Consider the following 72,089-nt stretch of genomic DNA (forward strand, 5'->3'; position numbering starts at 1 on the left):
GGGTTGTGTTCGACAAACAGCGCGTTTAGCCTGGTCCTGTCCAGCGGCCCGGCATCAGGGGAACAGAAGAGCGCTTTCTGCAAACCCAGAAAAAGGACTTCCAGTGAATCCACCACCAACACGGCGCACCTATCCTCCACCACACCGCCTGCTGCCATGGTGGACGTGTTCACACCCAGAACTGTAATGGGATCATACGGCAACCTAATGGCGTCTACCGTACTGAACGGGGAACTGCAGAGCGCACGGAGCGCAGCACAGAGCGCAGCACAGAGCGCACGGAGCGCGCCGGGCGCGTTCCATTACGCCCCGGAGCACTGGTCGAGGAGGGTCGGCGCTCAGCTGCAGAGCGCCGCCTCGTCGCTCACGGTCCTCCCGCCGACGTTCACGTCCTTCGGCGTGTCGGTGCAGAACTGGTGCGCCAAGTGCAACCTGTCCTTCCGCATGACCTCCGACCTGGTGTTCCACATGCGCTCCCACCACAAGAAGGAGTTCGCGGCGGAGTCCCAGGTCCGGCGGAGGCGAGAGGAGAAGCTCACCTGTCCCATCTGCCACGAGTACTTCCGCGAGCGGCACCACCTCTCCAGGCACATGACCTCTCATAACTGACACTATTAAAATAAAATGCTGTTTAAAGCTTGAGAGGTGGTGTAAGTGATATTTGTTCAAAACAAAAGGTTTTTTTGTTTTGTTAAAAAGACAAGTGAAAGCTCTATATTCTGTTAATCATTATAGAATATTTGTTCAATAACAGGGCTCTCCTCTCCCCATCTCTCTAGCCATGGTTCACATGACGCTCGTCTGTCACGAGCGTCATGGCGGAACTTCAACCTGGTTTTGGCACTTTCTCCATTTACAACCCGTACATCTACATAAACGTTCACATTTAAAATATAAAGTGCTTACCCCATGGTCATGTATGTTCCAATTTACATGGGGTGGGTCCAAGTACGCGTATCTTCCGTATTGTTCAATAAAAAGCATTTTAATCCGATTGGTGGCCATTTTCTCATAGTTATAATGTATCAGAGTGCATGGCTGTCATGATATGACGGTCATGTTTCAGGGCTACCCATTTCTCCAGCTCTAAAGTGCCTCAGGCTGGTGTGGTGAGTATACACAGCCAGGCAGAATAGTGTTCAAAACTATATGGGTATTTTAATGCAGGTGAACATAAGACATCACAGATAAATGAATATGATGCAACACAAACAATAAGGACTGACTGGGACTGATTACAGATGAGATACATCTGGGGAAGCCAAGAACTATGAAAACTAGAACATGAACATAAACACAGAAATACAAGACCTAAAAAAGACAACTTTGATTTTTATAGTGTTCCAGTTCCAATGTTGTCAGCTCATTTAACTGTTTCATCAGTTTCCATCTTTACCTGTTGTTTATCCTGAATTATTTCTGTGTTAGATCTCTCTCCTTGGATAAAATTGGTATTCCAACCTGAAAATGTGTTTTATATGTATTAAAGAGCTGGAGACCCCTGTTACTGAACCAACCCTTATACTATAGCAATGAATAGGCTATGAAAATATAGAGCTATTTAACTCTTATTTTAACAAAAACCTACAATACCGTTGATGCTTAGAGTTGATATATTGAACTGCTTTAGATATTATGGTGAATCTTTGATGTATATCAGTGAATGTATGTAGTTATAGCTGTACAGATAGCTGCGCATGGGGGCCCAGTTGAAGCATGTCCACCAGTGGTGGAAAGTAACTAAGTACATTTACTTACTTAAGTACGATTTTGAGGTATTTGTACTTTACTTGAGTAATTCCAACTTCCAATACTTTTACTTCCACTCCACTACATCTCAGATCCAAATATTGTACTTTTACTCCGCTACATTTATTTGAAAACTTAATGACTAGTTACTTAGTTTGTAGATTTTGATTATCATTACAAAAATACATTAACTACTACCCTATATACATTTCAGCCATTTGAAAATAACCGATCTACAAGCTCACAATGCGTCGCGATGCAACGCATTGCAAGCTTGTAGATCTGCTATTTTCAAAAGATAGTAGGCCTATACATTTGAAAACTTGAAATGGGACATTCTGAATACTTTTACTTTTGGTAGGCCTACTTTAAGTACACTTTGATGCCAATACCTTTGCACTTTTACTCAAGTACATTTTGAATTCCGGACTTTTACTTTTAACAGAGTATTTCTAGATTGCAGTATTGATACTTTTACTTAAGTAAAAAAATGTAAGTAGGCTACTTTTTCCACCACTGATGTCCACTAGATGACGATAGAGGTTCAATGTAAAACACTTTACTCAACTTTTGCTGTATGTCGTTTAGTCCTGTTTCCTAGGCTGAAATTAAATGAAGTCTGAGTTGTGCCTTAATTATAAAACTCAGGATGGAATTATAGCAGAGAGCGATGCTGGGGCAGTTATTTTAATGACTCAGTGTCAAAATGGTCTGTTTGGTTTGTACAGATAATATATACAGAGTGTCTTTGCACATTCAAAACTGAAATGATCAAAAACACAGTGTTTGTTTGTTCGACTCGTTCTTTCACAATGACAGAGAATATCGGTGGTTCTCAACCTTTTCAGGCTGTGACCCCCCCCCCCTAATAATCATATGGACCCCCCAGGCCCCCACATTGATAAGCACTTGGAATTGTAGGAGTTGAGGCATTCAATTTAGCTTGATGACCTGGTTCCGCAGATAAATATTGTGAAAATAGCAGATCTACAAGCTCACAACACCTCACAACGCGTGGCGTTGTGAACTTGTAGATCAGTTATTTTCACAATGTTTGTCTCTTTCTTATAATATTTGACAATTTGGCCAATGTTTGACCAGTTTTTATAGGCTAGTACATATAGTTTGTTCATTGCTTTTAATGCAGTAATGGTCTTTGTCTTTTCGAGGTATTAAAAAGGTCTTAAAAGTCCTTAAATTGTCACCCCCCCCAAAAAAATTAAAAACATGTGGGGGACCCCCTGGGTGTCCCGACCCACAGGTTGAGTTGACAACCTCTGGAGTATATGATGACTTCATCTCAGCCAGTGGTTTTCAACCTTTTCCATGCCAAGGACCCCTAAATTGATATAAATTTGGCTGTGGACCCCCATCGGAAAATGTTTTGTGTCAGGGACCCCCAGATGCAAAGATTTGAATTAAAAATGTTCGCTTTAAAAAATAATATGTTCAAAGATATTTTTCAAAAATAGCAGATCAACAAGCTCATAGCGCGGCACTCGGTGCCGCGCTATGAGCTTGTAGATCTGCTATTTTTGAATAGCCAAAGCTAAGTGGTTAAATGACTGTGACACTATGTTAACACATTTTGCTGGGGACCCCCTGGTACCCCGTCAAGGACCACTGGTGGTCCCCGGACCACTGGTTGAGAACCACGGGTCTCAGCGACTAAAGGCATGTTGACCTTGCTTCTTACTTGTTCCAACAGGTGGCAGCAGTGACTAGCTTTTCTCCACCAGAAACAATTCATGTAAAAAGTTCAACAAACATCCATTCAAGCCATTTGCAGTGGAGAAATAACTGCTCAGATTTTATTTTTAATTAAGTAAAAGTAGCAACGATGTAGAAATACTCTGTTACAAGTAAAAGTGCTATATTCAATATTTTATTTGAGTAAAAGTACAAAAGAGTTGGCGTCAAAATATAGTTACACAGTACCTAAGTAGCCTACTCATTATGCAGAAAGACCCATTTCACAATCATAATAGTAATGCCTTAATGTATTCATCACTTTAATATTGCAGCTGGTAAAGGTGGGGCTGGTTTTAATTTCTGTATGTGCTACTGCTGTGTAGCTTAACCTATTATAATAATACATCATCATTTATCGCTTAATGCATGTTTTGTTTTATTCATCTAAATTAGCAAATAACTCGAGCTGTCAAATAATTGGAGTGGAGTAAAAAGTACAATATTTGCCTCTGAGTTGTAGCTAGTGGAATAGATAAAGTATATTTAAAAAAATGAATTGAAAATTGAAATACTCAAGTAAAGTAGCCTAAAAGTAACCGATACTTGAGTAAATGTTCTTAGTTAATTATCACCACTGCAAAAATGTACAATATATCCTACAAACAACATACAGTGAAGTATGGACATAAATAACCTCAGTCTGTTGCAACTCAATCAAAGACATACATGACCTGCTAGTAAATGGGCTGTGATTGTTTTATATATAAGTGTTAAATCATTCTATATCAACATAAACAAGTGAAATTGGAAGTGATGAAACAAAAAACTAAAAAGAGCAGACAATATTGGAGCTGGTCTGGAACACTATAAAATGTAAGCTGATAAATAGTTTCTCTCCCCTGATTGGATGAAATGGGTGTCCTGTCTGAAAATGTGTTTTCTGTTTACTAAAGACCTGGGGCCTGGAGAGATGTGGTGACCACACCATGTGTTACCAAACAGTCTATAGCAATGATTACTGTTTGAACATAGAGTTCCACCTTTAATTTGTAGATTTTGATATTTTGACCTTTGAGAAAAGAGAATATCACGTACAACACCTTTAACCGTGTCTGAATGAACAGAATGATCTACAAGGTCGGTCTTGATCCTCTGAGGAAAGAGCCCTTTAATTCACCCAAATAATTTGGTCATCACATTATTGGCGTAGGAATGCAACAAAAACTAAAAAAATCTCCATGAATTCAATGCTTCACGGGGTGTGTTATTGATAGAAAATAAGACTTTTTTTGGGTGAACTCCTCCTTTAAGGCTGGACCCAGAAAACCCTCCCTTGTCCCGCCTCATAATGGCTCCCGTTAGTTGTCTGACTCGGTGGTTCTCAAACATTTAAATTTCAAGAACCCCCATAACCCCGAGAGTGTATACAAATCCATTTGGTTCTGTTTGTATAATCTCAGTCAGACCTGTAAGGGTCAATTTAGAACCCCCTCGTGGGACACTGAAGGCCCCTGAACCCCACATTGAACCCTAGCCTTCCAGAAGGCTATCAGAGAAAGAGAGCGCCACGGCCATGAGATATGAAACATTTAAGTAAAGAAGTGTTGAGCAACTTGACAAGTGTGGGCATGGAGGCTACAGCAGCTACTGTAACTGCACCAAATTACCCTCAACCCAATTTAAAAAGTATATGGTACGGCCTATAGTTAGTGGTCTCCACTGGTTAGCAGGCCCTGGACAATTTAATCATGTAATTGGTTCATGTGGTCGTTAAAACGATGGTGGGGAGTTATCTACTGGGATACTATGTAGGTTTCACACACACAGAGTTTATGCATGTTTTATTTACTTTAACAAATGCAACCTGACTTTCATTTAAAATCACAGTTTTACATGCTGCTGTTCCTCATCAAAGCTATAGGTTTACAAGGCTTTGGGACACAATATTATTCATCTCTCAAGATTGTACAATGTAGGCTATATCTGTCACACTACTGTGATCGTACACTCTTGACTTTGTGAAAAATCCATTGGAAAGGGCAAATTTGATGTTTGTACACATGATGCGCGCGCACACACACACACACACACACACACACACACACACACACACACACACACACACACACACACACACGGGAGAGGGTGACACCCTGCTTATCTTGTAGCTCTCAAGGCATGTGCTTGTACATTTGCTCACACATTGTACAGAATGACATATAGGCTGCAGCATGGTTCTGCTGTAGAAACATGTTGAACACTATAACTGTGGTGTAACAAATGTGGAGTCATTTTTTAGACGTCATAACATATCTTTCTGACCTAGAGATGAAAGTTTGCTCCGTTTGCACTGAAAGAGTTTGAAGGATATGCCATTTCGTTTCAGACAAATGTGGAAACGCTGTTGAGTTTGTATACTCTAGGGAAATGGTCACACATTTCTAAATCTGATATTTAAAAAAAACTGTCCTGTGTCTGTCATGTCTATATCTATATGTCCTTTAAAAATACACAGTACAATGCTGAGTGATAATTTATCCTTTTGTAACTGCTCCAGGGGGACCCCAGCTAAATGATTGATAAGTACTAGTTAAATCAACACTAAGGATATTACAGTGGAGCCTACATATAAGAGGATTCCCCCCCTTCCCTAAATGAGGCTCTCAAATGTCTGAGTTAGGCTGCAGTGGATGAAGTCATCCTTTTCAAAACCACACTGTTCAAAAGAGCCATTGAGGAGAGTATCCTGCGTCTTGGAAATTGCTTGCTCCAGGGGTTAGCAGATGGGGAAGTCCACCATCTTTAGAGGCTTGAAGTGGACGAGGTTCTCGCTGGGGCTTCCTGTACGAACCAGTAATCCACTGCAGCAGCAGCATCAGTCACCGCTGGACAACTGACATGTGAGCTTGTGGTGTGGTCTCTAGTTAATGGTTTCAAGAGCTTTTAGGGGGAATGCCAGCTATTTTGAGTGGAACCTTCTCTGCCTTTGTATTGCAGGATTAACTTTGAAAGGTTACAGCCCTTGGCGTACGTGACTCTGCAGGAGGCGAGCCGTCTAGAAATGGGTCTGTCTGAGTGTGTGTGTGTGTGTGTGTGTGTGTGTGTGTGTGTGTGTGTGTGTGTGTGTGTGTGTGTGTGTGTGTGTGTCCAGAGCTAATCATGCAAACCGCTGGACCGATAAGCGCCAAATTCCTCGTGCACGTTGCCAAGGAAGTAACTCCCCACATTTATTTCCACATATGTTTTAGATTGTTTGAAATATTAACTTTAATTTTAAAATGGAAGTCAATGGCAGTCGGAAGGGGCTGAAATCTTGCCCAAATATGGAGTGATACATCATAAATTAGATACGTCATAGATGACTGAGATCATAGCCTGCATGGCCCCATGACGTCCACATGGAAGAGTCACATGGAGGCCACGCTGTTATTAGAACCCATCTTAACTCATTCACTGCCTAGAACGACTAAAACGACTTTTGTCCTTTAAGCCTCCACTGCCAAGAACGACTAAAACGACTTTTAATTTTTTCAAAAAAAAAAAGATCTTTTTGATTTGATTTGAAAAATCTCTGGCAGTTTGTCAAACGCAAAAATAAAAAAGTTCTGGCAGTGAATGAGTTAAGGATCAAAAGCTATGCATCATTTTTTATCAATAATAAATGTGACAGTAAAAAAAAACAAATATCCCAGTGAATGTATAGGATTAAATTAGTTTTTATTCTAACATTTATAGATGGCTACCTTTTCATAATTTAAACAAGACATGTACAAAAACCTCTTCTAGAACAAAATAATACATTGCCTAGTAACCAAATAATTTCACTCATACAATAGTCTCATACAATATAGAAAAATATTTCTGGTTTCATTTTATCGGCATTGAAGTGTTATGATTTCCAGATGCTCATTTTACAATTCATTGGATAGTTCCTTTTCAGAGCAAACAATGTACAATACCTTTTCTGTCCCACAAACAAATGCACATTGTAGTGTATGTACAATGGAATACCACGCTTAGCTTATCTGAAAGCATATCTGTACAAAATATGTTATAATGTAGAATTTAAATCAATTTCAAATTCTTTACCATCTATTAGATATAAGCTGCCTAAGAGACAGTCTTTTCTTTAGAGCTTGCATGCCCAATGAAAACATGAAAGCCAAATCACGGGGAGCTGTGTAGGAAAAGTGCATTCTGACAGCGCTCCGAGACTTCTGCACATCGGATCCTTAATGTGATCTCAAACACAGAACCATGGCAACGGGCTGATCAGTGACGCCGAGCCTCGATTTTGAAGGGGTCGATTCCGCTCTCTCCCCGACACCGTAAACGTCAGACAATCTGCTTCTCCGACTCAAGCTGCCGCGGGAATCGAAAGGTACGGACGGACATGATGCACCCGCGACCTAGCGTTCCAAGGAGGACTCACTGAAACACCTCCAAAACAAGTATCTCTGTTTCTAAGTGTCAAAGAACCCATCTCTGTATCAAGAAACCATTCGACAAACAGAGGAATGGTTGTGAACAATACATGCAGAGACCTCTGTCTCCGTTAGTGCCTTTTTGTGTTTTTTTTGTGTTCTCCGGACACCCTTGTCTTTCCGTCTCCTCCTGATCCCCTTCCCCTCTTATCTACAAGAGCAGGACTGGATGGACATGTTGGGGTAGACTTTGAGCACCAAGTTCCTGGCTTCGTCCTGGTAGAGAACGGCCAGAGAGCTCATCTTCTCCGGGACGCAGCAGGGTTCGGGGACTCCGGGGATGATGCCCACGGCGCGGACGATGCTCTGGATGGTGGCGTGGTTCGAGGGCCGTAGCACCTGGGAGAGAGAGAGACGTGGCACAGAAGAGGGCGATGAAAATCGGGAAACGATAACAGCAAAGAATAGCAATATCTTATGATTAGTGTTACCTGGGTCAGCATTGATTCAGATTTTTAACCACTTTTACCCCTATTCTGCACTTTGTTGTATCAAAATAGCAGACATGCTGTAGCTGATCTACAAGCTCGCAAGGCACCACAATGTGCCCCCTTGTGAGCTTGTAGATCAGCTATTTTCAAAATAAGTTTGAAAAATATTGTTAAGTGTTATAGTGGTTAAACCAAATGAGATGACGAGTTAAGGAAAAATAAAATGGCCTCTAGGATGTGTCCTCCTACCTTGGGCATGGGGAACCCACAGGTGCCGGTGCAGTAGTACGCCTCAAAGGCCTTGGGCGCCACGACCCACTCGCTCCAGCCGATGTCGGCGAAATCCACCCTGAGGTTCCGCCTGGTGCAGCCCCTGTCCTGGCCCCCCTCGCCCCCCCACTGCCTCCTCCGGGCCTTACGCATGGTCCGTTCATCAAAGCTCAGGACGGGCGACTGAACCTTGCTCCCCTCGGCTCGGCCCGGGTGCCTTTTCCTCTCCTTTCCCTGAGCTCTCCTCTCGTCCTCCGACTTCACGTCGCCGCCGTCCGGAAGCCCGCCGTCCCTGTCCCTGGGCTTTTTATCGGCCGCCTGGTCGGGGGGGTTGGGTACCTGAGGAGGCGGTGCTTGTTTGCCTCCTCCTCCGCCGCGTGCCTGCGGCTCACCCACAACGTCCTCGGCCCCTCTGTCCTGCTCCGCCGGCGCTCCTCCTCCCTCCTGACCCTTCCTCTTCTTCTTGGGCTTGGCCTTGGGTTTGAGCGCCAGGTGCCAGGTCCTCTCCCACAGGTCGTCCTTCATGTAGCCGTCGGGCCTGTAGTGGACCTCTGGCAGCTCGTTGTTGTGGACGGGGTCAGAGAGCAGCAGAGCGGCCTCTCTCCTCACCCGTCCTGTCGGCTCCGGTGAGGAGTTGGAGCCGTGCGGGACGCTCCGGTGGGAGTGTGAGGAATGCGAGGAGGCCTCTGCTCCTCCTCCTCCTCCCACCTCGGGGAAGGGGTCGTATCTCTGAAGACTCGCAGCCACGCTGTTGGGCTCGCCCAGCGCCCGGTCGTCGGCGTACAGTAACACGTACGGCGGAGCGTCCGCGGGAAGCGCCTCCTCCGAGTCCAGCTCCACCCACACCAGGACGTGACCCTTCTCCCGCGCCCGCTTCACGACCGGGGTCACGTCTTTCATCTGCCACGCCCCTCTCCTGTGGGGGTGAAAGGTCACGTTGGCCAGGAGCGACGACCCGGAGGCGACCCCGGATGACCCCCCGGGGCGGGCGGAGCGGAACAGCAGGCTGACGGACGGCGACGGCCGGACGGGCAGGGAGGAGCGACAGGACGGGCTCTTGAAGCGTTTGCAGAACCAGGCCCGCTGGTTGGTTGTCGGGCGTCGGTCAAGCAGGAAGTGGAAGGTGGCGGAGAGGACGACCTCCGTGTCCTGGATGGACGTCAGGTTGAGGCGGTACACCGTCCTCTGGTCAGCCGTGTCTGTCCTCTGGTCAGCCGTGTCTGCACAGAGAGGACAGCAAACATGTTAGCAGTGGTGGAAAAAGTACTCACATTCTTTACTTAAGTAAAAGTACCAATACTGCAATATAAAAATACTCTGTTACAAGTAAAAATCCAAAATTAAACATTTACTTGAGTAAAAGTACAAAAGTATTGGCATCAAAATGTACTTAAAGTACCAAAAGTAAAAGTACTAAATATTTGAAAATAGCCGATCTACAAGCTCACAACGCGTCGCGATGCGACGCGTTGTGAGCTTGTAGATCTGCTATTTTCAAATAGCCTATGTATAAAATAGGGCTAAAGTGGTTAATGTATGTTTCATTATATCATAATTTATATCTGAAAAGTAACTAGTAACTAAAGTTTTCAAATAATTGTAGTGGAGTAAAAGTACAATATTTGCCTCTGAGATGTAGTGGAGTAGAAGTAAAAGTATTGGAAATTGGAAATACTCAAGTAAAGTACAAATACCTCAAAATTGTACTTAAGTACAGTACTTGAGTAAATGTACTTAGTTACTTTCCACCACTGCATGTTAGTCAGTTAGTCAGTCAGTCAGAGAGTCAGTGAATGCTTGTTGTCTGTGTTGAGTGATGCAGATAGAACTGTTTGGACAGAGGATATACTGCCTTTAGAGTTTCATTTTCACATGTCAACGTGTGGTGGTCCTTCCACAGGATATAAACAGTGGTGGAAAAAGTGCTAAAAACATTATTTAAGTAAAAGTATCAATACTGTAACGTAGAAAAGTAAAGTAAAAGTACAACAGTATTGGTATCGAAATGTACTTAAAGTACCAAAAGTAAAAGTATTCATTATGCAGAATGTCCCATTTCAAGTTTTCAAATGTATAAAAATCTTTTGAAAATAGCAGATCTACAAGCTCACAATGCGTCGCAGCTTGTAGATCGGCTGTTTTCAAATGGCCGGAATGTGTATATAGGGCTGAAGTGGTTAATGTATTTTTTGCAATAATAATCAAAATCTACCAAGTAACTGAAGTTTTCAAATAATTGTAGAGGAGTAAAAGTACAATATTTGCCTCTGAGATGTAGTGGAGTCGAAGTAAAAGTATTGTAAAAAAGTTTTAAAAAAAGCTATTCTTCTCGCCTAGGGAGGCCAGGATTAAAATGGTTAACCGGCCAAATGTTTGGTCTGTGTGGGTCCCCCCACACACACACACACACACACACACACACACACACACACACACACACACACACACACACACACACACACACACACACACACACACACACACACACACACACACACACACACACACACACACACACACACACACACACACACACACACAATTGTTCAGTAGATTTGCAGCTCACAAGTGATTCCAATAGACCAACACATGTTTGTTGTTTCCATCATTTCTTTTATATGTAAGCCTAACCCTGGTCCTGGTTCTGTGATCCATTTGATAATAAGACCTTTTTTTCTGACAGGATCTGCTCATTCAGATGAGAAATGAAAAGCAAATGTCTTTGAAACCATGAGTTTTGATCCTGCTTAAAAACCCAGACACAGTCTTGACCATATTGTTCAATTAATGCTTAACTAATGCCTTAAAGATATGTAATTAGTCAATGGTGGGAAAAGTGCTCCAGTAAAAGTATCAATACTGCACTGTAGAAATACTCCATTACAAGTAAAAGTCAGAAATTCTAAATTTAATTTAGTAAAAGTACAAGAGTATTGGTATCAAAATGTACTTAAAGTACCAAAAGTTAAAGTACTAAAATGTTTGAAAATAGCAGATCTACAAGCTCTACAACCTGGGCTATTTTCAAATGTATGTAATAATTTATATCTGCAAAGTAACTAATAACTAAAGTTTTCAAATAATTGTAGTGGAGTAAAAGTACAATATTTGCCTCTTTGAGATGTAGCCAAGTGGAGTAGAAGTAAATACTCCAGTAAAGTAAAAGTACCTCAAAATTGTACTTAAGTACAGTACTTGAGTAAATGTACTTAGTTACTTTACACCAGTGTATTTAGTGAATGTGAGGAGTTTGCAGTGGCACCTATAAAGGTTCTAAATCATGGGTTAATGAATGAACTGGACCACAGGGGTCCTTGGGGAGGGGGTGGGGGGTTCCAGGGGGTCCCCACCCCTGCTAAATGATTGATAGGAACCAAATAGACCCTTTAATGGGTCTGTAACTCTGTAAAGAGTATATACAAACAGAGCCAAATGGACCTGCAACGGTCCCTTTGTACACTGTCCAAGAGTTAAATGAACACTAAGGCTGTTACTGGGCAGATTGGTGTCCCAGAGATGAAACAAAGGTATAACATTGGGGGTCCATCCATAGCCTAATGCAGGGGTCTTCAACGTTTTCAGGCCAAGGACCCCCTAGCTGAGAGAGAGAGATGAAGCAGGGACCCCCTCTATATTGTATAAAATTGTGTTTCAGATTACTTTTTTTGTTTACTTGGTCTGCTCTTTTTTCCCCTCTACACCTATACCTCTTTGCCCAAAATAGCCGATCTACAAGTTCACAACGCCTCGCAGCGCGAGGCGTTGTGAACTTGTAGATCGGCTATTTTTGGCTAAAGTTCTCCTCAGAAAAGGGATGCAAGGGTTAAGGTAAAATGTTTTAATCCTATCACACAAAGATTTGGCAGACCCTCTGTAGTAACTGAGGACCCCCTAGGGGTCCCGGACCCCCTGTTGAAGACCCCTGGCCTAATGCATATCAAACCGGTACTTGACATGGAAACGGGTCAGAATCACTAAATGATTAAAGACTAAAGTCTCACAGTTGTTAAAGAAAACCTAACCGGCACTATTAAGCATCATTCCTTCATGGTATGTTTCTCAACATGGGGTCTGATGACCACTAGGGGTCCATATGGACTGGGACGGGTCTATAACTAACTAAAAGGTACAAAACAAAATAAAACCAAAAACAAGCTAAATGATTGATAGTGTGAACCAGATAAGACCATTTTGGGACTTTAACTCTGACAGTGTACAGATGGAACCAAATGGACCCTTAAGGGTCCACTTGGTTCCATCTGTACACTGTCAGAGTTATAAGCAAACACTGAGGATTTTACAGTGTAGACTGGGGGGGGGGTCTCAGAGATAAAGCATTTCATTGAAAAAAAATCAAGTCGTCTTTCGGGTGGAAACCAAAACTATTACTTTTTTCAGGATTCAAATTCAAAAATAGCAAAAGTAGCAGATCTACAAGCTCGAAACGCGGTGCTTAGTTTGCGCCACGTTTCGAGCTTGTAGATCTGCTACTTTTAGATGCTTTCGTGTGACGCTGTAGTATATCAAGTAGGGCGTTGATTTACGAAAAAACACACAAAAGGTTAGAATATGGAAGATAAGAGGTTTCTATCAAACTGGGGGGGGGGGGGGGGGGCGTCATTGAAATGAAAAAGTTTGACAACCACAGGTCTCTAGGTAGACTACACCAGCGGTTCTCTAACGTTTTCATGTCAAGGACCCCCAAATTGATAAATATTTGGCCGCGGACCCCCATCTGAAAATATGTTGTGCCAGGGACCCCCAGAAGCAAAGATTTGTGTTAATAATAATTAATACTAATGTTCAAGATTTTTGAAAAATAGCAGATCTACAAGCTCATAGCACTGCACTCAGTGTCGCGCTATACGACCAATGTACTACACCAGGGGTCTTCAACAGGGGGTCCTCAGAGTTACTACAGGGGGTCCGCCAAATCTTTGTGTGATATGATTTTTTTTTTACCTTAACCACTTGAACCCTAGCATCCCTTTTCTGAGGAGAACTTTAGCCATAAATAGCCGATCTACAAGCTCACAACGCCTCGCAGCGCGAGGCATTGTGAGCTTGTAGATCGGCTATTTTTGGCAAAAGGGCATAGGTGTAGAGGGAAAACAGAGCAGACCAAGTAAACAAAAAAAAGTTGAATCTGAAACACAATTTTATACAATATAGAGGAGGGGGTCCCTGCTTCATCTCTCTCTCAGCTAGGGGGTCCTTGGCCTGAAAACGTTGAAGACCCCTGAACTACACTACACTAACACTACCGGCACATGCAGCTTCCAGGCGATACAGGATCTCAGAAGGTAGACCTTTACGAGGACCAGACTCCAAGGGTTCAGGCTGGTATATAGAGGCGAAGCGGAGCTCATAATGAACATGACTTCAACAGGCAGCGTTATTGTTCATTGTATGAGAGTTCAGCGGAAGTATGGACTGACTCAAGAGATATACATTACCTCGGATTCAGCCCTGCATATGGAAACGCTTACTTCAGTTTCCCTTAAGGCTTTTCCCTTAAGCCTAATACAGCCGGTACTGTCTGCCCCCCAACGCAGGAGACTTTATAATCAAAAAGTGTTTGAACAGATCTCACATTGTTGTGAAAAGTGCCTCACATCTCGCCTTGGATTACGCCACTAGACATCTGCAGGCCAAACACACGCGTGTTATGATAAAAATGCCAACCGAGAACTATGTGGGATATGTGTGTCTCTCTCTGTCTGTGTTGTGTTTGTAAGAGCAGCAGCAGTGGAACCCTACGGTGCTTTTTAACCCTACGGTGCTGCATAACAGTTGGTTCTCAAACATTTCCATGTGAAGGACAAGGGACCCCCAAACTCAGTGTTGCAATGCTGAATTGGAACGTGGTTTGCACTGTGTTTTAATGACGTGACGCGCACGTCGCTTAACACCTACTACAGGTCACACAATGGACCATTGACATGCATCTAGAGGCTCATTGCTATGTTCATTTACCTGGTGTGAGTCGGGAGCCTTTGTAAACTGCAATGTAGAAATACACTGTTACAAGTAAATGTCCGAAAAAATGTACTACTACTAAAAGTACTCATTATGCAGAATGTCCCATTTCAAGTTTTCAAATGTATGATAGCAGATGTGAAAATAGCAGATATAAGCTTGTGAGCTTGTAGATTGGCTATTTTCAAATAGCCAAAGTTTAAATAGGGTTAATGTATGTTTTGTAATTATAATCCAAATCTACAAAGTAACTGCATGTGCCTGCGCGTGCTCCTGGTCAAATAGGTTCCTGCACGCCGTGCAAAGGCCCGTCCCATGAGCAATGCAACCCTCGAACCCTCGCCCAAATTGATATGTATTTGGGGGTCTGAAAATGTGTTATAAGAGATGATTTGTGTTGAAATCTTTCAAAACTATTGTTCTTAAAAAGTATAAAATAGGAAAGTTAAGTGGCTAAACTGATGTTGATGCATGATGCTACATCAACTCATTTGTCCGGGGACCCGCTGGAAACCCCCCCCCCACCCCCCCCCCCCCCCCCAAGGACCCCTGGGCTTCCACTTCACCGGACTTTTAATCCCCCCTGACTCCACAACCTGGAGTCACAGCGTCCCAGGGTCGCGACAGGAAAACAGAGCTGATGACAATGACGCAGCGCCGTGCCCCCCTCCTCACCTCACCCCCCCCGTTGTCCCAGGGCAGCTGGGCATTGCTGGCGGGGAATCGTCATGCATTCTTGGGCATATTTGCACCGTCTGTATGCGGTACTACTACTAGACAGTGGTGTAAAGTAACTAAGTACATTTACTCAAGTACTATACTTAAGTATAATGTTGAGGTATTTTTTTACTTTATTGGAGTATTTCCAATTTTCAGTACTTTTCCTTCTACTCCACTACATATATTGCACTTTTTACTCCACTACAATTATTTGAAACCTTTAGTTACTTGTTACTTTGTAGATTGGATCATTATTACAAGACATACATTAACCCTATTTAAATTTTGGCTATTTGAAAATAGCCAACATCTACAAGCTCACAATGCGTTGCAATGCGACCCATTGTGAGCTTGTAGATCTGCTTTTTATATATATATATAGAATATTTGTATACATTTGAAAACTTGAAATGGGACATTCTGCATAATGAGGAGTACTTTCTACTTACAAGTACATTTTGATACCAATACTTCTGGACTGTTACTCAAGTAAATTTACTTATAACAGAGTATTTCTACATTGCAGTATTGATACTTTTACTTAAGTGAAAAAAATACTTTTTCCACCACTGTCTGTATAGTGGTACTAGAGATGTAGAACTTGCGGTAGACAGCGCGCTGCGGGGTGGGTCACTCACACACACGCGCACACACTCTCACACACACACACACACACACACACACACACACACGTCCCGAAATCACTCAACAGCATTCTCAGACTGTTCCAAAACAATCCCACCTATTCAGGGCGTCTGGCCCACAACTAGCCATGCAGACTGACCCATGAATGCAGCATGTTAATAACCTTATGAATGCAGCATGTTAATAACCTTATGGAGGGGATGAATGCAGCATGCTGCACTGTCTGTTAATAACCCAGCATGGACTGGATGAAGGGCACTTGTATTATCTACACACATGAGAATGTGCTTTCTTTTTGTGTGTGTGTCAGAGTGAGCAATGCAAGACAAGCAGTGGTTCTCTTTAAAGACCACGGCGCAGGACCCTCATAATAACTGTCAGAATGTATACAGCTGTAACGTGTCGCGCACCGAGCTGGAATCGAACCCCGGTCTCCAGCTCGGCAGACCGGCAGGTAACAAGATGTTTAAGGAACCAAAAAATGCAAATACATCCAATCATTCATTTAGCTGGGGGGGGGGGTCCCTTACACCAGAGACAGGTATTAGCCTGCTACTTTTATATGTATTAATGTTGTAACATATTTTAAAAGTTTAAAACCGTTCCAAAACAACAGCTGGGGGTGGGGTTGGGGGTAAGCTTTCCTTCACTGATTGATTGATTGATTGATTGAATACTTTATTGGCAGCTTGCTAAAAAAAAAGTTAAGTATAGCCTACAGTTCAATACAAAGGTCTGCAGAGGATTTTAAACCCAAGAAAGCTTATGGCTTGTTTCCATTGGGGTCTTTTGTACTCAATTAATTGAAACTTGTCTTGTGTCATGTCATTGTTTGATCATAACTCACCTCTCTGGGCTCTGAAGCTCCTCACAGTGTTGCCCTCCCTCAGTCGGCTCTCCCGGTTGTATTTGTCATAGAGTCTGAACATGTGCTCTGAGACCATGTCCTCCTGGTCCATGTGGAGGAACAGAGGAACCTGAACCTCCTGGAGGAGAGAGGAAGAGGATCTGTCATCCTGCGAGGATGATGATGCGCTCCGCGAACTGCTCTTCACCGGTGATGATGAAGATGATGAAGAAGAAGAAGCGCCCAGGTAACAATGCAGGACCAACACGAACAGGTGCGACGAAAACGCCGATAGAGCTGCCATTTCAATATATATATATATATATATAGCCTATATATATTTATTTATTTATCTATTTTCCAGGAAAAGCGAAAACGTTTTGATGAATTCAGTTTTGTATGGAAAGAGTGAACGATTGAAAAAAAACAACAACTAATAAACTAAAGTAAACTAAACATATCCTATATATATAAATAAATACAAAAAACTGACGTTGAATCAAAAATAACCTATAGCCTACAAATCCAAAAGGCAAATTGTTGCATGAAAAACCATCCAAGTCACAGCAGAGAATCCAGGCTGAAAATGTGCGTAAAAAAGTTTTCCAACAAGATCTACTATCCACGTCCCTCTGCGCGTCTGTCTGTGACAAGTGTGACGGTCTGTCTGTCTCTGTCGTCTCACGCCTCCGTGTCTCTCACACAGTCTGTGTGTGTGGATGGATGGGATGGATGCTGTCGGGTTGATGTTCAGTGACTCTATGCGGACAGAGGCTGAGCTTCTACTTTTACACTTCTGCGTCTGAACCTCCCTGCCGCCAGGGGGGGGGTGGAGGGTGGGGTGGGGTGGGGGGGATGAAAGGTGATGACGTAAACTCCTGTCAGCCAACGAGATCTCTGCGGACTGGAAACACACGAGCTAATGTGCGGAGGTCATGATCTCTCTCTCTCTCTCTCTCTCTCTCTCTCAGTGTGTGTCTCTCTCTCTCTCTCTCTCTCATTTTCCTAATGATTGACATTGACCACAGTGATGACTTTCCTCCTGTTGGTTTGCATTGGTACCATTATATATATATATTATATTGCAGTGGTTCTCATCTCAAACATGTCCATGATGCATCAAGGACCCCCAAATGTAAATGTATTTGTCATTGAGTACAATCTTTCAAAAATTATTACAAATTCTTCTAAACATTTTCCAGAAAATAGCTGATGCACAAGCTCACAACGGCATCACGGTGAGCTTGTAGATCAGCTATTCTCAAATAGCCGAAGTATAAGATAGGGTTAAATGTGGTTAAAACCGATTTAGCTGCTACATTCATTAGTTTGTCTAACTTTGAGAACCACTAGCCCTATACTGGATCATTACCATCATGGCACAGAGCAGAACTAGGACATTTCTGGCACAGCGTTATTGGACAAAAGCCTCCAGGAACCCAACGGGTGGGCGGCGGCGCAATCGTAGCCGTCAAAGTAATTCGGTCTCACAATTTCCAACTCACCAACGTAACTGCTTCTGACATGATCTCAGTCACACATAATTAGCATAGAAACACCTACAATAATACACTGACCAACCACCCACACCCCCAGGGCTACAGAGCTACAGTCATTCACATCTCATATAAGCCTGATTACAATAATACTTTGTTGTGCGACCTTGTACCGTCGTCGAAAATAGACGATTTACAAGCTCCCCAGCGCCTCGCATTGCGAGGCGCTGGGGAGCTTGTAGATCGGCTATTTTGGACAAAACAATGGAGTATAAACAATGCTTTACCACGTGTGTGTTTGTGTGTGTGTGTGTGTGTGTGTGTGTGTGTGTGTGTGTGTGTGTGTGTGTGTGTGTGTGTGTGTGTGTGTGTGTGTGTGTGTGTGTGTGTGTGTGTGCATCACTCAGGACTTTGCAGTGTGTGACCTCTACTGAGTTCGCCAATTTCGAGCCCACACCACTGCACGTTTTGTCTGTCGAGTGTGTGTGTGTGTGTGTGTGTGTGTGTGTGTGTGTGTGTGTGTGTGTGTGTGTGTGTGTGTGTGTGTGTGTGTGTGTGTGTGTGTGTGTGTGTGCACGCTCGCGAGCACAAGTTGTTTCCAATGAGTGTCTCTGGTGTCTGTAGCTCTGTAGCAACAATGCTTGTTCTGTGAAAGTGGTGGTCTCCAGCAGAGAGGCTGTAACTAGTTGGGCCCCTCTGGTCAACCTCTGCCACTACACACACACACACACACACACACACACACACGCACGCACAGAGAAAGAGAGCCTCTAAATACCTTTCTGGCCCCCAAGGGCCTCACAGGATACTCCCTTTCACTCCGCTCAACACCCGGGACAGGTCTTAAATCTGGGCAACTGTGTGTGTGTGTGTGTGTGTGTGTGTGTGTGTGTGTGTGTGTGTGTGTGTGTGTGTGTGTGTGTGTGTGTGTGTGTGTGTGTGTGTGTGTGTGTGTGTGTGTGTGTGTGTGCGTGCGCGCGTGTATGCATGTGCGTGCGTATACATGCGTGTGTGTGTGTGTGCGCACAAGTACGTGTGTGTGCGACTGTGCGTATGTACAAGCGTGTGTGTTTGTGTGTGTGTGCGCGCTCGCTCGCTTAACAATATAGAAGCATTGTGAGTTGGCTGGAGGCTTGGGGGCGGGGCCCTATGGTTTTATTATTGCACACAAGCACATAAAGAACAAACAGAATGTGAATGGTTGTTGTGGTGTGGGAAGGCATGCTGAAATGCAGTGAGAAAGGCACCATGGCATGTGAGGGCCACCACCCTTCAAATCAATAACAAAGTGATTGAATGATTTAGCGTCAGTTCTTTTGGAAGAAAAATAAATGTCAAAACCAAAGGGATGATTGCTCAACAATTAGCTTCTGTTCTCTGTCAGTAGTGGCATTAAGGCCGTTAAGGAACCCATGTCATTTAAACTGTCACCAAATGCAAGGACTCTCCGTCTACTGTGGATTCCATGGGAATTTGAACGAGGACGAGGAGAAACATTTGACACGTTCAGAGACAAATACATCATCGCTTTGAATTCATAATCATTGCCACTAGTCCCATGCCCGGGGGGGATGCACGTGCCACAACTACATGCAGACTTGAGACTGTGACCAGGGTTGCCAGATCTACTTATTATAATTTTCCCGCAAGATTTTATCTGAAAATAGCCGATTTACAAGCTGACAACGCGTCGCATCGCGACGCATTGTGAGCTTGTAGATCGGCTATTTTCAAATAGCTGATGTATATGTTAATGTGCTCATGTGGCCCATAGTTGCTTCTTTTGGGCTGGTTTTCCTAGACTATGGTTGCTTGTTTCTCTCTCAGAATCTGGCAACACTGACTGTGACCGTTACCACAGATCCCATAGCCCTAATAAACCAACAGCTTAAATTCGGTAAAAGTAAAACATCTGCTTTTTTTTCAGTCCCTGCGTATACCGATGATCAATTCAAATCGATTGGTCATCCACTAAGGAGAAAGATCGATAAGGACAATAGTCTGTCCAGGCTATTGTAATGCGACGGTTACTACAGATCCTATATAGCCTGTGGCTAAAAATTCTAGTAAACAACAGCTTACATTTGGGAAAAGTAAAACATCTGCTTCATCACTCCCTGTATATGTCAATGGCCAATGCCACGTGCCATGTTCAGATTGATTAGTCAACCCACTGAGGAGAAAAATGGATGACAATGGACAGATGGACAACGTTTTCTCTGTTTTATAGTAGGAAATAGTATTAGTAAAGCAGTGTACAGGAATAAGTGCAGTAGAGAAATATGAAAGACATCCACACACAGACACAGATACAGGGAGAGAGGGGGAAATGAAAGAGAGAGCGAGAGAAACAGAGAGAGAGAGAGAGAGAGAGAGAGAGAGAGAGAGAGAGAGAGAGAGAGAGAGAGAGAGAGAGAGAGAGAGAGGGAGAGAGAGGTTAAGTGTTATCTGAAACCAGGCCATTCAGGTCAGGTTAAATAGGCACAGGGAGGAGACAGGCTGATAGAAGTTAGAGGAGCGAGGCCGAGAACATTAAATGACTTTGACCTCTAACCCCGACTAAGTAGGGCGGCACGAGATTAATGTTAGGCATTATCTCCAATAACACCAGAACACTCCCCTTTCTGCCAGCCCGCAGCCAGCCAGGCCTGTGAGGACAACACTATCACTGGGACAGAGCCAGTGAGGACAACACTATCACTGGGACAGAGCCAGGAGTCCCAGCACGTCTAAGAAAAGAACAGTGTGGAGAGAAGACCTGGGCTTTTAGACCTGATGATCACCACCGATGAAGTGACAGGAACTTCCTAATTAAAAAAAACAATTAAATAATTAAAAAGTATTTTTTATAAATTAAAATATTTTTTTTAAATGGCAAAATAATGGGAAAAAAAACTACAATCTCGATATACTCTTGTGAGCTTTTAGATCAAAGGGCACTTCTCAAGACGGCAGCATGGCGTGCCTTTTTACCAAGACTTGCTAGTAGTAGTATTTATTAGCCAACATATGCCAAACTCCTTTTTCAAAACAGATGCAAAATTCAGTCACAAGCGTTCAATCCTTTGCTATGTTTGGTTGATAACATTTATCATTTCAGCTACTGTAAGGCTTGCAGTAAATTTTTTATCAAGTTTGTGGATGTTGGTATTCGGTCACTACAGAATGTAATACTGAATACTAATAATGGTGAATTTGGAATTCACCATTATTTTTGCTAATAATCACACAACAAATGATTAGCCTATAGGGCTTCATGTCTCAAAGGCAAACCTTATAATGTATCATTATCAGTAGGCTATATCATCATCATCTGTATAGCTCAGTGTTTCTCAACCTTTTTTGGGCCAGTGCCCCCTATCCAATATCCAGGTCCCTTACCGCCGCCTACAGCCAATTATAATGTACGCTTTATATTTTTTATTGTCACAGCACTGTCACAGGGATGTCAGGCTCTGTCACAGCCCATGACACTGACCATGATACTTACTGACATGATACTGACCATAGTACTGACATGATACTGACCATAATACTTAGTTTAGTCATGTTTATTTTGAATATGTTAATAAAAACAAAAAAAATCTCTGTCAGTAGTGGCATGCCATTAAGGAACCCATGTCATTTAAACTGTCACGAATGCAAGGACTCTCCGTCTACTGTGGATTCAATGGGAATTTGAACAGGACGAGGAGAAACATTTTACACGTTCAGAGACAAATACATCATCGCTTTGAATTCATAATCATTGCCACTAGTCCATGCCCGGGGGGGATGCACGTGCCACAACTACATGCAGACTTGAGACTGTGACTGTTACCACACATCCCATAGCCCTAATAAACCAACAGCTGAACCCATTAAGACCGGGAACGCAGCTCTGTCATTTTTAGATTTCTTTGGCTATTGCACTTTTGAAATCATAAAGAAAACTGTTAAAATGAATATCAGATTAAAATATAGCAAAAAAAAGTAACAAGAGAAAGAAATAGAGAAAGTATATCAGACATGATACTGACCATGATACTGACCATGATACCGACCATGATACCGACCATGATACTGACATGATACTGACCATGATACTGACCATGATACTGACCATGATACTGTCATGATACTGACCATGATACTGACCATGATACTGACCATGATACTGACCATGATACTGACATGATACTGACATGATACTGACATGATACTGACCATGATACTGACCATGATACTGACCATGATACTGACCATGATACTGACCATGATACTGGTCATGATACTGGTCATGATACTGACCATGATACTGACCATGATACTGACCATGATACTGACATGATACTGACATGATACTGAGCATGATACTGACCATGATACTGAGCATGATACTGAGCATGATACTGACCATGATACTGACCATGATACTGACCATGATACTGTCATGATACTGTCATGATACTGACATGATACTGAGCATGATACTGAGCATGATACTGAGCATGATACTGACATGATAATGACCATGATAATGACCATGATAATGACCATGATACTGACATGATACTGACCATGTTACTGACCATGATACTGACCATGATACTGACCATGATACTGACATGATACTGACCATGATACTGACCATGATACTGACATGATACTGACCATGATACTGACATGATACTGACATGATACTGACATGATACTGACCATGATACTGACCATGATACTGACATGATACTGACATGATACTGACATGATACTGACCATGATACTGACCATGATACTGACCATGATACTGACCATAATACTGACCATGATAATGACCATGATAATGACCATGATACTGACCATGATACTGACCATGATACTGACCATGATACTGACCATGATACTGACATGATACTGACATGATACTGACCATGATTCTGACCATGATACTGACCATGATTCTGACCATGATACTGACCATGATACTGAGCATGATACTGACATGATACTGACCATGATAATGAGCATGATACTGGACATGATACTGACATGATACTGACCATGATACTGACATGATACTGACATGATACTGACATGATACTGACCTGATACTGACCTGATACTGACCATGATACTGACCATGATACTGACCATGATACTGACCATGATACTGACCATGATACTGACCATGATACTGACATGATACTGACCATGATACTGACCATGATACTGACATGATACTGACCATGATACTGACCATGATACTGACATGATACTGACATGATACTGACCATGATACTGGCATGATACTGACCATGATACTGACCATGATACTGACATGATACTGACCATGATACTGACCATGATATTGACATGATACTGACCATGATACTGACCATGATACTGACATGATACTGACCATGATACTGACCATGATAATGACCATGATACTGACCATGAAATCCCGTCCACTACATTTGATTGGGTAAAGCGCGGCCTGCTTCCTGATCTGAAGGCACGCCCACTTGTAGGTTGACACGTTCTGAACGGGACTACCGACAGATTCAGTAGCGCAGCTCTGAATCTGTTCTTGAGAGATTAATGGCAGTGAAGCGTTGGATTTGAAATGACGTCTATAGACGTCAATGGCAGTCAATGTGTTAAGAGAGAACCATGATACTGAGCATGATACTGAGCATGATACTGAGCATGATACTGAGCATGATACTGACATGATACTGACCATGATAATGAGCATGATACTGGACATGATACTGACATGATACTGACCATGATACTGACATGATACTGACCATGATACTGACCTGATACTGACCTGATACTGACCATGATACTGACCATGATACTGACCATGATACTGACCATGATACTGACATGATACTGACCATGATACTGACCATGATACTGACATGATACTGACCATGATACTGACCATGATACTGACCATGATACTGACCATGATACTGACCATGATACTGACCATGATACTGACATGATACTGACATGATACTGACCATGATACTGACCATGATACTGACCATGATACTGACCATGATATTGACATGATACTGACCATGATACTGACCATGATACTGACCATGATACTGACCATGATACTGACCATGATACTGACATGATACTGACATGATACTGACCATGATACTGACCATGATACTGACCATGATACTGACCATGATATTGACATGATACTGACCATGATACTGACCATGATACTGACCATGATACTGACATGATACTGACCATGATACTGACCATGATAATGACCATGATACTGACCATGAAATCCCGTCCACTACATTTGATTGGGTGGAGCGCGGCCTGCTTCCTGATCTGAAGGCACGCCCACTTGTAGGCTGACACGTTCTGAACGGGACTACCGACAGATTCAGTAGCGCAGCTCTGAATCTGTTCTTGAGAGATTAATGGCAGTGAAGCGTTGGATTTGAAATGACGTCTATAGACGTCAATGGCAGTCAATGTGTTAAGAGAGAAATGTGTGCAGATAAAAACACCTGCACAAATCAGTGTTGTTCCACATACATGACATCTGTTTGTGTTGTGAGTGACATCAGACCAGAGCTTTGTCAGCCTATATAAACTGTTGCAGACATCTAGAGAGATCGAGAGGAATATTTACACAGAGACACTGATACAGAGACGTTGACAGAGAGACACACAGAAACAAATAAGAGACAGACGTGGACAGAGTGAGACACAAAGGAAGAAAAGAGAGAAATACAGAGATACAGATACAGAGATGCTGTGCTGGTCGGTGCCTCTGAAAAGAGGACCACAGACAGGCCACTTCCATGGTTGTGCTGCTGGGCCAGTGGAGGACAAGGTGTATTCCTTTGGAGGGTTCAAAAACAGGCTGGCCTACAACAAGGATCAGATTGATGTTCACGTCTTCAACACAGTGACTTTGTGCTGGATGACGTTGCCCCCAGTGACAACTGGAAGAGGACAATGTTCCCTTGATGTTCCCTCCATGCGCTACAGACACACAGCTGTACTGATAGAAGATATCATCTATATCTGGGGAGGGATGGTGAATTGTGAGATAAAAGATGACAAAAACTGGTTTACCATCACGGGAGACAGTGACAACGTTCTTTATGCATTTGATGTCGACGCCCACAGATGGTTCAAGCCGAAGGTTTCCGGAACTGTTCCAGAGGCGAGGTACTGCCACTCAGCCTGTGTCTTGGAGAAGGTCATGTTTATCCATGGAGGATACAACCAGCTGACTGGATACTATAATGACATCTACAAGTTGGACACCACCACAATGGTCTGGTCTTTAATTAACACCAGAGGCACTCCATCACCTGTTTCATCAACTCACTCTGCTACCATCATCGGGACAAAGATGTTTGTATTTGGGGGTGTAGGGCACCAGGACAACAACATCAGAGTGTTTGACACAGAGACCAACTATTGGCTGAACACACCTTCTGCACAGCTTCTTCCAGAACAACGTCAGAGCCATGCAGCCTTTTCCTACAATGGAGAACTGTACATATATGGTGGACACAACGTTGCTCTGAGACGGGAGTTCAATGATCTGTGGAAATTAGATTCCAAGACCTTCTCCTGGAGGAAGGTTGAGCCCAAGGGGAAAGGCCCTGATTGGTTGGGTAGCATGTGCTGTTGCATGGTGGGAGATCGTATCATCCTCTATGGAACACGACTCATCTTACATATCTTACATGTAAGTCCTAGTCTGAAGACGTTATGTAAGTTAGCAGTTATTCAGAACGGTCTGGAGCAGTCAGGACTCCCACACAACATCAGGTGGGAACTGGTAGCCATGACAACAGAAAGAGGAAAACGTAAAAGACAAGAAAATAGAATGGAAAAAAAACAAAATAAAAAAATGATGTTCCAGTGGATGTTGATGTTCGTAGAGAAGATGACACGGAGTGGCCTGGACTTCCTAAACTTATGTCCTAGTTTTAGGAAGTCTGGAGCTTGGGAATCTGACATCAGGAACTGCCAGCCGTGAAAAAAGCAAATGAAGGAGAAAAAAACACACCAAAAAAACAGACTAGAACATTGATTCTCAACCTGTGGACTCTAAGGATATTGCAAGTGGGCTCCCAAATAATTCGCAAATCACTACGATTCTGATAATATAACATCTTATCTTACTACTATAATTGACAAAAGCTCAGAAAGTTCCTCCGGGATTTGCAAGCACAGGATCACTCCACATGCCTCCAAGACCCGCCACAGACTGTTGATCAGAGCTATGGCTATGGCTATGATTTAGGCATCTTACCCCACCTCCATCAGTGATCAGACTCTCGGCTTGATTGATTCTCTGATTGAGAACCAGGTATACTTAATGAACTGGAGGCGTGTCCACATAAAAACATAATCTTAACAATTTCTGTACACTTTTGAAAAAAATCTTCCTCCTAGTTTTAGGGGGGGGGGATCACTGAAAATCACGGCACCCCGTCTTTAATCAACTTCCATCATATTCAAGGGCTTTTGCAGAGAAATGAGACAGACTCCAGTCACTTTCAAATCAGAGCACTGCAGAGGGCAGGTGTGTGTGTCTGTGTCCAGCTGACGCTCGTTGATGCTTGTTAATGTTATAGGCATCATGGCAATTATGCTTCTGCTCTGTCAAATAGGTTAATAGGCCAACATCTAATCTAAGATTAGTGGGACTCACCATTTAGTCACAGGACTCACTTCATTGAAAACAAACAAAATCACTGTATTTTTGGGCGGTGAAACCGCCCCTATAAGTGAGGTTTGGAAAAATTTACAAATATCCTGCGCTGTGAAACCGCCCCTATAAGTGAGGTTTGGAAATTTGTACAATTATACAAAAAAACATAAATTTGTTTTTTTCAAGTTATGGTTTCGTCCATCATAAAGAGTGTTTCAATAAATGTATTTATCTTTTGTACATGATTGGTTGACTCCATTCAGTATTGTGATTAGCTAGCAAGACAATGCCCACTTCACACAGGGTGTGATTTTTTTTAATATATTGATATTATAGCTATTTTATTTGATTAGATATTTGATGTTGTTCCATGACAATTAGTTGACTTTTGGTGAAAAGGCCTGCATATATCGGTATCGGTTGATATCGGAAATTAGGAGTTGGACAATATCGGAAAATCGGATATCGGGAAAAAGGTGATACTGACCATGATACTGACCATGATACTGACCATGATACTGACATGATACTGACATGATACTGACATGATACTGACCATGATACTGACCATGATACTGACCATGATACTGACATGATACTGATACTGACCATGATACTGACCATGATACTGACCATGATACTGACCATGATACTGACATGATACTGACATGATACTGACATGATACTGACATGATACTGACATGATACTGAGCATGATACTGAGCATGATACTGAGCATGATACTGAGCATGATACTGAGCATGATACTGACCATGATACTGACCATGATACTGACATTGATACTGGCATGATACTGGCATGATACTGACCATGATACTGACCATGATACTGACCATGATACTGACCATTAGGCCCGTAACGATACAGTAACTGCATCGATGCATCGTTTTGAATTTTCAACGATCTACTATATCGATATGCAAACAGCTAAATATCGTATCGTTTGACTTTGAATCGTATCGAATCGTTTTGCAATGCAAATAATCGTATCGAATCGTTCTGCAATGCAAATAATCAATTATATCAATACTAAGTACTTTTAAGAAGAAGAAAAGAGAAAGAGGGGTTTATATCCAGTATCCAGGTATTTATTTTTCACACAGAATTTTTGGGTAAATAAATAGTTACTATATCGATTTTAAATCATTGAATCGAATCGTATCGTTCTAAATTAACCTGTCCTGTATTGTTCATGTATCGTATCGACTAAATCGCTGAATCGAAACGTATCGTATCGTTCTAAATTAACCTGTATCGTTCATGTATCGTATCGACAACCAAGTATCGTGATACGTATCGAATCGTTGTTAAAACGTATCGTTACACCCCTACTGACCATGATACTGACCTGATACTGACCATGATACTGACCATGATACTGACCATGATACTGACCATGATACTGACCATGATACTGACCATGATACTGACTATGATACTGACTATGATACTGACCATGATACTGACCATGATACTGACATGATACTGACCATGATACTGACCATGATACTGACCATGATACTGACATGATACTGACCATGATACTGACCATGATACTGACATGATACTGACCATGATACTGACATGATACTGACATGATACTGACCATGATACTGACCATGATACTGACCATGATACTGACCATGATACTGACCATGATCAGTCATGTCAGTATCATGTCAGTATCCGTGTTGAGAAACTCTAGTAGCCTATAGCTGAAATAAAAACTCTAAGGCACCATCAGGTAGATTCAAGATCAATGCATAAATGTACTGTGATAAGATAAGATGTTTATTGTCACAACATTTAGTTTAGTGAATCCACATAAATAGCAGCATCAACAAAGAAAGAAATACTGATAGAGCAACATTATGCCATAAACTGTTAGTCCGTCATAGTCCAGTCATCATATAGTCTGTTGTCAATCAAAACATCCATAATGCATACAATAAATCTTTTAAAAAAAGTTTTGAATATACAAATATTAAAATAAGGGGACCAGTGTCTGTGACATAACCATATATATATATATATATATATATATATATTGTGCTGCACATGCATTGATGCAAGGATTGTTGCGGTTGTTTGAGTGAGTAGCTAATGCTAATGTTACTTAGCATTAGCTAATCAGCTAACGCATTAGCTAATGCTAATGCTACTCACTGCTGCTGTCCATTGAACTCTGATACTGTATTTTTCTGCGGACCTTGTGCCAGGGACCCCCATAAGAGGGACCCCCATAAGAGGGACCCCCATAAGAGAAGATTTGTGTTGATAAAAAAATTATTAATTGGTAGATCGGATATTTTCGACTAGCTAAGTACAAAATCGGATTAGAGTGGTAAAACACATTTTTATGCTTTATTAACACATTTTCTGGGATCCACTGGAACTCAGGGACCCTCAAGGACCCCTGGAGGTCCCCGGGACCCCACTTTGAGAACCCACTGCATTGAACTTCTTGGGCTGCCTTACAAGATGTGGTTAAGGACCAGTTTGTTCAACATGGAGGTCTTCCCAGGCAGCACGGCTGTCCAGGCCCAGACAGGAGCTCCGTTCTGCTCTCTGTGAGGGCAGAGGAGTGTGAGGAATTAACGTGTTCGCCCACGTGCGCGTGTATGTGTGTATGTGTGTGGTACGATGGTTGGTTCTGGAAACGCTCCTAGTTTAACACCTTTGTATGCCATTGGGGTGAGACATTCCGGTTCCAGGGGCAATGCAGCGGGGGTCTGATGAATGTTTGTGTGTGGGCATTGGGGGGTGGGGGGGGGGCGAGCGATAGCGTCACGCTTCAACCCCAAAACAATTCTCAAGGCTGTGCATCTACGTGTGATGACTAATTGGCAAAGTTCTGGGCCCATAAAAACTACGAGAGGGGCCCGAAAACACAGTGGTACAGTAGGTTGGGGCTTGTGTGTGTGTGTGTGTGTGCGCGCACGCACACGCACGTACGTGCCTGTGTCTGTGTCAGCATGTTCAGTTTGGTCCAGTTTTCTCCCTCTTTATGGCTGCTGTAAGTGAGTTTCTGTGCACCTCAGGAATATGTTACAGGAAGCCAAACAACAGGTCAGACTGTAACAGACCAGAGAGGTCTCTCTGCATTGTGGGGATGCTGGGGAATTCATTTTAAAGGCCAGGTGAAATGGCTCTTTGCCTCCATGATCGTGATTCGTGACGCATTTCCTAGTGAAACAGGGGCTGGGCGCGTCTCAGCCAATCACAGTGACGGGAGGGGTGATGGGGGTGGGGTTGAGTTTCAGATGACTGTCTTGTATATCTGGGTTATATCTGGCTGTATGAGGACCTGACCGACGTGAGGAAGGTCACATCGGTCCAAAACAAGAAGGAAAAAAAAGACAGTGCTGAATCAAGTTTATATTACTGCATCATTCCCTCTCTATTTCCTATTTCTCACCTCCAAACCTTTTAGGGATGTTTCATATAAAAAGTGAAACATTTTCACTTTTATAAGTTTCACAGTTTCACAAAAACTCTATTGTTAAGCACCTTATGACCACAGATGTGTGGTCTCTTAAAGTGAGAGAAAAACATATTTTTAATGTCCGCTGGTTTTAAGACATCTCTCACATTAGTCAGACGGACCAGAAGCCTCTGGGAAAAAGTTTCACCCGGCAACGAGCGAAGGACGGCGCTAAATCACGGATACCGCAGGTATTGTTTTACGCTTCTACCGTTAGCATTTCAGGTTCTCTCTCTCTCCCTCTCCCTCTCCTGACTGACACATGCATTCCATTAATGCCTGTGGGTGCCCAGAGTATGTCCTGTTGTTGTTTCAGCAGTAAAAGTGATACCAGTCAGACCAGCGTGGTCCAGTAAAAGTGGTGACTCCACTACAGACTGGCGGTCTGCTGCATGGGAGTCTGGCCGTCTCAGACACCCGCCTGACCCCACCGGGAGACAACCAGTTAGGGTGGGCAATGAAAGGAGTGTGTTATCCTCCCTGGCTGGTTAGGTGTGTGTGAGTGGAAGAGAGCACAGGAGTGTGTTTGTGTGTGCGTGTGCGTGTGTGTGTGTGTGTGTGTGTGTGTGTGTGTGTGTGTGTGTGTGTGTGTGAGGGTGGGTGTGTGTGTGCGGGGGCGGGGGTGGCATGTTTGTGTATGTGTGTGTGACTATGGAGACTATAGTTATGCTAGGGGGTGAGACTCTGTGACCCATTCACATGGTTAATAAAACACTCATAGAGGCAAGAGGAATGCTGCTCAGCCCAATCCTGAGTGTTCATTTAACTCTGAGAGTGTGGAAATAGACCCATGAGGGTCCATTTACACGGGGTGTCAGTGTACGGAGTCTGTGTGTGTGTGTGTGTGTGTGTGTGTGTGTGTGTGTGTGTGTGTGTGTGTGTGTGTGTGTGTGTGTGTGTGTGTGTGTGTGTGTGTGTGTGTGTGCTTATGAGCATGGGAGCATACATGTGTGTCTCTGTCTATGTGTGTGTGCGTGTGTCTCTCTCTGTGTGTGTGTGTGTGTGTGTGTGTGTGTGTGTGTGTGTGTGTGTGTGTGTGTGTGTGTGTGTGTGTGTGTGTGTGTGTGTGTGTGTGTGTGTGTGTGTGTCTCTGTCTATGTGCGTGTGCGTGTGCGTGTGTGTGTGAGTGTGAGTGTGTGTGTTCCTCTGTCTATGATGTGGGCTCTCCTGCAGTGACCCCACGGAGTGCACCATTCTGTCTGCAGACAAAGGGCCGGCTGTTCCCCCCCACTTCAACCGTGGACCGCTCCGACACCGCCGACCGCTCCACGGCGAGCTAACCAAATATTGCTCTTCCTGAAGCCCAATTTGTCTCAATAAATAAGTTTTGTGTTTTGGGGCTTTTTCTCTCTCGTAGCGTTCCATAGGGTCACTCTGCAGCACACAGGTGGGCCGCTCTGTGGACCCCCAGTCCAGGGTCTCTGTGGACCCCCAGTCCAGGGCAGAGAGAGACCCTCTTGTTTCAGAACTAACTGTGGGAGAATGCTGCCAGAGAGAGAGAGAGAGAGAGAGAGATATCGGCTTCTTACAATGTGATGTCCTGTGTGTGTGTGTGTGTGTGTGTGTGTGTGTGTGTGTGTGTGTGTGTGTGTGTGTGTGTGTGTGTGTGTGTGTGTGTTTTAGTGGTGGGAAAAAAAGTTCATTTCAGTGAACGAACGATTTTGTTCACGTTCGCGGCAATGATTCGTTCAGATGATTCGTTCAGATGATTCGTTCAGATGATTCGTTCAGATGATTCGTTCAGATGATTCGTTCAGATGATTCGTTCAGATGATTCGTTCAGATGATTCGTTCAGATGATTCGTTCAGATGATTCGTTCAGATGATTCGTTCAGATGATTCGTTCAGATGATTCGTTCAGATGATTCGTTCAGATGATTCGTTCAGATGATTCGTTCAGATGATTCGTTCACGTTCTCGTTCAGTAGCGCTATTTTCTAGTGTTCAAAATTTATTTATTGGCATGAAAATATACTTAAAGTACCAAAAGTAAAAGTGCTAACCCGGCTAAAGTGGTTAATGTATGTTTTATAATGTGTGTAAAACACCATCGTGGGAGCGGTTTTTTTTTTACGTCGCGTGTGAGCGTAACGGTTTCAGAAAGTCAACGAGCTCGTTCACGGCAAATGAGCTAGTTCTTTTGAACGAATCGATCATGAACGACACATCACTAGTGTGTGTGTGTGTGCGTGCGTGTGTGTGTGCGAGCACGCATGCACACACACACACACACACACACGTGCAATGGTGGAAGAAGTAGTCAGATTTGTTCTACTTAAGAAAAAGTAGCAATACCACAATGTAGAAACACACTAAAGTAGAAGATTTTTTTACTTGCGTAAAAGTGAAAACCGAAGTAAATACTCATAAAGTAAAAGCACCTCAAAGTAAATGTACATACTTTCCACCACTGTGTGCGTGTGCGTGTGCGTGCGCGCGCGCGCGTGCGTGCGTGCGTGCGTGCGTGCGTGCGTGCGTGCGTGCGTGCGTGCATGCATGTGTGGAAAATTCTCCTCTGAGTCTTAACCGCAGCACACACTGTGGGAGTATTATTTCATGTTTAATTGACGTGTGACTGTTTCGCCTTCGTTCATTCGTTCACTCCTGTCTTCGCGGGGCGAGCAGAGTTATAGAGAGAGTTATTGTACTTAAGATGATGCTGACAAACTGGAGGATCTACTCCTAACGTCTCTGAGAGCACGACTCAGACCACTTGGCACAGAGGAGTGATCAGCGATTAGGGGAAATAAATGGTATGCTTGTGCATGCGTGTGCGTGTGCGTGTGTGATATTTTGTGTGCAGAACGTTTTGCAGAATAGATTTTCCCAGGGCTGACACATACAGTAGGCATTGTACATGTTCTTCTTCATTTCTCAATGGACACTTTATTCTCCAGTACAAATGTCAATGTTGCAGTTTTTACCCCGACTACCAGCGAGAAAATGTTTTTCTTATTTGTGTTTTTTGTGTCGTTGTTCATTAGCTCTTGTCTGTGTGTATGCGGCAGCGATCGTCTGTTTGAGTTAAAGTTATGGCCTCCATGAAGGCCTTACTTATGAAGTTGAGAAACCACAGGGCACGCAACACTTCAAAATGAAGAGGCTTTAGGTGCAAGGCCAAAACACACTGCAACCAAAAGCTAAGTGCAGCCAGGCAGGCCAGCACTCAATAATGTCCTGTTTTATTCACCCAAAATACCCGCTCGAGTCGACTCAACTCTCCTTTTTTCTTTTTCAAATACCTGGTACGTCTTTTAGTATCTCCTCCGGTTCCAAGTGAGATATCAAAAAGTGACATGAAAACACTGCAGACTACTGGTCGGTCAGAGAGAGTCACTACGATTACAATCACAATTTAGACATTTAGGTCTTAATCCACTCTTAATCCAGAGCGATTCACAGTAAGCACCAGTGTCATGGCGTCGCAAATCCGCTATACTGCATGGCAGCTCCTGAATACTGTTTACAAACTTCTAAACTGGATGTTGTAAATGTGAGATGAATTAATATCGAGCAACATCGAGGCCTATTGTGCGCCTAAAAATGTTATCAGAAACTGTTTTTGTTGGACTGTGAAAATATAGATTGTTTCCAGACAGCGTTGGTTTTAATTCTCAGACGCAGAGGGTTAGACATCACGATAAAAAACAGCTACATTGAAGGGCTTCTACAATAAAAAACTAAGTAAAGCGAGAACTCCAGTAAAGTAATACTATAATCACAGGTCCTGTGTCCGTGTCCTGACCGACACCCCATATCGGTGAAATCACCCAAGCCAGCTATAGTTTTGGTCCACACGCCCAACCTGGTGGAATACCTGCAGGACGCGGTCCAGAGGAACGTCACCGACCTGTGGGTGGGCTATGTGCAGAGCGGGACAGGGGGGGCCCTTACCGAGACAGGGACAGCAAGTACTACTTGCCTTTCGAAATGTACCCATGGACCACCTACGTGGTTTCCAGAGACGTAGTGGAGAAGATCTACCAAGACACTCTGACCCTCACTGCTTCCATCCATATGGACGGCGTTTTCATGGGTGTCTGTGCCAGCCTCATGGGCGTCACGTCACGCCACAGGATCACGTCTTCTTTGCAGGGGGGAACAAGGCCTTCTACCACCCACGCATTTACAGGCAGACGATGAACTCGCACGGTCATCACGGCCATGACATGTATGACCTCTGGAAGGCGGCGACGGACCCACGGGTCAAGCAGATCTAAGCCATCTAAGACAAACTGCATGTTGGTTAAAATGTCTCTCCTGTGTAAAGCCAACTGGGTCGTCTCCTACCTCTGTAAGGCATCAGGAGCCCGGACCGCTGGCCTAGTGGTCCGGACACTTATAGGCTCTAATGTAGCCTGACAGCGCATCGCGGGTTCGAGTCCCATTCGCGACAATCTTTGCTGCATGTGTCTCCCCATCTCTTTCTCCCCGTTTTCTGTCCATCTCCACTATACACTATCAATAAAGACAGAAAAAAAGAAAAGAGCATCAGTGCGTGCATGTGTGTGCGTGTGTGGGGAAATATCGTGTCTACGACATACGGTGCAACGTTTCTCCTTTGTGGAGGTGCAGAGGAACATTAAAAGGTACGCTCTATACCAGGGGTAGGCATCCTTTTTTCCCCCCCAGAGGTCCATACCGACTTCCATCAAATGAAACGAGTGAAGGGCCGAAACTTGAAACACAAAACCGTGTGAATTTGGCCGACATAGAATTCTGCCTTGTGTCAGTGTATGAGGTATAGGGCATAAATTAATGCCCAACTTCATACTACAGCGTTTAACACAAGTATGAAAAGTAGCAGATCTACAAGCTCAAAAATGTGGCTTGTAGATCTGCTACTGTTGCTATTTTTTAAATTTGGATGCTGAAAAGTAACAGTTTTGGACATAATAAGGTTTCCACCCGACAGAGACAATATTATACAGTATATTGTCGTGATCTTTGTATATTGCAGTGTGGAAGAGTAGAATTCTGTTTGGCATTTTGCCCATATTATTTGTACAATACATATACTGTACTGTCATGATTATTAATATGGAAATGTTGAATTATGTGGTCACGTTTTTGTTTTGCCCTAATTATGCTGTCCTTGCAATTTATACATTTGCACTCATGAGTTATGAGCCTGTTTATGATTGATTGTTCTCTATGTTTTTTAATTCATTTGAGATCAGCCGACACCCTAGTGAGTCAGATTGGTCCACCGCAGGTTAGACCACTGGCTCTCAAAGTGGGGTCCGGGGACCCCCAGGGGTCCTTGAGGGGGTTTCCAGGGGGTCCCCAGCTAAATGATGGATAGTTAGGAATCAAATGGACCCGTCTGTAACTCTGAGAGTGTACAAATGGAACCAAGTCCATTTGGTTCCATTTGTACACTCTCAGAGTTAAATTAACATTGATTTTACAATATAAATTGGGGTCCCAGATATAGAAATGCCATTAAATGGGGGTCCGTAGCCTAATGCATGTCAAACTGGGGGTCCTTGAAATTAAAAATGGTTGAGAATCACTGCTAGAGCCTAAAACATCTTCTCTTATGGGGGTCCCTGGCATATCTTTTCAAATGGGGGTCTACGGGCTAATAAGTGTCAATTTGGGGGTCCTTGACATGAAAAGTTTGAGAACCACTGGGTTAGACAGCCTATAAAGATGGTCTCTCTCTCTTATTTTTGTTCCTTAATTGAGATAACCTGATGAGGGGAGACCTTGAAATGTAAAAGTTTGAGAACCACTGGTCTAATAGACCCAAACGTTGTTATATATTTCAATAAAATATTTTTCTTGCATTTGGAGGACAGTCTGCAGGAGTTTATTTTTTCTTTCATGACTTGGACACTGAAACACGATGCTCAGAGCTGGAAAGCACTGTATGATTTCGTCGACTAAAACTATGACAAAAAATGTTAGTCGACTACCTTTATTCACTGATGAAAAATGAAACAAAAACTACATAAAAAGTCATTTTATGTTTGGTTGCGCTCGGGTGTTGCGCTCTGAAAATAGCAGATCTACAAGCTCGCCACGCGTTGTGAGCTTGTAGATCGGCTATTTTCAGCATGCAACCAAGTGTAAAATCAGCCATTACGACGTTATCAAGGCACCGCCAAAATACAGTTTAGTTGACTAAATCAACTGTAGATTTAGTCGACTAAAACTAGACAAAAAAGAAAACATTTCATACGATTAAAATATAACTAAAACTGAATCAAAATTTGCTGTCAAAATCAACATTGCTGGGAAGTGGAGCGCTTCAGTGCGTCTATACACATATATATACACATATATATACACATATATATACACATATATATATATATATACACAGGAGATGCATGTCAGATAGGCGCTGGCAGCAAAAACAAATAGATTTATGTGGACACGCCCCTTATATGACTTTGTCCTCAGGCATAAAAGAGGCAAATATTGTACTTTTACTCCACTACAATTATTTGAAGACTTTAGTTACTTATTACTTTGCAGATAGAAATGATTCCATTATAAAACATACATTAACCACTTTAGCCCTATTTTATACCTAGGCTATTTGAAAATAGCCGATCTACAAGCTCACAACGTGTCGCATCGCGACGCGTTGTGAGCTTGTAGATCTGCTATTTTCAAACATTTAGTACTTTTACTTTTGGTACTTTCAGTACATTTTGATACCAATACTTTTGTACTTTTACTCCAGATTTTTTTATTCCAGACTTTTACTTGTAACAGAGTACTTCTACATTGCGGTATTGATACTTTTACTTAAGTAAAATATCTGAGTACTTTGTGCTGTGCCGGTGGTGTTTAGTGTTGAGCTGTCCCCCTCTTACAGACTGCGCTGTATGCTGCAACTTCCTGAACACGTGCCGCAGGCCTGTGACCTTGACCTCCGCAGACCCTTAATAAACCCCATTGGGCTGGAGCCAAGATGGAGGAAATTGCGGCGGGCAGATTGATTGGCCAAATCCTTTAATTATTCGGCTTTTACAACGGGGGTGCCTGGTTGGCTGTGCCACTTCTCGGTGGCCCCCCGAACCCGTTCTATTAAAACAAAGGTGGGAATGTTCGGCGATCCAAAACATCTTGACTCGACCTCCACCGTGATGTTTTCCGAGATTCAAAAAGTTGAAATCTGAGGTTTTATTTTGAGGGACAGGAATTCCAGCCGGTTTCATAATATTGACCGAAAACAGAGATGTAAAGCGCTCTGGATCGACTTTTAGTTATTTCACTGTAAAAAGAATCAAAGGGCTCTTATTTGTCACTTCCTCGGCACTTCACGTATCTGGTGTTTATCTAACTTAAGTTTCGAAATGGTGAAAATGAAGGACATGTTTTTTTTCTTTTCCCACTGGAATGCAATTACGCACTGTCTCTGGGTGTGTGTGTGTGTGCGTGTGCGTGTGCGTGTGCGTGTGCGTGTGTGCGCTCGTGCATGCACAGACGCATGGGTGTTTTGCCAGAGTGTGATATGCCCACACACACACACACACACTCATTCAGCACAATATCCTGTTGAGATTTACATGGGGGGTTTGTTTCTGTTGGGTGGACGTCTAACCCAGCGGTCTCCAGATCCCTCAAAGCCCCCGTTATCCTAGAGCTCTGGCTCTCTAAAGAAAGCAGATATGTAATACGTGTTGGGAATATGACGTCTGGGGGGCCTTTTCATAGCCTGATGGACCTGTCTGAATGACCTTTGTTCTAATTTAGCTCTGTCTCAATCAGTTAGCCAGACGGTTGTTTGACGTGTTGCCTCTAAAAGCGGCCTCCTAGCGGAGTAATAACTTACTAGATGTATTTCCCATTCCTGGGAGTTCAGGCGTCCGTCCCCCGTCCCGTCCCCCCCCACCGCCGTCGTCTCTCTCAGGGCTTGTAATTGGACGTGGCTGTTGCCGTGGTGATGTCATGTCGGTGGGATTTCAGGAAGTGGGAAGCTCGGCGGTGGTGGTTTTGACTCTATGATCCACTGTTGACTGACAGACGACTGAGAGCCCAGTTCTCACAGTCTGTGTTTGTTGTTGTCTTTCACAGCCACTAAAACTCAACTTGATGTTTTTACACAACCCAGTTATATGGCAGAGATTCTCAACCCTCTTTCATTTCAAGGACACACAGTTTAATATGCATATTAGGCCAGTGGTTCTCAACCTTTTCAGGCCACGACCCCCCAAAATAATCATATTTCAAATGGGGACCCCCCCCCCCCCGATAAGCACTTGGAATTGTAGGCTTTACATTTAGTTTGACTCGCTCGCTTCCACACAGATAAATATTGTGAAAATAGCAGATCTACAATCTCACAACGCCTCGCATTGCGAGGCGTTGTGAGCTTGTAGATCGGCTATTTTCACAATTGTTGCCTCTTTATTATATAAGTTGACTATTTGGCCAATATTTCACCAGTGTTTATTGTAGCCTATAGTTTGTTGATTACTTTTGATGCAGTGATGGTCTTTTTCTTTCTTTTTTTTTAGGTATTAAAAAACATCATATAGGGATATATATATATATATGATGTCTCGACCCACATGTTGAGAACCACTGTATTAGGCCACTTTTGATTTAAAACAATGGATCTCTGGGAATCTACACTGTGAAACCCTCAGTGTTAATTTAACTCTGAGAGTGTACGAATGGAACCAAAAATGGTTGGTTCCATTCGTACGCTGTCAGAGTTACAGACCCATAAGGGTCTATTTGGATCACTTCCAAGTTCCAACTATCAATCATTTATAGCTGGGGGCCTCCCGGGGAACCGTCTCTCAAGGACCACTGGGGGTCCCCCAGAACCCAAAGTGGAGAGAGCCACAGCGTTGCGACATCGTACCAAATGAGAGCGTTATGGAGTGGTTGTTGTAAGGTCATGGTCAGAGCAAAAAAAAAGTGGAAAAAGTACTCAAATTCTTTACTTAAGTAAAAGTACCAATACTGCAATATAGAAATACTCTGTTACAAGTAAAAGTCCAGAATTCAAAATGTACTTGGGTAAAAGTAGAAAAGTATTGGCATAAAAATGTACTTAAAGTACCAAAAGTAAAAGTAATTTTTTTTTTGAAAATAGCAGATCTACAAGCTCACAACGCGTCACGATGCGACGCGTTGTGAGCTTGTAGATCTGCTATTTTCACGTATTACTTATTTTCTTGTATATCTGCTATTTTCACTTATCTACTTATTTTCAAATAGCCTAGGTATAAGATAGGGATGAAGTGCTTAATGTATGTTTTATAATATCATAATTTATATCTGCAAAGTAACTAGTAACTAAAGTTTTCAAATAATTGTAGTGGAGTAAACGTACAATATTTGCCTCTGAGATGTAGTGGAGTAGAAGTAAAAGTATTGGTAATTGGAAATACTCAAGTAAAGTACAAATACCTCAAACTTGCACTTAAGTGCAGTACTTAAGTAAATGTACTTAGTTACTTTCCACCACTGGGTCAGAGCAGCAGTGTCCAATCTCACAGGAACGCAGATTCAATTAATCCATTAAGACCGGGAACGCATCTGTGTCATTTTACATTTCTTTGGCTATTCAAAAATAGCAGATCTAAAAGCTCAATTAGCTTGTAGATCTGCTTCTTTTTTTTTTTACGAAATCGTGAAAAAATGTGTTTTTGAATAGGCTATATGTATACATTTTAACTCAAATCTTTGCTTCTGGTGGGGGTCCCTGGAACAACATATTTTGAGATGGGGGTCCGTGGCCAAATACATATCATTTTGGGGGTCCTTGACATGAAAAAGTTTGAAAACCACTGATATCATATTATAGCAACATAAGTTTTTTCAAAATAAAAAAACTTAGGACTTAGGATTTAGAAGACATTTGTAGAATCACCAGAGGCAAAGATTTGAGTTAAAAATGTTTGCTTTAAAAAGATTTGCAAAGATGTTCACGATTTTTCACAAATAATTGCAGATCTACAAGCTCATAGTGCGGCACTCGGTGCCGCACTATGAGCTTGTAGATCTGCTATTTTTTGAATATCCCAACGTATAAAATTGTTATAGCTAAAAAAAAAAAAACTAAAATGACAATATGCGTCCCCGGATTGAATGGGTTAATATTGACGGAGGCCCTTTGTTGAAGAACTTCCTGGTTTCAGGACGAGGGAACCCCCAGCTTCCTCCCTCTTATTACCTCCATTCTTCTTCAGCCAAAGCATAAAGGATAGGTTCAGGGGCATCAGCATGGGTCAGGGGCACGTTTACACAGGGGTGGGTGCAGGGTAAAAGGGCTGATTAATACCATCAGTCAGTAGCATTGCAGACACAGCTAATATCTCTACGCGCGCGCGCGCACACACACACACACACACACACACACACACACACACACACACACACACACACACACACACACACACACACACACACACACACACACACACACACACACACACACACACACACTTTTAGACTGTGAGGTCATATTCTATCAGGTTGCCCATTGATTCCATTTTAACCACTTATTAACCCTATTGTACTTATAGTTGACCGGGGTCGCACAGGGGTCTACTTAGTTGGTCCCCGACTCCCCTCCTTTTCCCCCTCTACACCAACCCATTGAACAGCTCTACAAGAGTGCGCTCAAGGTGTTTGACAGGAAGCCTCACTCATATCATCATTGTAACATCCTCCAGAGGCTCAATTTTTTTAGCTTTGACAAATGCAACATTTTCAAACAGGTTGGGGTCATATACAAGACCCTACATAGACTGTAGGGGTGTCGGAAAAAAACGATTTGAATACGAATCGCGATTCTACTGTTTGACGATTCAGAATCGATTCTCATTTTTTTTTAAATCGATTTTCTTTTTTTTTGGGAGGATCTTGGATTTACCTTTGTGTGTTTACATTATTATCAGTTGATAAAACCTTTACAATTATAAAAGCTACATAAATTACTCTGTTCTCATGCCAGCAGATTGGAGTAGATCCTGAAATCCTGTTTTGAATCAAGAATCGTTTTGAATCGAGAATCGTTTTGAATCGAGAATCGTTTGAATCGGAAAAAAACTCTTTTGAATCGAGAATCGTTTGTTTTGAAAAAATCGATAAAAATCGGAATCGTGACCCCAAGAATCGGAATCGAATCGATTCGTGAGATAGCAGACGATTCACAGCCCTAATAGACTGTGCCCGCCCCTCCTAAGTGAATTCATTAAAAGGAAGCCTGATAGGGGAATCAGTACCAGAGCAACCACTCGAGGAGATTCTGAAGTGCTGCACCGGCAAACAACATTGGGTGAAAATGTCCTCTCAGTAAGGGTTGTGTAGCATGGAATGGCCTTCCTCTGCGTATAAGGGATTGTGCTACATTTCCATCTTTTAAATTAAATCTGAAAAGATGGTTGCTTGAAAACCAAAGCTGCAACCATTTGTGATCATGTTTTAGGTTTATTTTTATGCTGTGTTCCCTATGTAATGTTATGTAAATGTATTACACCGTTTGTCTGTCTGTTTTCTGATAATATGTTTTTTGTGAGGACTGCGCCCAGAGGAAAGCATAATCCAAGTTTGAGCTCTCATCTCTGGCTCATTTGTTTCTTAAGCCATAAATGAGATCAATGTGAGGCAAAAAGGAGATATCAGCTTATGGCTCCTGTTTCTCATCGTTTTCTCCTGAGAAATAGACTCAGTATGTCTCCGATGGAACCTCTGATGAGCCATACAGGAGATCTCAAAAATGGCTTAAATGTTTCTCAATGTAGCAGCATTGTTGCATCTCAAATGTATGTTTCTCATTGTTTTCTCCTGAGAAATAGACTCAGTATGTCTCAGATGGAGCTCTGATGAGCTATACAGGAGATCTAAAAAATGGCTTAAATGTTGCTCAGTATAGCAGAATTGTTGCTTCTCAAATACAGCTCAGAGTGAGAGCTCAACATAATCTCATTTAGAGCTCTTTAATACTGAGATCGATCAAATCCCATAAGACTCAGATAGGCGCCAGACCTTAATTATTCATAACATATCAAAAGTCTACCAAAATCTGACCACTAGAAATTACTGAAAAGACTCCTTAATTTATTATTCATCATAGACAAATCATTTTGGTGATCCAATTAGCACATATCAATTATAGTTAAGTCATTATAAGCATATTTATGGGTGGCAGTGGCTCAGGGGTAGAGTGGGTCACAGTGGCTGGATGGTAACCGCAAGGTTGCCAGTTCAAACCCAGGCTCCCCCAGAGTTAGTGTTGAAGTTTCACTGAACCTCTACAGTATATTGCTCCTGATGTGCTGGTTGGTTCATTGCATGGTTTCCGCCACCATCGGTGTGTGAATGGGTGAATTGATGCACAATCTATGTAAAGTGCCTTGGATAAAGGCGCTATATAAATGCACCATTTACCATTTATGTTAAAATCTAAAAATTTCCAATGTAATTGGATATTTCTCCTTTTTCCACAAGACAAAATGTCCAGTATCAGTGATTTAATTTCAGTTATTATTAACAATTTGTTAAAGCCTTCAGGATATCTCATTTGACACCAATAAGGAATGAATTCATTATTACTGGGACTTACTGTGAAATACAAATACAAAAACTGGGAGACCACGTGATAGATTATGAACGTTTGGGAACAAATTCCTTACCAAGAAATAGGTGACTAGTATCATAAACAATTAAAATGAATGCGATTCAACTTCCCTAGGCTCTACTAGGCCTATAGGGAACCAGCTTAAAGTTGGGGTGCCTGCAACCTTATACAGGGATTTTAATTCTGACCTCAATAGCTTCGACTACATACCTGGACAAGGAAAGTGGTGCTCTGAGGATATTATTTTTTGATTTTCGAAGCGCCTTTAACACCATACAGCCCCCCCCCCCCTTCTGAAAGACAAACTGAACAGCATGCATGTTGGCCCACACCTTGTGTCCTGGATCATGGACTACCTCACTGACAGACCACAATACGTCAGGTTGAGGGACTTTACATCTGACTCTGTGACCTGCAGCACAGGAGTCCCCCAGGGGACTGTGCTGGCCTCCCTTCTCTTCACCCTTTACACGGCAGAGCTCAGACACTGCACAGAGATGTGCTACCTGCAGAAATTCTCAGATGACGTCGACACCGCCATCGTCGGGTGCATCAAGGGGGAGGGGGGGGGGGGGGACCAAGCTTGACTCTGTGGCGGTGATGGCAGAGAAGAGGACTCCGGCTAAGACACTAGCTATTCTAGATGATGACAGTCACCCACTGCACACAGCACTTTTTCCCCAGAAAAGCAAATTTAGTAACAGGTTTTTATCCCAGACAGATATAATTAGGAACTCCTTTATCCCAAGGGCCATTAGACTGTACAATGAATCTATCTATCTATCTATCTATCTATCTATCTATCTATCTATCTATCTATCTATCTATTCCTACATACAAAGGAAAGCTTTATTAGTTTATTTATATTTCACTCAAATAGTATGATATTCCCCTCTCCCCTCTCTATCCCACTTCTCTCCCCTCTCCCCTAACGAGGTCCTTCTCCTTGTTACCTCTAGTCGCCCCACCTCATGCTCTCTGGACCCGGTCCCATCCACTCTGTTGCAGTCTATTGCACCTGAACTTCTTCCCTTCTTAACCCACCTTATTAACACCTCTCTGACATCTGGCTACTTTCCCTCTACTTTCAAGACTGCCAGAGTCACCTCCCTCCTGAAGAAACCGACACTTGACCCCTCTGAGATCAAGAACTACAGACCGGTTTCCCTTCTATCCTTCCTATCTAAAACTCTCGAACGTGCTGTCTTTAAACAACTGTCCTCCTATCTCCACCAGAACAACCTCCTGGACTCCAACCAGTCTGGGTTCAAAGTGGGTCACTCGACAGAGACTGCCCTCCTGGCAGTGACGGAGTCGCTCCATGCCGCTAGAGCGAACTCTCTCTCCTCCGTTCTGATACTCCTGGACCTGTCTGCAGCGTTCGACACGGTGAACCATCAGATCCTCCTCTCCACCCTCGAGGGGATGGGTGTCTCAGGCTCTGCACTCTCCCTGTTTGCATCCTACCTGACGGGTCGCTCCTACCAGGTGATGCTGAGAGGGTCTGTGTCAGAACCACACAGGCTCACAACTGGGGTTCCCCAAGGCTCGGTTCTGGGTCCTCTTCTTTTCTCTCTCTACACTACATCTCTGGGTGCTGTCATCCACTCCCATGGCTTTTCCTACCACTGCTATGCCGATGACACCCAGCTAATCCTCTCATTCCCCCCCTCTGATACCCAGGTGGAGACACGCATTGCTGCTTGTCTGGCTGACATCTCGGAGTGGATGTCGACAAACCACCTGAAGCTCAACCTGGACAAGACCGAGCTGATGTTCCTCCCGGGGAAGGGCTGTCCGCACCGAGACATGGCCATCACCATTGATAATGCTGTGGTGACCTCAACTCGGACTGCGAAGAATCTGGGTGTGACCCTGGACGATCAACTGACGTTCTCGGCAAACATCGCATCAGTGACGAGGTCCTGCAGATTCCTGCTCTACAACATCAGGAGGATTCGCCCCTTCCTCACGGAGAAGGCAGCCCAGGTGCTCATCCAGGCTCTCGTCATCTCCCGCCTGGACTACTGCAACTCCCTCCTTGCTGGTGCTCCGGCATCTGCCATCAAACCTCTGGAGCTTGTTCAGAAAGCTGCGGCTCGCCTGGTGTTCAACCGCCCCAAGTTCTCCCACACAACCATCCTTCTCCGCTCTCTACACTGGCTCCCCGTAGCGGCTCGCATCCAGTTCAAAACCCTGGTGCTAGCCTATAGGGCAGTGAAAGGAACAGCTCCTTCCTACCTCCGGGCTATGGTCGATGCCTACACACCTGCTCGACCACTTCGGTCTGCCACCTCGGGGCGACTGATTGCCTCGTCACTCAAGGGTCCTTCTGGCCGATCCACACGGTCACGACTCTTTTCTGTTCTGGCCCCACAGTGGTGGAATGAACTTCCCACTGATGTTAGGACAGCAGAGTCACTGCCCATATTTCGCCGCAGGCTGAAAACTCACCTCTTCAGGAAACACTACCCTTCCTCTCTGCCTGACCTACTTGTTGTTAACTAGTTGTACGAACGCTTGTTTTCTATTGCTGTATTGTTTATTGGATTGTTTATTGGATCTTGTTTAGTCGATACACTTATTTGTTTTAGCTCATGCTCATTTGATTTAGCTATTTTGTCTCATCTGTTTAAGGAAATAGGTAGCTGATATATTGCACTTTTACCTTAGCGCTAGGTATACTCTTGGTTGCTTGTTTTTGCAGAAAATGCACTAAAGACTTCTGGTGATTAGTAGTTTTCGTTCCCTACCTATGTTGAATACACTTATTGTAAGTCGCTTTGGATAAAAGCGTCTGCTAAATGACTGTAATGTAATGTAATGTAATGATATATCCACTTTGTAAAATGCCTCAGGGTCAAAGCAACCAAAGATTTGGCACCCCAATATCTTCAAAGTCCAATCTGACCCAACAACCGCCTCGCCCGCTCAGATCAGCCAACGCAGGGAGGCTGGCTGAACATTCACTAAAACAGCCAGGACAATGCTTCACACATCCCAGACTCTTCTCCCTTCTTTTTCTTAAAAGATTAGTTTTTTTTGCCTTTTCGCCTTTAAAGTGGAGATAGACAGGAAAGAGGAAGAGAGAATGGGAGAGACATGCAGTAATAAGGACATGATGAATGGGACTCGAACACGTGACACGCTGACAGGCCAGGGCCTTATGTGGCATGTGCCTGGACCACTTGGCCATGGGTGCACACTCTTCTCCCTTCTGGCTCCAAAACTATTGCAATCAAAACTGCAGACAGCACTCCCAAACTGCCATAGTCTAAACACCTATTCAGACCTTCCAGGCGTATATGCAACGGCTAAACTTATGTAATTTAGCATTTTATGTAGACTATAGCACTCTAAAATGTATACTCATAGCTTCACTGTTCAGATAATATATAATGTATACTCATAGCTTCACTGTTCAGATAATCTACTGTTAGACATATTAGGTTCTTAGCTTGCTTATGATTCTTGATGACTATTTCTATGTATTTGATGTATTACCATGTGTTGTTCTGGCTTACTGTAAATCGTTCTGGATTAAGAGTGTCTGCTAAATGCCTGAATTGTAATTGTAATGTCACCTGGGCCTAGAGCGTACATCCTCTGAAGGGTACCCCCTCCAGAGTTAGGGGAGTATGAGGGGTGAATTGTGTGACGATCAGTGAGGGGGCCAAATTGTGGGAGTGGGAGATGTGGTGGCTCTCTAGGTGGGTATTGGGAGTTTGGGGGTGGGTGTGGAGGTCAAGAGGGAGTCCCCTTATCCCCTCTACATATCTGAAGATGAAATGATAAATGAATTGAAACCAAGTCACTCAATTCTTCATGCAAATATTGCAGATCTTTCACCGCTGATATAGGTCACATCTCCCTTTAATTTAAACATATTGGGTGCGACCTTCAGAACCCTATTGCCCGGGACTTTGGGCGATATGAGGCTTGGGAGATTATCGGAAAAAAAACTATGCCTAACCCTAACCCTATTATATGTGCGCATTCAGGCTGAGAAGCTGATCAAGAAAAAAAATATCTGGAGCGATTAGTTAGAGATTTTGTGCTCGACACCGTACGTAAATTGCAAATGTACTGCTTTTACTGCGGTCGCTTATTCTCTGTGCTCATTGACTCGTACGAGCTCATCTTTGGATATGTTGTAGAGCAAGTTGAGACCTGCGTAACGATGTCGCTTATCGTTTGGACATTCCCTCACAGCGTTACTACTTTATTTTATAATAAAATGACCGTTGCACGTGCCAACTCACTGAGGGTGTCATAATGCTCTGTGTGACGTCTAATTTTATGAAAAAAATATATAGTAGCCTTGTAGGGCCCAGAACACTGAGAAAACCCCCAAAATCAGTCACTTCTGGGTGGTTTGAGCCACTTCTGGGTATCTGCGATGATGGCACCAACATAATTATTAGTTAATAATTAGTAAGTTTGTAGATCTGCTATTTTTACAAGTCTGATGCTTGATTTAACCACTTTCCCAAGGTCGTAGAAGGTCGGGATTGACGTCATTCGATCGGGCGTCCTCGAAATAGGGGGGGGGGTGTTCCTAAGTCCAGAGCTCAATGAATGTTAGGGACCCAAAATAGTGTCACTACAAAGTACTACCAATCGACTCCAAATTGCCTGAAACGTGCTCCTAACATGGGTTGGTCAATTTTGGCCTCAACACAAAGGGAGGCCTTTAAAATATATATATATATATATATATATATTACTATTATTATTATTATTATTATTATTATTATTATTATTATTATTATTATTATTATTATTATTATGACCACATTGGAAACAAGTGTTTAATTAAACTTTGATTTGTTATCCTGGGTTTATAAGTTATATTGTGATTTATTTTACCAAAATCTAATCAAATACTATTACTACTACAGCTGCAACTATAGGCTAAATATAATAGTAATAATATATTCTAGATATTAATATAATAACATTCTAATTTAACATTATATTTGTATAAATATGTTCGTACATACGTATTTAATACTTTTATTATATTGATTATATTATTATGTATATTATAATTATAATTATTAATATCATCTCTATCTATCGATCGATCGATATGTCTGTCTGTCTGTCTGTCTGTCTGTCTGTCTTAATCTTTAGATAGTAACTATTAATTTAATCTAATTTAATCTTTAGATAGTAACTATTAATTTAATCTAATCTTTAGATAGTAACTTCCTTCTGTAGTTCACACATTACATGTCAGCAGTGCAAGGGTTAAGTGTCCAAACAAGGCAGTGACGTCATACATTCCTTTGATCTGGATAGCTGGTCTGAACCAGTTTGTGTTTGAAAGCCCAGTGACTCAAGGCAGCTGCTGCTGCAGACTGCAAGACGACCATGGAGTTATTTCATTTATTCCTTTTTGGTAGGTGAAACTTAAACAATACATAACTGTGGATAATGTAACTGTTACCTGTATGTTAAGAATATTGGCTGTGGTATTTTTGTAGAAAGTGTGTATTTTAAGAGGTCATGCTAGTGTAACCAGGGTTTGAGAAATATAAACATGTATGAGTATGCCCAGTGAGAAAACATTATACAGAAAAACGTCAGCTAAGATAAGCACTTATTCTGTAAAGAGTACTTTTATTTTGAACATGTCACTTCCTGTTGAGTCAAGCTAAGTCCTGTGTGTAGATCATGTGACTTCCTCTTCCTCTACAGACAGTAGCTACTGCAGACACACATGTGTGGAGCCAAGCCACTATATTGATTAAAAGTTACTAAAAGTTGATAAAGTCAAGCTAAAAACATCCAGAAGCTGTTTATAGATAAGACCACTCATCTGGGTGCAACCAGATGAGCCCTGATTTCGTGTTTGAAGTTAGAGATATACCAGCATGGTAAGGCTTGTGTGCTAATGTGCTAAAAACGATTAGCATGCTTATGCTAGCGCTAGCCACTAATGCTAATATACACAGGAGTATGCCATTGACTTAAGCTAACAATGCTAGCATGCTAATGCTAACTTAGAGGTGATGATGTGAAATGAATGAGGTTGATGTTTACTGTATCAATGAACAACTGGACATGCTGAATGTTTTTGTAGAGTAGTGTTGAACACTCTGATCCTGTGTTTTCACACTAAAAAGATGCACTTTGGTTTTAAAGCTAATTTTTACTGCATGTGTCTGTATAGGCTGCCTTCCCTGCATTAACTGAGGTGGCCATTGCAGTATACAGGTCACATAGCAAATGTTTGATACTGGTGTAGCAATGTTATGCCATTATTATGTAAAGAGACATTGTTTATTTTTGTTTAAAGGATTTATTTGTAATAGTCCTGATTATTTGAATTTGATTACTTTATTTTGATGAATGGAATTTTACAGTAATTAATGTTTATTGGTTAAATTGTAATTCCTGTTAATGTGAGTAATAGAGATAATTTCATGAATGAAGCTAAGCTTTATTTTATGTTATGGTCCCCTATACCATATAAGGAAATGAATACATTCTGATCTTACTTATTGTAGGTCAGGTTTTTTGGAATCGCTTGGAGTTTGATTCTGCTTGGACACCTTGATGTTTGATGGCGAGCTACCCAACCCAATGGAAATGAACCAGAAGATCAACTAACAATAGCATGCAGAAGATAGAAGACTGAATCCACTGACTGTCTTGATACACAGTAAGGGTCCCCTTGATACACTGTAAGGGTCCCATTTAAACTGGAGACCCCCCAAAATAATCATATTTGAACTGGTGACCCCCCAAAATAATCATATTTGAACTGGGGACCCCCCAAAATAATCATATTTGAACTAGAGACCCCCCAAATTAATCCTATTTAAACTAGAGACCCCCCAAAATAATCATATTTGAACTGGAGATCCCCACCCTGACAAGCACTTGGAATTGTAGGAGTTGAGGCATTCAATTTAGCTTGACTAGTCTGTTTCTCTGTTAAATATTGTGAAATTAGCATATCTACAAGCTCACAATGTCTCTCACTGCGAGGCGTTGTGTGCTTGTAGATCTGCTATTTTCACAATTGTAGCCTCTTTCTTATATAATTTGACCAGTTTTTATATAATAGTATAGTTTGATTATTACTTAAAGGGGTAGTTCACCCCCAAAATAACTTTTTTTCTATTGATTACTGACCATCTGGAGCCTTGAATTCATAGATATCTTTTTTGTTTTTGTCACATTCCTAAGCCAATAATTTGTTTATAATAAATGTGTCCCCATTGATTCCGGTAGGAGACACAAATGCATTTGTGTCTCCTACCGGAATCAATGGGGCTAAATTTATTATAATCAAATAATAAAGGAAGGAATGCGACAAAAACAAATATCCATGGCTCCATGGGGTGAGTAATCAATAGAAAAAAAGTTATTTGGGGGGTGAACTACCCCTTTAATACAGTAATGGTATTTTTTCATTTCATTTTCGATTATATTCGATTTTATCGATATATATCGGTATTATATTGTCACTTTACTGTTAACTGGGGACCCCCCAAAATCATTTGGGGAACCCCCTGAGGTCCTGACCGACAGGTTGAGAACCAATGATATAGATATTCTCTATTTTCACAATTGTTGCCTCTTTCTTATATCATTTGACAATTTGGCAAATGTTTGACCAGTTTTTATAGTATAGTTTGTTGTTTACCTTTGATTCAGTAATGGTCTTTTCTTTCTTTTTGAGGCAATAAAAAGGTCAAAGTCCTTAAATTGTCACTTCACTGTCATCGGGGGACCCCCCCCCCCCCCCCACCAAATTCATGTGGGGACCTCCCTGGGGGGACAATTAATACTGCAGGGTTAGACAGTGGCACACATTGTGAGGGTGTAGGCTGCCCATTATTGAGAATGTTGCCCAAAATAGGGACACCAGGTTGAAATCAGACTATTATTAGTAATTCGTATTATTATTATTAGACTGTGGCTTATGTAGTTTGTATATTTGGCTGTTTGTCTTGACTGTAAGGCCCTTTGCAACTGTCTTGTCTAGCCTCATTTATACATATGCCAGTGGTTGCCAGTGGTTATTTGTTTAATTCCCTTTTTTACTATTACTTAGTTATTTCTTATTGGCGTCTAGACATTACCAAACATTGTTTCTAATGTATATTATCCTTTTATCCCTTGCCTCATATAGCACTACCCAATGTTGCAGGACAGATATGCAGCCAGTGGAGCTAAGTGAGTAAGCCACTATTCATGTTAACACCACTGATACCTGGCAGACAAATGACAAACATCTGACACTCATCATGGCATGATGTGGCAACATGTGTATGAATTCAGTTTCTGCTATTAGAAACGTAATGCCAGGTTTACACTTTTAAATTGTAATTGTTTATTTTTGTTATGTTTTCTGGCAGTCTGGAAGAGTCAACTGAGAGCCTAAGACCAGACCCAACAAGAAGGATGTTTCCCAGGTCTTGGACCTTGAATAACAACCCAGATGGGCCTTCATTGACCCATGCTTCAAAGAACTGGAACATGTAAGCAAATGTATTCCTTTGAAGTAGGCCTGCATGTGTTTCCTTACCTGGTTAACACCAGGCTCTACTTTTCTAATATTTGTTGTCTCTCTGTGATCTCTCTCTAGTTATGGATGAACACCTGTAGATCCTCGTTGGAGGAATGTGAACTGACCCGCTCTCTCTCTTTATCTGTCTGTGTCATAGGATGAACTCTGACAAATCCTCGATTGATGGAACTCCTACTTTGTACCCAAAGTGATCCGCTGTGGGACCTTATATGAAAAGCAGCTGGACAAAGGTAATTACTGTTTCTGACAGAGTATCTCATGAAAGTATACGCTTTTTTAAATAACTGGCTGCTGTAAATTAATGTTTTTAACATTGCAGCACGCCTGACATGTCTCCATCACATGAAGTTAGGACATACAGGCTATGCTCACATCCTTGAGGTAAGAAATGTGCATATATGGCAATTTTCGTATTTGACTATAAGATTCCGAATGCAACGCATGAATTTTCTGTGATACCTGTGAACCTTGTGATACCTTTTACCCCGATCTACAGCCATACCCTCCAGCCTCTTCTACACAGGCCTGCCGACCTGTTGATGAGGTATGTTTTCTTTAGATTTAACCCATTTAGACCTACAAGCTCGTAGCACAGCAGCCTATAGCCTATAGTTTTGATGATTTTTGACCAAGTACAATTAAGGGCCTTGTCTTTTCTGCACAGCCGTATGCAGCTACATATATGGACTTGGATCAGTGGAACCAAGAAACACCCAGTGTACTGCAACCTCCATCTCCGTCCAGTGATGCTCCAGTAGAAGGTGTGGTTCCTCAGCTAAGTGTCAGCAGACTTGGCACTGTTGTCCTTAAAATTCAGGATTCATAGATGAGTTTTGCATTCTACTTTTTTTTTAAAAACGTTTCTTTACAGTTTTTGACGTGCTTTCAATCTTTCTAGGTCAACCAAATCCATGTGACCAGAGCATACCAGAGGGTCAAGGGTGGCAGCCTTGCGACTCTTGTCGGTCTGAGGTGGAGAAGCTCCAGCTCCAGTTGAGGAGGATAACCACTGTGCTCTCCAGTATCAGTAAGTTTTATTGCCTGTAATGTTGCAGTTTTCAGTTGTCTGCTAATTTCTTTGTCTCACTTGAGACTTTACTTTATCCTGTACCTCTTTTGTGAGTTCTCTGACATGACTGGAAAACATTGGTATCCCAAAATAAAACTGTTTTCTGTTTACTGAAGAGCTGGGGAAATCGACCCCTGCTACTGAACAAATACTCATCAATGACTGCTATCAGAATATACTGTAGAGCTATATAGAACAGTACTCAATCTTATTGTTTTACAAATACACTCAGTAGACTCAGTTTTTTTGTCTTTGTTCTAGGCTCTGAGCAACTAGACGCACTGAAGGGCTTTATCACCCTGGTCGGTGACCTAGAGTCTGGAGTCTCCAGTCTCGGGCAGCAGGAGCTATATCCAGGTATGGATGTAAACGTTTGCCATACATTTCACACTGAACCTGACGTTCTTGGTAGAGAGTGATCCGTGTTGTGAGCTGCAACTAAATAGTGAAGTTTTCAGAAGGTCACAGTTGTCTGTTTTCATGGTGCACTGAGCGCAGAAAGGGGTCAATGTAGCTGTAGCTGAGCCTTACAAGTGCAAAACTGATGTCTTAAAATGCAGTTTGTTAATTGCTCGCTCTCTATTCACAGGCTGTGGACAGATGATTTCATCTGTGCAGCTGGCAGCCATACACCAGCGTGCCAGGAAGGACTGCAAGAGGCTATTCCACGCCTTGTTCGAGGTGTTCTTCACCCATGAGGAGTGCCGCAATGCCGTCGTATACGGAAAGCATGGTGTCATCCCAGAGGGGAAGAACAAACTGGATGAGGCGAAGAGGGATGCACTGTTCAGTAAGTATTTGTCACACCACTAGTTCCTCAGAGTAGTGTTATAGATGGCCAGTCAGTGGAGTTGGTAACCACTTATAGATATATATCTTGGGGTATCTTGTGACAATGTATACACATGTCTGTCTTACTGTGTTGTGTTTTTAGGGCTTTTATTATCTGCTGTAAAAGGCCCAGCTTGGGACATATAAATATACTTGATCCTTGACAAATCTTGGTTTTGTAAATTATATTCTCAATTTATGATGTCACCAATACATTATCATTGGGGAATTTGGCTGCCTTTGTGCAGTAAAGAAATGCTGGTGGGACGTACAGTACACTCTGAACCAGGTTGGCCTCGTCTGTGGCTATGCTGTGCTCAGTCTGTAGAGAGTCATATAGTCTTTACAATGTATATATTTAACCGGGGGAAACCCACGTTGACTGACTTGTGTCATGTCATCTTCTCTGTCTGCAGACTACGTCTTGCGGTGTTCCTCTCTGGCATCATGGACAAATGTTTTCACTGCAGAGGGCTTGAAGAAAGCCATGACCAATAAGTGCCGAAGCCGTGCTGCAAAGGACTAGGTACCCCAGTGTTTTTGGCAGCAGAACTACTGTTTTGGTTGTGGCAATATGTTAAAGATGATGCACTTTTGCACTTAAAGGACCACTTTTCAACCTGCTTTCATAAAATTGGTCCTCACTAATGTTCATGATAAAATACTACCCTTTTTTTCCTACTCGGTCTGTCTCATAGGAGGGCTGTGGGCAGTTCAGAAACCTGTCCACCAGTGACATCATCAATTCACGATAATAGAAATCTAAATATGTTTTAAAAATATCTTGTTTAATAAAAAAAAACTGCCAAACGATGATGTCACTGGTGGATGGGTTTCTGAACTACCCACAGCCCTCCTATGAGACACAGACAGAGTAGAAGAAAATGGTAGTATTTTATCATGAACATTAGTGAGTACCAATTGTATGAGAAGTGGTCCTTTCAACTTTTATGTACATTTTGATGCCAATACATTTTTTTTTTAAATATATAAATAAATGAGTTAGCTCAAATCTGATCACATTATGGGACTAGTCGTAAGGTCATTAGGCTGGCTGTGGGTTAGGTTACAGGTCGGCTGTGCGGACAGGACCTTCTTAGGCATTAGGAGGGCTGTATCTCAAGGGGGGTGCTGGGCGAGCCGAGACCTAACAGCATCAGTGGATACGATTAGGTAAAGGAGATATTCGTACTGGTCAGATGGTGTCTTAAATAGCTCTGTATAGAGTCAAGATGAAAGGGCTGCCATATCATCTGTCTTCCAAGTGTTGTGAAATAATGTTACTGTGACTCATGATCATCTAGGAGCTTGACATGTCCTATCGTTAATAACCATGTTTGCTGTGTAAACCTTCGTCTGCAATAAACTCCAGATCTACTTTCTCCAACGTCGTTGTCTGTCTTACCTTCTTGCACGTACCAAGAATACTCAACAGTTTTTCATATAATGTGATGCATTATTGTAGTGGTTTTCAACCAGCATGAGGTTGAGGCATTGTTTGTGGCACAATTGAAGCTGTTTTTGTTTTTACATTTAAAAATAAATTAATGATTTTATATTTATTAGCATGTTCACTGTTTCTCCTATAAAGCTCAATGTGAGAAAGGGGAAATTAAATCTCAATTATTGCTAATGTATGTCTCAATGAGAAGCTAAAGAGACCTCACCTATGTCTCATTTAGCTCTCAAATACAGCTCTTAATGTATCTCGCCTATGTCTCATGTATCTCAAATACAACTCTTAATGTATCTCACCTATGTCTCATTTAGCTCTCAAATACAGCTCTTAATGTATCTCGCCTATGTCTCATTTAGCTCTCAAATACAACTCTTAATGTATCTCGCCTATGTCTCATTTAGCTCTCAAATACAGCTCTTAATGTATCTCTCAAATACAGCTCTTAACGTATCTCGCCTATGTCTCATTTATCTCTCAATACAGCTCTAATGTATATACCCCTGTCTCAAACTATGTCTCGTTTCGGCTCCTAATATTCAAGTTAGGAGCCATAAGAATCCATAGGTGATCTTTAAATGATCTTCAAATGAGAAATACAAGCTGGTTGCTCAAGAGAAGCATCTGAGATTAAAATGAGAAGCAGATTTTTCCTCTGGGCGGATGAAAATGAGCATCTTTGCTAAATCCAGTGTATTTACATCCATGTGACGTCCATTAATGCTTTGTCCTGTCCAAATAAACAAATAAAGTAAAGTAAATCTCTTTGCCCGAACATAACTAGATCTACAGGTTTAACAATGTGTCGCGACATGCCCGGAAAAGGGACGCTTGGTTACAAAAAACAAGATCACATGAGATCCACATGGAAACAACACCATCTAATAATGCTGTTGTTTCTATGTGGATCTCAGACTTTAAGTGGCCACTTATCTATGACATCATTATCTATGACATCAGTACTATTATGTTCTCCATATTTCGGCAAAACTTTCAGCCCAATCCAACATCCATTGACTTCCAGTGTGAAATTTAAGTTTTTAAAAAGTTAAACATTTCAAATAGTATAAAATATGATGTGAAATATATTCCGCGATCGTCATTGGCCTACAAGGCAGCGTGCACAAGAAATATGGCTCCTGATTGGTCCAGCGGTTTGTGAGATTAACCCATTCAATCCGGGAACGCATCCGTGTCATTTTTAGATTTCTTTGGCTATTCAAAAATAGCAGATCTACAAGCTCATAGCCGCGCTATGAGCTTGTAGATCTGCTAATTTTGAAATATCTTGAAAAGTTGTGTAAATCTTTGAACGTATATTTTCTTAAGCGAACATTTGTAAAATATGTTGTTCCAGGGATCCCCCAGAAGCAAAGATTTGAGTTACAAATGTTCGCTTTAAAAATATATATATTTAAAGAGTTGCAAAAATGTTCATGATAAAAAAAAGAAAAAGCAGATCTACAAGCTCATAGTGCGGCACTCGGTGCCGCGCTATGAGCTTGTAGATCTGCTATTTTTGAATAGGCAAAGAAATCTAAAATGACAGATATGCGACAGACAGACAGACAGATTATTATTATAATCTCTTCTGTTTCAAGTGAGCCTGGGGAACGCTGAGCCATTTTTCAGTAAGTAAACCAAACACCAGATGTCAGAAGTACAGTATATATATATATATATATATATATATATATATATATATATATATATATATATATATATATGGGTATATGGTGGTGACAAGTTAAGAGTGGCATTTGGTGTTTTTTTCCTTCAATATCCTGCATCTGTAAATGGATGCCATGGTGTGACAGTAATAGTGGAAGCAAAGAAATGTGATCTGGAATGTTCTCCGCAACGTTCCTCCACAGTCCTGATACACATGGAGACCGTTTACGCTTCAAAAACCAACCCATCAATGTCAAGACTCCATCCTTTCTCACTCCATCGTTCATTTCCGCCCTCTGTTCACTTCCCTCCTCCCCCAACCCCCCCCCCCCCCCCCGTGTTCTTTGTTTTGCTCGTACCCTGGCCCTCTCTCTCCTCCTTCACAGCTGACAACGTTTTATGATCCATTGTGAATCTGACCTACAACAAACGTGTGGTACGGCTTTTGCCCACTTTTATCGTTGCTGTGGGGCAGAAACCTCTTATCTCCATATTCTAACTTTTCTTGTTTTTTTCCCTTAAATTAACGCCCTGCGTGATCACACTACAGCGTCACACAAAAGCATCAAAAGTAGCAGATCTACTGCGTTTCGAGCTTGTAGATCTGCTACTTTTGAATTTGAATCCTGAAAAGTAAGAGTTTTGTACAGTTTTTCCACCCGACAGAGACGTTACTGTAAAAAATACGGTGAAGCAGCATTCTGCTTCTACGGACCGACAGCGTGGAATAAACTCCCATTACACCTCAGACAGGCAGCCTCTGTGGATAGCTTTAAAGCACAGCTCAAGACCTACTTCTTCACTCTAGCTTTTCGCAGATTTTTTGGTTGATTTTTAAATCTCTGTGTTGTTACCCATGTCCTCACTGTATTGCCTGATTCACTGCCTTTTGCTATTATTTTAATGTTGTTTTATGCTTTTGCTTTTATTTTTTTTGCTTTATTGTTAAATTGGTTGTAACATGTAATTGTATTCTTGCTCTGTAAAGCACTCTGAGCTGCATTTCATGTCATGAAAGGTGCTATACAAATAACATTTATTATTATTATTTCTATTATACTTAGTCATACTACGGTGTGGGACGCTATCACACGACTTTAAGTATAACTCAGGCTTTTGTCTCTACCGTGGGTCAATGGGAGAACGCTGAAGCTACTTTAAAAGGGATAGTTCACCCAAAAAAGGACTTATTTTTTATCAATTACACACCCCATGACGCCTTGAATTCATGGATATTTTTTTTTGTTTTAGTCGCATTCCTAAGCCAAACATTTGATGACCGGCGGAAAGATGGTAATGGGGCCGCTGCCGTTTTTTGGGGGGTGAACTACCCCTTTAAGACCTGAGGCCGATTCTTACTAATGTCTTCTAAATCCTATCAGTTTTCTGAAAAACCTATGTTTCTATATCAGTGGTGCTCAAACTGTTTCATGTCAAGGACCCCCAAGATGATATGTATTTGGCCGCCGACCCCCATCTCAAAATATGTTGTTCCAGGGACCCCCATGAAGCAAAGATTTGAGTTAAAAATGTTCGCTTTAAAATAATATAAATATATTAATTTGCACACATTTTCTCGATTTTTCAAAAATAGCAGATCTACAAGCTCGTAGCGCGGCACTCGGTGCCACGCTACGAGCTTGTAGATCTGCTATTTTTGAATAGCCAAAGTGTAAAATAATGCTTTTTTAGCTCAAATCTAAAAATGAGACAGATGCGTCCCAGGTCTCAATGGGTTAAGGTGTCCTGATAAGTCGTCTATAAAAAATGACGTTGAAAAGAGCTGCAGAGTAAGAATTCAGTATTATTCACTATATGACCCCGGTCCCAGGCAGTAAAACGTACCTCTAAAACGTTCCCTAACGCCGTATACCTTTATGGTCTGTGGATGGAAACCTAAATACCTTTTATTTCTGACGGATAAGACCTTAGTATATCGCCCCTATTTGTATGAAATATAAATATTATTTATGAATGGTATCAGATGTAGCAGACACAGAGCCGTTAACCTCCAGTCTCACCATGTAAGCTGAGAGCTCGGTCGTGGTCGAGGGTCTCTCTTGATTCGCCGGGCGATTTCTCCTGAAACGAGTGCACTTCCCCTCCCTCGACACAGTGGGAGCCAGTCAAGGAGCCATATCAGATGTTATAGCGCCTGAGTATGTATAGCGTGCATGTCTGTGTGTGTGCGTGTGCGTGTGCGTGTGCGTGTGCGTGTGTGTGTGTGTGCGCACACGTGTGTGATGTGTATTATGTGCTAACGTTCAAGGCCATAGTCATAGACCATGAGGTCTCCAGATCAGAATGTCTGTTATTTGCTCTCCCTCCCTCCCCGTCCCGTAAAAAACTGGAAACACTCCAGCAAAGTAAAAACACCTCAAAATTGTACTCAAGTATAGTACTTGAGTAAATGTACTTAGTTACTTTCCACCACTGCGAATAGGAGACAGCCAGGTGATGTCATCCTTGGCAGCTCCATACTGCCTGGAGCCAGGCAACAATACTCTTTCCATAGTAAGTCATTAGTACGAGCAGAACTCTAATGAAATGGGAAATAAGCTTAATTTGCTGGAACCGGAACACAGTGAACCCGTGCGTTTTGCTGACCTTCTGGCCGCTGCATGCACGGGGCTCAGGTTTACAGTATTCATGACCTCTAACTGGGCTGTGAGGATTGGACTGGAAAAGAGTGGTTGGTCGTTAACGTTTTTGGCAGAACAAAGATTGTCTTTGAGAGGCAAAAGGGTCAATCTGAACGCAAGGAAATTAAATTAATTAAATGTGCATCTCGTCTCTGTCGGGGTGGAAACCTCATTTGTCCAAAACTGGTACTATTCAGGATTCAAAGTCAGTCAAAAATAGCAAAAGTAGCAGATCTACAAGCTCGAAACGTGCCGCTTCGCGCCGCCAGGGGCGTAGCCACGGGTGGGCATAGGTAGGCCTGGGCCCACCCATTTGTTTTTTCTGCCCACCCAAAATAAATAAATACATATATATATATATATATATATATATGTATATGCAGCTCGTGGAACCAGGAGGTCCACCACCCGGCGGACGACTCCGATCCTGCTCAATCCAGCGATTCCACCTACTCTCAAGATGAGCGTTTTTTAGACGCACGACCCCCCCACGACCTACGGCACCACCACGGCCCACGAAAGAGAGGAAGAGGACGAGGCGGGGGAAGAAGAAACTTCAGCCCGTTCACAGTCGTCACCAGAAGCCAGAGCAACGGGCGGTAATTAATATCTCAGACTGTAACCTTACCCCTGCTCAAGTTTCAGTATTAGGAAAAGGTCTTTCTTTTGTCCCTACTAACAAGGTTAATGCATTCAAACTCAAAGTGGACTGTTACAAGTTTTTCAGATTACTACATCTCAAGCACCATTTTAGAAATGCAGATCAGTCTATACCTGTTAACCCGATGTACAAATTGAATAAATCCTCATCTTTCTATCCTTTAACTAGCACTCAGAATCCTACTTTAGTTACGTTTAGTAAAATGGTGGAGCAAGACATCCAGAAACTTTCCAAATCAGATCATGTACATAAACATCATAATTTGTGTGTACTTGAAAGAAAAGCTCTCGATGAGTTAAAACAAAACAACAAGATTATTGTCAAACCTGCCGATAAAGGAGGTTCTATTGTGGTACAGAACATTAAGGATTATATAACTGAAGCAATGCGACAATTGGGTAATATTGCTTTCTATAAATCCCTCCCACAAAATCCCACTGAACAGTTACTCAAAGATAGGGATAAGATTCTGGATGTTGCGCTCCGTGATAAACATATCACAAAAAAGCAATATGAGTTCCTGAAGGTTGAATTCCCTACCATACCAGTCTTGTACTTATTGCCCAAAATACATAAAGGTCTGACCAATCCGCCAGGCCGACCCATTGTTTCTGGCAACAATTCTTTGTCAGAACCGTTAAGTCAATTCGTTGACCACTTTATCAAAAATATTGTCAAAACATTACCTTCTTATGTTGCAGACACTAGGGATGTGATAAAATCACTGAATATATCCATCCCACATGATGCCTTTTTAGTTACATTTGATGTCGAAAGTTTATACACCAATATACCACATGAGGATGGCCTGGCGGCTATGTCACATTATCTCAATTCAGAAGATGGTTTGCCCATAGATTTGTTACTCAGCATGACGAATTTCAGGACAAGGACAAGACTGCCTCCCCCCTTTTAGACAAGGTGATTTTTTGGAAGCGATATATTGATGACATTTTGATGGTATTTGTTGGTTCGGAAGATGAACTGGTTGAATTCAGGCATTACATCAACAACACACATCCCACTCTGAAATTCTCAATAGAGTTCAGTAAAAAACAGATTGATTTCTTAGATTTACGTATATCTGTGGGTGATGATGGACACCTTAACACCACGATTTTCCGCAAACCTACTGACAGAAACAGCATTTTACATGCAAATAGCCATCATCCCAAACGTCTTATTGAGAACATCCCATATGGACAGTTCCTGCGTCTTAAACGCATCTGCAATAACCCTGCAGACTATGATGTGAAGGCAGAGGACATGCATGACAGATTCAGAGACCGTGGTTACAAAGAACCTGTGATACGCACAGCAATGAACAAAATTAGAACTGTACAAAGAGAGTCCCTCTTAGATCCCTCACATAAAGATGTTGTGGGGAACAGAGTCACTTTCGTTTCCGAGTACAACACTTCATCCCAAACTATTAAGAACATCATTAACAAACATTGGAATCTGCTTAAATGTGATCCTAATTTGAAAAACATGTCGTTGTCACCACCAAGGTTTTGCTTCACAAGAGGAAAGAACCTCAGAGACTCTGTCGTCACATCACTATATAGATCACCTAGTTCTAGTTCTAATTGGCTAAGAGAGGAACTATGCGGTAACCACCCGTGTGGGAGATGCACACATTGCTCTAACACTTCAACCACTAAGGTCTTTTATCACCCACACACAGGACAGGAATACAAAATTAAACATTTCATCAACTGTAACACCACCCATGTGATTTACATGTTGAAATGTCCCTGTGGTATGGTTTATATTGGTCAAACTAAACGCAACTTAAAGATACGTATAGCTGAACACAAGGCAGCCATAAGAAATGGCAATATGGAGTACGCCATAGCAAGGCACTATAGGGAGAGGGCCCATGGCTCTGCAGCCACACTCAAATTTATTGGCATCGAAAAAGTCACTCTACCTCCTCGAGGTGGTGACCACAAAAAACTTTTATTACAAAGGGAAACATACTGGATCTTCACATTGAACTCAATGGAACCACATGGCTTGAATGAAAGCCTGGATTTAAGTTCCTTTTTGTAAACTTCATGTACTCTCTAAATTGCCACATATGTTTAAGTATCACAATTAGTTGTGTTACTTTACATAGGCTGCAGCCTATTTAGTCTTGCTTGGCCTACTCCAAATTTCACTGAGCTGTGTATGGTGTACTGTGTTGTATAGAGGTCAATGAGAGAGAAATATAAAGAAAACTCTATTCACTGTCAGTAAATGTACTGCTGTTAGATTAGAGGATTTACCTTTTATTTATATACATATTATCAAGGTGGTTCTGTGTCATGTTGCATCATATGTGTATATATATGCATTTAGTATGTGGATATATACATGCACACAGTAGGTGTGAGTGTATGTATGTGTGTATACACATAGATATAATCTCTCTGCATTGCATTTTATTATTGTCTGTCACCTTTTTTCTGCTTTTGTACCTGCCCACTTTTGATACATTTTGATACATTGTATAAACAAGTGACTGAGTAGCCACACAGGTGGGCGGAGTATCTGTTGTCACGGGGGGATGTCACTATAAATTAGAGTGATCAGTCACTGCCTGTGTATATAGCACCTGATGAAGCCAACGCGGCGAAACGCGTCGTGCTAAATAAAGCCTAAAAATGAAGCATTAACTGAGTCTTGAGTCCATCATCATTGGGAGTGTGCGGTTCCTTCCTAAGAGAAGCAGAGGGAAGGTTTATTTCTTTTCATATACATATATATATATATAACTTTATTTATTTATTTCTTTATTCATATTCAGCCATTTTGATAACAGTGTATGTATATATATATATATATATATATATATATATATATATATATATATGCCACGACGTGCAGAGACACAAAGCAAGAAGCCAGATGTCTTTTCAATGTGAAGGTTTTGATGGGATCACAATCACATTCTATTTTCACATTGAAAAGACAGGTAAAACAACACCTTGGCGTCAATTGTCAGGACATGGAAAATGATTCAGGTGTTTTTGTGTTTGTGATAGATTGGCAGAAATTGATCACAGGTGCATTATGACTTATACAGTTTCCTGTATAATCAAGCCTCTCTTTCTGCACAAGAACTATGGCACCAACTCTGGAAATCTATAATCTCCTGAAGTATTTTTATAATTTGCATTGTGATTATTTATTCATTTTTTTAGAGCAAATAATTATAAACAATTACAAACAAGGCATATGTCTAATAGGTCTAATTCAGCAAAAACGTCTGCCCCAGGTTGAGCAATAACAAATACAATTTTAAAATGGCAAAAAGTAATTTTTTTTTTTTTAAATAACAAAAAGACCAATCAAAACAGGGCAATTCTAATCTTAAATGAACAATTCTAGAAATTAAGACAAAACTTAAGGGCTTCCTCGTCTTTAACAAGTTTGTGACCTTTGACCTTGTGACTTACTCAAGAGTTTTAACTCATTCCTCCGGTGGTTCAAACTGATCTTAGTCGTAAAGTAAAGATTTAGTAAAACCACTAAATCTCCCTGGACTTGTTAAGGGTGATTTATACTCGGGTTCCGCACTGGTGTCACACACGTAAAATAGCATAATGCATCGCAGTGCAAAGCATTGTGAGCTTGTAAAGAGGCTTGCATTGCATTTTTAAAAAAAAACGTTTCCATGTCAAGGACCCCCAAAATGATGTGTATTTGGCCGCGGATCCCCATCTCAAAATATGTTGTTCCAGGGACCCCCCAGAAGCAAAGATTTGAGTTAAAAATGTTCCCTTTAAAAAATATACATATTCAAAGATTTGCACAATTTTCTCTATCTTTCAAAAATATCAGATCTACAAGCTCATAGCGCGGCACTCGGTGCTGTGCTATGAGCTTGTACATCTGCTATTTTTGAATAGCCAAAGTATAAAATAATGATTAAAGTGGTTACACAGATGCGTTCCCGGTTTTAATGGGTTAATAGTATATTTCTAAGAACTCAGCTGGACATTTATTGTCACAGAAGTCAGTTCATTTGATGGGAAGCTGGCACGGCCCAGGAGAGAAGTTTGCAGAATGTCTTCTCTCAGCTTTGAGTCCGAATTTCCTACAGAATTCCTCTGTCTGTAACAAACTTCCATTATTATCTCCGCCAGGCTGAAGGCGTGGCCGAGACTATGTTTTTCCCCCCGTCCGTCCGTCCGTCCGTGTGTCCGTGGACAGCTAATCTCCGGCACCATTGGCCCGATCGACGTGAAACTGTGCTCACACACTCCCTGCATGCCAGAGCACAACCTCTGCCCCTACAAATTTTACATCGGCTTGTTATAGCGCCACCAGGAGGCCAATTATAGCAAAATTGTCTTTTGGATATTACTCCTACAGATCTTGTCCAAACATCACGCAAATCAGTACACATTATCCATACGTCACTGCCTCTCAACCTGTAATTCCCTTTTCAGACCAAGCGTTGAGCATCCCACCTCCTACCCCACCTCCTACCCCACCTCCTACCCCACCTCCTACCCAGGCTCCACCTTGCAAGGTCTCCATTGTCCAGGAGGAAGGAGGAAGGAGGTTTCATCTAGACTCCATGGGGGGATCTCTCTCCTATCATCATAGGCTCATCATCATCATATCCACAAAATGTTCTAATTTAATGGAGTCTAAACGCCACAACTTGTAACTGTATTATTTCAATGATCTCTCTTTATTGAGATGTATTTAGCACTTAGTGCTGCGGTGGTGTATGTATTGTGGGTTAGTCTGGGCAGATGATGGCTACCAAAACCAGACCCCGGGCATAAGTAACAAAAGTACGTAACATATGCTAAGTAATGTATTATGATGTAATGTGACGTCAGTCCATATTTGGATAAAGTTTCAGCCCAATCCAACCTCGACTGACTTCCATTATAAACAATTAAAATAAGTTTTACATATATATTTATATGTTAAGTGTATAACAAAAACAAATGTGAAAAACAGTTGTGGATTTACTTCCTAGGCCTACTGGCAGAATGCACAATAAATCTGGCAATATGAGTGAATAGCGAGATTATCTGCGGACACACACACACACACACACACACACACACACACACACACACACACACACACACACACCCTCTTCTAAGCATCTCAGCCCCTACAGTGCCACGCTGTGAAAACCCGCACTACCCATCATTTTTAGGGAGGCAACGCTGGAAAACCCCATTTCATTAATTGCCACTAAATCAGCACACAGCGTAACGTAGCTACATTATGATCTCAGCAACACGTCCGTTTCTAATAGAGTCACAGTCACTGCAGAGAGAGAGAGAGATAGAGCTGTAAGCGGGGGCCAGTCAGATTGGGTCATCAGCACAGTGTCAGGGCCAGACATGTGGCATCATCCACCAAGTCAGTGTCTGCTCACACCGAGACGTCTAGCGGACGCCACACAGGACCGATTGTTCCCCCTTCAAGACCTCTCCCCTCTCTGGTCTCGTCCTCGGCCAGGGCAGGTCGTCCCCCCCCCCCCCCTCTCTGGGGGTGACTAATGCTGAATGACAAGCAGACACTGATCAAAGCGGCTCCTGGAAGCCCCTCCTGTCACCGTTTCTGAGGGGGGTGGGGGGGGGTGGGGGGGGGGAAGAGAGGAGACGATAAGTGGGGAGACAGGAGCAGTATGCCGGGTCTGGGCCAGGGCCAGGGGGATCAGGGGATCAGACCGCATGGCTGGCCTTTATTAGCTTCATGGTGGACAATAGGCGCTCCACAGTAGACCTGCGCCGCGGCCAGATCATCTCATCTGCCTTTATGGCCCCGTGGCCCAGAGCCATGACGCTACCCTGGAGATGTGGGGGCCGCGATGAGGCGAAGCTCCTCCGCTCGGTGAAGCCTGATTTATACTTTGCCGTGTCGTGCACAGAGAAATAGCCTAGATCTACAAGCTCATAATGCGGTGCGGCATGGCACGTCTTGAGCTTGTAGATCAGCTATTTTCAGGGTACGACATCTCCGTACGGAGGAGAATAACTCAAGCGAGCTCCTTATTTGCTTTATTCCCTCATTCATTTCCCCTCGTCTCTCCCTTTTTTTCCATTTGACAGTATGGGTGGAATTATGGTTAAAACATCTCATTCAGCCATGAAGTCAAGCATTATGCAGAGCTAACATCTGTACATGAAATGCCATTCTCAGATGTTGTGCCCGTGGCCAAGCCGGAGGCATTCATTCCGGTGCTGGGAATCGAACCGGGGGCCCTCTGCGGAGTGTTTTACTGCCTCCCCCCCCCCCCCCCCGACACCCAGAGACTCCTCTGCTCCCATCAGTTCTCTCAGGTCACGAGAAACATCTGAGCAAGCGATGGAGTTCACACACACACACTACTGTATCGTTTATATATAAAATAAGGTTTTGTTTTGTTTCTCGAACTTGTTTATATTTGTTACGCAAAGTAAAATACGACATGCGGTGATATTTCCTGGGAGAATTATTTCCTTCCCTGTTCAGGGGTTGCCAGATCTGCTTATTATAATTTCCCCGCAAGATTCTATTTGAAAATAGACGATCTACAAGCTCACAAAGCGTCGCATCGCGACGCTTTGTGAGCTTGTAGATCTGCTATTTTCAAATAGCTGATGTATATGTTAAAGTGCTCATGTGGCCCATAGTCGCTTCTTTTGGGCTGGTTTTCCTACACCTGGTTGCTTGTTTCTCTCACAGAATCTGGCAACACTGTCCATGTTAACCGTACGGTGCTCGGAGCCAAGCAAAACGCTATGCTTGGCCTGAGACCCGCCTCTCTGAGGTCCTGTCTACCTATCCCCCCCCCCCCCCCCTCTCTGCCACATATGGTAAAGAGATGAAAGGTTAGTCAGGTCTTTGGAAAGCTTTTGGCCGGTCAATTGTTCAACATATTTGTTGTGAAGTTCCTGTGTATATTAGACACGCTCTGTTTGAAAAACTAATATGAAATGGGATTTGCACAAACAGCAGAGTCCTTGGCTGAACTGCGCCTCACCTCTGTGTGAGGACATGGAGGCCGTCAGCTGTCCAGTTTCGAGAAAGGAAATCAAGGCTTTTTGCGCAATCCGTGGCTTTAAGCGGAAAACACCACGGAGGAAAAGACAAAAAAACAATCATGGGGCTTTCTCTGGACTTTACGAGCAAAAGTTTTTACCTCGACAGAGAGGCCCGTTCTGATGGTGCCCGTCTGCATGTTTCCCATGATGCACGGCTGAGGTTGAAATGTAGGAAGTGCCGCCTGTGACCTCTAGGTTCTAAACGCCCCGAAGGCAACCTTTACCCCATGGAACAGAGTTCAGTGGCATTAACTCAGCCCGTATAGGAGCTGTGCATTAAGCAAAGCTCTTAGATGTGATGGATGAATGAAGGATAGAGAACAGCACACTCCCCGGGCCCTGATTGTGTTTCTCTCTGCAGTCGCCACATTGCCAACACAAACCTGGACGGGCAAAGACAAACAGGAGGGAAGGCCAATAACTCACTCTCTACTTCAGCAGCGGAGCAGACCGCGGCCGGCGACAGTTACAGATGTCTTGTTAATATGCATGTGAGACCAAAGCCAGATTCACAGAGGTTCCCCTGAATGAAAAACCTGGAGGAAACGAGTGACATGCATTCAATAGTTTTTGAGACATTAATAACTTTCCTTATGGGGCAAACACTTAAAAACAGTTAATGTACCGCTCAGTGACAAACACCATTAGTAATTGTCGGTGTTAATCGGAAATGTGGCAATTTAGCCCCCCCCCCCCCAAACAATCACATATGTACCAGTCAGGGTCTTGGGCTGAAGTGGATCCATTTAGTATATAAACAGGAAACAGAATCATCCATCACAGACCTGCATGTGTTTGAGAACGCCCTTGACCTCCAACCTCTGATATACTTTGTCGTATGGGCAGTGTCGTGCGGCAACAGTAGCCGATCCACAAGCTCACAACATGTCGCAATGCCACAAGTTGTGAGCTTGTAGATCGGCTATTTCCAGCGCAAGCAAATAAGCATACATTGGCTATTAAAGGGATAGTTCACCCCCAAAATGACTTGTTTTCTATGGATTAGTCACCCCATGGAAACTTGAATTAATGGATATTCTTTTGTTTTTGTCGCAATCTTAAAGTAATACTAGGTAACGTTTTCAACAAAACTAAAGTTAAATTGTATATCTTTTGCGAGTGGCAAAAGTTTCACAACACCCACTCCGTGAATTTCACCCCCGGAAGCCTTTTATTTATATATTTTCTATTCAACGTGTACGGGGGGGACTTTCCCGGGAAAATGACGTTCCTGGCCAACGTCATGACGTCGTGGCCGACGTCCTCAGGAACTACCGCAACGGTTTCCTGTTTGGCCAGGAACTACCACGCTATTAACAAAAAGGAACCTCATGCTGATTTTAAGATAATGTAGGATTGGAAGATCGAAAAAGAACAGAAAAAGAAAGCACAGCTCATGGTAACTAATGCTCCACTGGCTAAGAGAAACGATCCGTAGATAGTATAAAACAATTAAAAGATCGCTTTTTGAAACGCTTCCGGCTTCCGGTGAAAACGAATGGAATTCTGGGTAATCGAGGACTAGGGAAATTGTATGCAGTGACGGTAGTGACCAGCAGAGGTTGCTAAAAATCGTTATTTGTGATTCTGCATTGTACAACTTTAAGCCAATATAATAATAGGAGCCTAATGTATCCGGTAGGAGACACAAAGGAGACTCTTTGTGTCTCCTACTGGATACATTAGAGCAGGGGTCTTAAGCGTTTTCAGGCCAAGGACCCCCTAGCTGAGAGAGAGATGAAGCAGGGACCCCCTCTATATTGTATAAAATTCAGATAAAGTTTTGCTGCTCTTTTTTCCCTCTACACCTATACTGCGAGGCGTTGTGAGCTTGTAGATCTGATATTTTTGGCTAAAGTTCTCCTCAGAAAATGCTAGGTGGTTAATGTAAAAAATAAAAAGTCATATCACAAAAAGATTTGGCGGACCCCCTGCCGTAACTCTGAGGACCCCCTAGGGGTCCCGGACCCCCTGTTGAAGACCCCTGCATTAGGGTCTTTATTATTATCATCAAATGATTAGCTTAGGATTGCGACAAACTGAAAAAAATCTCTGTGAGTTCACTGCTTCATGGGGTGTGTAATCTATAAGAAATAAGTAATCTTTTGGGTGAACTACGCCTTTAAGCAAGGCAAGAAAACAATTCATTTTCCATCTTTCTCTCGATACAGCTGTCACCGTTACTGTCATGTCACATTTGTCTTTTAATGGCGCTATATTCTCCCGGCATATTTCAATCTCCTGTTATTGCATTTGATCTGGTGATCATCAAACATGTTTCCATGAATTCCCCCCGATGCAAATCACAGACCCGGAGGATTGCCGCGGTGCCTTGAGGTCTGCACTGGGGGTTTTGATGGGGAGAAATTCAAAAGAATAATCATGGTTTTTAACTCTTTAAGACCTGAGAACGCATCTGTGTGTCATTTTTTAGATTTCGTTGGGCTATTCAAAAATAGCAGATATACAAGCTCATAGCGCGGCACCGAGTGCCGCGCTATGAGCTTGTAGATCTGCTATTTTTGAAAAATTGTGAAAAATGTTGTGCAAATCTTTGAATATATATATATTTAAAGCGAGCATTTCTAGCTAAAATGTTATTGCTTCTGGGGATTCTACAAATATCTTCTAAATCAGTTTAAAACAGTTTTCTGAAACACTTATGTTGCTATAATATTAATGTCAGTGTCAAGGAGCCCCACAACGATATGTATTTGGCTGCGGACCCCCATCTCAAAAAAAAAATTTCCAGGGACCCCCAGAAGCAAAGATTTGAGTAAAAAACTATTGCTTTATAGATATATATTCAAAGATTTGCAAAAAAAAACACGATTTAAAAAAAAATAGCAGATCTACAAGCTCATAGCGCGGCACTCGGTGCCGCGCTATGAGCTTGTATATCTGCTATTTTTGAATAGCCAAAAGTATAAAATATGGATAAAGTGGTTACACAGATGCGTCCCCCGGTCTTAAAGGGTTAAGGGAATGACAGCTGAAACCATAGCCAAGGCAGGATCCTCCCGACAAGTGCTTCCGTATGCCTCCTGAAAGTCGAAAAAAGAGCCTGTGATTTCATGGCATCTGCTGGTGCGAGTTCTGAATTCATATCGTGCCTATTATTAAATCCGCCCCAAATCCACCTCATTAAAGTCAGTCTCTTCTCATGCCGCTCGAAATTGTTTCGAGGAAAGCTCAAAAGTGGCTTGTTGTAATTTGGGCTCCCTCTATCCACAACAATAAAAGACTGTTATTGTGGCCCCCGCGCCGTGCGGAGCGGCTCCGCTCCTGAAATAGCACAGTAAGTGTCTGCTTTTGTAATAGCAGAGATCAGTGGGAGGGGTCTTTGAAATGGGATCTGGTCCATTGGACGCTGTGGGGCTCGCCGACCACAATGACCACCTCAAACAGGGTGTGAGGGCTAATCCATATGGACACAGAATGTGTGGGGCTGGGTATGTCTAGAATACAAACATCTGTGTGGGGAACTAAACACAATTACATATAGAATAGGCAGGGTATCCAATGGGGCACTGTTTCCCAAACCTTTTCGTGTCAAGGACCCCTCCACTGATATACATTTGGCCACAGACCCCCATCTGAAAATATTTTGTGCCAGGGACCCCCAGAAGAGAAGATTTGTGTTAAAAAAACGCAAAATTATTATTAACATTCTTGAAAGAATTTTTCAAAAACTTTGAAAAATAGCAGATGTACAAGCTCACAGTGCGGCACTAAGTGTATTTGCATTTTGCACAAGAGTCCCAGAGTCAGGGTTTGTCCAGCGTAGCAGAGAGGAGCAGGGTTTGGTGCGTAGCCAGAGTCCCGGGGTCCAGGCCTTTACAAACACACATGGCACATGACCAGCTGTTTTGACAGCGCTAAAAGAAGTCATCCAATCTCTTTTTGGGAGATCATAACCTCTGCAAAATGTGTCTCTCGCTGTCAGCCTGCATGGCCCAGATCTCAGATCTCACACCGCTCCGCGCCCCAGCGGCGCTCCCACTGTTATTGTGATTAATCAAAGGCGGCGCATGATGAGCTAACAGAACGATTTGAGTTCAGAAAAACCTGGCTGCCAGGGAGCGAAGGAGGGAAGGAGGGAAGGAGGGCTGCCAGGGAGCGAAGGAGGGAAGCGGAAATCCTTTTATTCTTTCTGTGAGTCCCTCTTTCCTTCCAGGAAGCCCGACAGCTGACAGATGTGTCTCTCTCTCTCGGTGGCTTCTGGAGTGGCCGGTGCCCGAAGGCCCTCTTGAGGTTTGGCTCGGAGAAGCGATGCTCGTCAGGGAGGCCAGCCATCATTATCTCCTCCTGGGTTTTCCAGTGGAGAGAGAGAGAGACATGTGAGAAGTTGTGAAGCATCTCGCCCGAGCCTTGCAGCGCTAGAGGAGAGGCCTCAAGAGCAACACAAGACTTTGTTTCTATGTTCCTCCACCGCCATCAAGCGTGTGTGTGTGCTTTCTATGCTATAGTTTCAGCGGTCATTCATAGTAAGAGTATAGACAAAGTATGGACAAAGACAATTTACTTATCTTGACCATATGATATGATGAATATATAGAATTTTTCCTGTTATGACCAAAATAAATGATTATTACTACTACCTGAGACCCATTCTACTAAATGTCTTCTAAATCCTAACAGTTTTCTGAAAAAAACTATTGTTGCTGTATATCAGTGGAGCTCAAACGTTTTCATGCAAGGACCCCCAAAGGTTGGCCGCGGACCCCCATCTCAAAATATTTTGTGATAGGGACCCCCAGAAGCAAAGATTTTAGTAATTTTTTCCCCAGAGTGCCGTGACACTGAACTATTTTTGAAAAGCCAAAGTATATAATAATGGTTAAAGTGGTGACACAGATGCGTTCCTGGTTTGACTGGGTTTAAATATAGATAAGCCGGTTCACACGTGGCGGATGCGGCGCGTTGTGAGCTTGTAAATCTCCCAACACCACTGTACGATGGAAGCATAAATGAAGCATTGCGATTCCGTCTCACTGACTCTGTTCTCTTGCCTCTCAGCGAGAGAGCAGGCCGAGAGCGGGGGTGCTGGGACCCGAGTCCCCCAGTTCCCATGGGAATGGCTG

At 42.5% G+C, this 72,089-nt stretch overlaps 4 protein-coding genes across 5 annotated transcripts in view; 3 read left to right on the forward strand and 1 right to left on the reverse strand.

Moving 5' to 3' along the window:
- znf488 (zinc finger protein 488) overlaps nucleotides 1-609 on the forward strand; it is a gene marked incomplete at both ends in the record, with an annotated part of 3,656 nt that extends 3,047 nt beyond the window's left edge. The window contains one exon of the mRNA XM_080448929.1: nucleotides 1-609. This exon is cut by the window's left edge and continues 536 nt beyond it. Coding sequence (XP_080305055.1) covers nucleotides 1-609 — 609 coding nt within the window.
- A 6,615-nt stretch (nucleotides 610-7,224) lies between these two features.
- gdf10a (growth differentiation factor 10a) lies at nucleotides 7,225-17,424 on the reverse strand. 2 transcript variants are annotated; one of them, XM_080448607.1, is made up of 3 exons: nucleotides 16,818-17,424; nucleotides 8,606-9,825; nucleotides 7,225-8,264 (listed from the first exon to the last, which is right to left on the reverse strand). In XM_080448607.1, exons 1-3 carry the CDS (start codon nucleotides 17,119-17,121, stop codon nucleotides 8,073-8,075), a joined length of 1,716 nt encoding a protein of 571 aa, XP_080304733.1. In that variant the 5' UTR covers nucleotides 17,122-17,424; the 3' UTR covers nucleotides 7,225-8,072. The 2 variants fall into 2 exon arrangements, with proteins under 2 accessions (XP_080304733.1, XP_080304732.1); XM_080448606.1 differs by having other exon boundaries at nucleotides 8,606-9,846.
- Nucleotides 17,425-25,091: 7,667 nt separating this feature from the next.
- Nucleotides 25,092-34,742, forward strand: LOC308100029 (kelch domain-containing protein 3-like; the record flags this gene model as incomplete). The annotated part of the gene is made up of 5 exons (XM_080448930.1): nucleotides 25,092-26,166; nucleotides 31,696-31,793; nucleotides 31,880-31,996; nucleotides 34,247-34,378; nucleotides 34,599-34,742. 5 exons carry the CDS (start codon nucleotides 25,092-25,094, stop codon nucleotides 34,740-34,742), a joined length of 1,566 nt encoding a protein of 521 aa, XP_080305056.1.
- Nucleotides 34,743-52,100: 17,358 nt separating this feature from the next.
- Nucleotides 52,101-54,269, forward strand: LOC308100233 (uncharacterized protein). Its single transcript, XM_080449201.1, has 7 exons — nucleotides 52,101-52,170; nucleotides 52,291-52,387; nucleotides 52,525-52,653; nucleotides 52,957-53,052; nucleotides 53,285-53,485; nucleotides 53,943-54,052; nucleotides 54,225-54,269. The coding sequence occupies exons 2-6, from the start codon at nucleotides 52,309-52,311 to the stop codon at nucleotides 54,050-54,052; spliced, it is 615 nt and encodes a 204-aa protein (XP_080305327.1). The 5' UTR covers nucleotides 52,101-52,170; nucleotides 52,291-52,308; the 3' UTR covers nucleotides 54,225-54,269.
- The last annotated feature ends 17,820 nt before the right edge of the window (nucleotides 54,270-72,089 follow it).

The sequence above is a fragment of the Gymnoscopelus braueri genome, assembly GCF_963280865.1.
Source record: "Gymnoscopelus braueri genome assembly, chromosome: 14".
NCBI classification, from domain to species: domain Eukaryota; kingdom Metazoa; phylum Chordata; class Actinopteri; order Myctophiformes; family Myctophidae; genus Gymnoscopelus; species Gymnoscopelus braueri.

Excerpts from the sequence above, each read along its gene's own strand:
- gdf10a (XM_080448606.1), bottom strand. The coding sequence starts at position 17,121 with ATGGCAGCTCTATCGGCGTTTTCGTCGCACCTGTTCGTGTTGGTCCTG. Across the intron at positions 9,847-16,817 it reads GAGCTTCAGAGCCCAGAGAG|ACACGGCTGACCAGAGGACA; the intron begins GTGAGTTATGAT and ends CTCTCTGTGCAG. Across the intron at positions 8,265-8,605 it reads GTGGGTTCCCCATGCCCAAG|GTGCTACGGCCCTCGAACCA; the intron begins GTAGGAGGACAC and ends TCTCTCTCCCAG.
- LOC308100233 (XM_080449201.1), top strand. The coding sequence starts at position 52,309 with ATGGACTTGGATCAGTGGAACCAAGAAACACCCAGTGTACTGCAACCT. Across the intron at positions 53,053-53,284 it reads GCAGCAGGAGCTATATCCAG|GCTGTGGACAGATGATTTCA; the intron begins GTATGGATGTAA and ends CTCTATTCACAG. Across the intron at positions 53,486-53,942 it reads GAAGAGGGATGCACTGTTCA|ACTACGTCTTGCGGTGTTCC; the intron begins GTAAGTATTTGT and ends CTCTGTCTGCAG.